At 29.8% G+C, this 59,433-nt stretch overlaps 2 protein-coding genes and 3 long non-coding RNA genes across 11 annotated transcripts; 2 read left to right on the forward strand and 3 right to left on the reverse strand.

Moving 5' to 3' along the window:
• Positions 1-217: 217 nt before the first annotated feature.
• On the reverse strand, positions 218-41,988 carry LOC122524047 (junctophilin-1-like). 2 transcript variants are annotated; one of them, XM_043646090.1, is made up of 10 exons: positions 41,579-41,988; positions 35,851-36,062; positions 9,451-9,746; positions 8,246-8,413; positions 6,886-7,986; positions 6,618-6,698; positions 5,627-5,892; positions 4,220-4,357; positions 3,153-3,465; positions 218-1,705 (listed from the first exon to the last, which is right to left on the reverse strand). In XM_043646090.1, the coding sequence occupies exons 1-10, from the start codon at positions 41,887-41,889 to the stop codon at positions 1,646-1,648; spliced, it is 2,946 nt and encodes a 981-aa protein (XP_043502025.1). In that variant the 5' UTR covers positions 41,890-41,988; the 3' UTR covers positions 218-1,645. The 2 variants fall into 2 exon arrangements, with proteins under 2 accessions (XP_043502025.1, XP_043502026.1); XM_043646091.1 differs by lacking the exon at positions 6,618-6,698.
• On the forward strand, positions 21,309-24,798 carry LOC122524052. Its single transcript, XR_006305446.1, has 2 exons — positions 21,309-21,460; positions 24,473-24,798. It is a non-coding gene; the product is annotated as an uncharacterized LOC122524052 (long non-coding RNA).
• A 126-nt stretch (positions 41,989-42,114) lies between the features above and the next one.
• Positions 42,115-49,520, reverse strand: LOC122524049. The gene is made up of 2 exons (XR_006305442.1): positions 49,155-49,520; positions 42,115-42,194 (listed from the first exon to the last, which is right to left on the reverse strand). It is a non-coding gene; the product is annotated as an uncharacterized LOC122524049 (long non-coding RNA).
• LOC122524051 lies at positions 42,290-49,040 on the reverse strand. Of its 3 annotated transcripts, none has more exons than XR_006305444.1 (3): positions 48,260-49,040; positions 42,672-43,485; positions 42,290-42,592 (listed from the first exon to the last, which is right to left on the reverse strand). It is a non-coding gene; the product is annotated as an uncharacterized LOC122524051 (long non-coding RNA). The 3 variants fall into 3 exon arrangements; XR_006305443.1 differs by having other exon boundaries at positions 48,247-49,040; XR_006305445.1 differs by lacking the exon at positions 48,260-49,040 and adding an exon at positions 43,641-44,049.
• Positions 49,521-54,852: 5,332 nt separating the features above from the next.
• On the forward strand, positions 54,853-58,653 carry LOC122524154 (cytochrome b5-like). Of its 4 annotated transcripts, none has more exons than XM_043646250.1 (2): positions 54,853-54,946; positions 57,061-58,653. In XM_043646250.1, the coding sequence occupies exons 1-2, from the start codon at positions 54,918-54,920 to the stop codon at positions 57,545-57,547; spliced, it is 516 nt and encodes a 171-aa protein (XP_043502185.1). In that variant the 5' UTR covers positions 54,853-54,917; the 3' UTR covers positions 57,548-58,653. The 4 variants fall into 4 exon arrangements, with proteins under 4 accessions (XP_043502185.1, XP_043502188.1, XP_043502187.1 ...); XM_043646253.1 differs by lacking the exon at positions 54,853-54,946 and adding an exon at positions 55,492-55,627; XM_043646252.1 differs by lacking the exon at positions 54,853-54,946 and adding an exon at positions 56,410-56,515.
• The last annotated feature ends 780 nt before the right edge of the window (positions 58,654-59,433 follow it).

Raw genomic sequence — 59,433 nt, forward strand, 5'->3', positions numbered from 1 at the left:
GCCGAGAAAATCGGAAAAGTTTGAGAACCACTGGCATATATGGTTACGATCTGTCGCATATTCTCATTATTCTTAATAGAAAAATACGTCTGGTTTTTGTTTATAGGACAAGAAGGCATTAAATAGCGCAAAGATTTCAGCTTCGTTGCATAAAATAAATAATTTCTTTTAATGATTCCGCAAAATACGCATTTTTGTGCCTTCTTTCCTTTATTTCTTTTCTTTCATATAAGATAAACGACTAATAACGAACTACAAACAGGTACGTGCGTTCTCTTATATTTTTTTTTCCATTTTTCTTTTTTCACCACAAATACCTCTCGCTAATTAAAATATGGCGAGATGAAGTTTTCTTTAGCTAAGGCCTCGGTCTAAAAACAGCCGTTTAGAAGCAACCTGTTAAAAACATCTAATCTAAAGCATTATCGGAAATATCTTTCGTTTGAAGTGTCTTTTTCTTGTTGTTGTTGTTGTTGTTGTTGATCATTCGTTTGTTTGGCTGATCCTTATTTCTTATTCTTTTTTTTAATGAATATTTATCAAACTAAATATTTTTATTTTTCATTTCTGGTTTTCTTTCTTGTTTTCTTTGACACGGAACTAAAGTGTCTTTCATCAAAACCGTGATTATAACGAGACAATAAATGAATCAAGCTTTTTTATTTTATCAGTAAATAGATATTTTTCTTTTGTACGTATAGTGTTCATTGTGAACGGCGCAATTTGCATAAGAAATAACATATAAGTATTTAAGGTATATATTATAATTACATCGGACAAGCTTTCAAAGTAAATATGTGTAAGAAATGGATGGATAGTTTATCACGATATTATATGCTTTCAATTTCGAACTGTTTTTCAAAATTCGTTCAATGTTTGGTTCAAAGAACGCATAATAGGTTTTGCAATATAAATTTTAACCCTTTTTGCATATCACATTCATCATTTTGCATTCCAAATTAACCTCTTTTGGCAGATTATATTGAGCATTTTATTTATAGTTTTTAAAAAATAAAATTTCAAATTATAAAAATAAAAATTTTGAGCATAATAATCAATGATTTATTGTTATGAATTTATATGTATTTCGTTGTTTCTTTAAATCACGAATTTTTAAACTGTAAGAATTTTAAGCAAGTCAAATATTGAACTTTACTGATTGAGTTATTTTATAGAGATTATAGTTTAAAAAAAAATATAATTCCTTTGATTTTAATTTATTGTACAGACAAAAAAAATGAAATAATAAATTAATAATTAACCATAATATAATTATTACCAGAACAGAAAATACTGCAATGAATCAAAACTATATCAGAAGTAATAAATTAGTAATAATAATTAAATAAGTATCTTAAAATTTTTTAATTCCCTAATAATAAATTTGCATGTAATTGTATTATAATAACAAACAAAAAATAAAAATAAAAAAGAAATTGATTTACAAGAGGACGAATTTGATTTGCACGAAGATTGAGTTTGGTTGGCAAACGTGCGAATTTGATTAGCAAAAAGTTTTAATTAAAAGTGTAAAACCTGTAGTAACAACGATAATCGGTTGGTAGTAGTATTGATTTTCTTTGATATAAATCATATTTTCTGTAGTATTGTATATAATACCTACAGATTATTATAATACTTATACTCATAGAGTTGCGCGGCTCTTTGACGTTTCAGCAAAGGCGGGGACCGTCCGGCTTGCGTCCTGGGATGGCATGCACAGAACACAGCACCAAACGCCACACGGTTACACAGAGAAAGACAAAATCCACAGATAGAAGAAAAGATTGACAAACTTTGTTAGGATCACAAGGGAAAATGGTTTTGGGAAGGGTTTTAAATGGATTATAAGAAAAGTTAAGATAGTGAGAAAGAGAAAGAGAGATATAAAGAAAGAGAAAGAGAGAGAGAGAGAGAGAGAAAGGGAGATAAATGACAAGTGTTTGACATAGACAAAAATTAGGATTAAAAATTAGAAATATGAACAATGATTCGATCAACAAAATAAAGTGTGTATCGTATCGTTAGAACGTTAATACTTAATTTCATTTCAAAACTGACAACATTATTCTTATTTGTGCCGTTAAATAAATGAAAATTTGTTATGTTTAATAATGAAAATATTTTTAATTTAAAAAAAAATTTTATTACATAAAAATAAATTAGTTATTCTAAATGTCGCGTAATTAAGTATGGTTCTTTTGATTATTGAATGATAATATCAATAATGACAATAATGTTAATAATTAATGCTAAGATTATATGAAAGATAACACAGTTTAGAATTGATTTTAGTTTTTTAAGAAAAAATTTTTTATCTCGTAATAGTTTATTGCCAATTCGTGATCTTTCTTTTCTTTTTTTGAGAAGCGAATGTTTCAGAGTGTCTTTGATATAATTTTAATGAGTGTATGTTTAATATAATATACGGACTGACAAAAGAATAAGATAATTGAACACATTAAAAGTGTTTCAATATGATTTACGTAAGCTTTAGAAAAACGACCGTAAGTGTACGAAACATTTTTTTTCGATATGTAAAATTCGTTTTTTCCTTATTGTTAAGATCGTTTAAATTTTATGAAAATTTTTATTTAATTTTTCTTTATTTAAGAATGTTTTTCCGAGAAAATTCTTATTACTTATCTGAGGATGATGAGATATTAAAGATATTTGCTATATCGATAATAAATTTGTATATGCTATTAGATCTAATAATCTTAAATAAATTATGCTATAAAATAAATGAAATCATTTAACGAAAGAAAATCGCAATAATATTGTCAATTGTTTCAAAAAAAATTTCAACGGAAATTTATAGAATTGAATCTTTTAAAAAAATCGATATAACAAAATAATTCAAACTAACTAAAATCTAAAAAGGCAATGATATTGTATTTCAATACAGATATAAAACACGCATTTGATTGTAACGTATTAGAAAAAAAAATAATTAATAATAAAATATAACAAAACGATTAATTTCAATAGACGGAACAATGTTTGACAATATTTTGTACGATAACCTTTGATCTGTATGAACGACGCAAGTAAATGCCATGATTTTTTTTTCAAAAACAGATGAATATTTCTTGGCAAGTATAATATGTGTGAGAGAAAAAAAAGATAGAATTAATTTGAAAGAAACTCACTTTAGATGCACCACCTCCTCCAACACCTCCGCCACCACCCCCACCACCACCACCACCGCCACCTCCACCACCACCGCCACCTCCACCACCGGAAATGTTAGGAGTACGTGCTGGTGTAACATAGAGGCTCTCGGTTCGTTTAGGTTGGCCAGGACTTGGTAGGATGTCTTGACCAAGGTTGCGGTTCTTTAGAAGTGCTCCTTCAAATTGGCCGGAAGTTGATGCCGCATAAGTCGGTGTCGCCGTTCCACTTCCTACCACCGAACCATTCAATGGTGTGCCAGATCGCATAACACTGGGAGCCCTCGTTGATCTTAAAGTGCAACATTTTATTCATTAAAATATGGTCGTTTAATTATTCTCAACAAGATGCTGTTTTCAATTATAATCATTTTTTGTTTAAAATCAAGAAAAAAAGTAATTGTTGCAAGCTTTAATTTTAAAAAATTTGTTAAATACTACTGGCATATTAAAAATTTTAATGACATAACAATATCTTATGGGTACTTAGTTAAAGACTTGAAAATGATATAAAACTGCGTTACCAATTGCTAAAATGTTATCTAAATAATAAAGCAAAAATAATAAAACAATAAAATTAATTTTATTTTGCTAAGACACATATAACGAAAAGATAAATGTTTGACGTTTTTTACCCAATGTTAAAACGTATATTAAATTCTATTAAATTTATTAATACATTATAATTTTATTTATTTAAGTTTTTAAATAATGTCTGAAAAATTAAAATATACGACACCGGTCACCCTTTTGGAATCTAATATATTAAAATTATATAATAGCATAAATTGTTTTATTTGATTATTTTGACTATTCAAATTAATTTCGTATAGTATTAGGGTGAACAAAAAGTTCGTGTGTTTATTGTGTTGTTTTTATTTTTTTGTTTCTGCAATTTTTTGTAAAATTTACTTTGGAAATATTAATTTAAAACGCACAAACTTCTGGTTCACCCTAATATTAAATATTAAGTTAATAATTAAATTAAAAATTAATACTTAAATTCTATTAAATTATTTTATTGATTAATAATATTGATGTTTTACCTGTCGATTAAATCAGTGGATGGATTTGTCACGGTTTTATCAACAGACGGCTGTCTTGATCCTGTTAATCGGGAATGAGCTCTGGCATATCGATCTACGGAACTGTCACGACTTGGTGGCCTTTTATAATGATCCAATCTATAATAAATAATAATATTTTATATTAAAATCATGAATACAAAAAAACACTAATATCATATGTACCAATAATTATGACAATAAACTAAATAAGAAATTGGAAAAGAAAAAGAATTCATTTCATTATTTATTTTACAATACAATGATTTTATAAAATAAAATAAAATCACACACACACACATAAGATTGTTAATTAAATGATTATTAATATATAAAAATAATTTATATTATAAAATAAATAAAGAAACAAGTTGTTTCAATTCTAATCGAATTAATCTATTGTTTATAATTAATGGCACATTTGACAATATGAATTTTATTTATCGTACATGACTTAATATGACAATGATCGTCTTACTTCCAAGAAAATCTTTCTCCCTTGATTGCACGGGATATTATTCGAACATTTATTTTTGTTCCTTGACTCATGTAAGTTGAACGTAACGAATAGTGACTTTCTCGAAACCATGAGAGGATACATTTAAGAAGGAACAATTTGACAATTATAACATCGTACGTGGGCATATGTATGTCGATCTTTTCTCTGAATTTCATATTCTCAAAATATTTCTTCGAATTCAAACTAAAGAAACTTAGCAACGTTCTGACTACTGTTTCCTTTATAAGCTCTTTGAATATTTTTTATAATTTCTTTTTTGTCTTTCTTAAACTTTGTTCTATACTGAATGCCATTAAAATAGCTTTGTTATATTTCATCTTTTGTAACAGTACACCATTATAGTGGCTCATTTGGTTCTCATATATTATACAATTGTATTATTAACAATTTCCGGTTGTCTTGTCGTTAGACATGGATGTCGTATTGATAAGAATTATTTTTCGATTGCATCAACTAAAAAGTTATTTATTGTCTAAAAATGCTAATTAACACGTTCAATGTCACTCTAATTTTACATGGCTTGCTTGCAGCTCCAATATAAATTTGTTAATATGCGTTTCACATCATGTTTAAATATTATATAAAATATTAAAATGAAATTAAAGTGTGTAATAATGTCAAGTACATTTATCTAACTGGGGGATCATCTGTGACCGCCGAAACGCTACGAACAAACTCAATGTCGGTTAGTAGTGACATTCGTGTTATATTTTTTACTGCATTGTTATTTGATGCTTAGAAATAACCGTCAAACACAAATCACAGTACTACATTTTGTGCGTAATCTGCATGAAACTTGGTTAGAAAGTTAAAAAAAAAAGGCGACCATAAATAATAATTATATAACAATTTTAATAAAAATGTAACACCTGTCGTTCAAAGTTTGACCAATATTGCCCGGTCTGTCCTGCGGACTTAAAATTCTGCTATTCCTTCGTATACTCGTTGAACTCGGTGGCCTTTGAATATCTGCAATCCCATCAGAATATTGTTGCATAGATTGTTGCGTTTGTTGCGATTGTTGTTGCTGTTGTTGTTGCTGCTGTTGTTGTTGCTGTTGTTGCTGTTGAGATAACATCGACTGCGCATTGTATTGATTCATCGGACTCGGTCCATACTGATTCGGCATCGTCGTCTGAAAAACAGAAATCAAATCATTTTATACTGCATCAATTCAAAGATAGTTTAAAACCAGTCAATTCGATGATAAAAGGGGAACGTTGGGATTCTACGAGATCTGCTTACATCGAGTGTAAAGGTTTTAGAAGTACACTTTTTTGACGAAGGTAGATATATTTTCAATGACTTCCATCATTGTTTTGTATTCGGTGGAAGAATATAAAAGATGTTGTATTTTCTATGGAAAGACATCTAACATGACCAGTTATAATTTTGTATAGTTAATACATATATGTTAATAACGTTAAATATTAATTTAAAAAAAGGAAGGTAGGGAATCTAAAGGGAAATTTCATTTGTCCATTATAGATCAATTAGAGTCGGACATTTTGTTGTGCAGTGAGGAGCTACGATTACCTAATTAAAAAAGATCAGTGCAAAAGTTTTAAATAACATTATTTCAAAATGCACGAGACGAAGAGATCGGCACCACAAAAATATACGAAATTGACGAGGATTTTACGAGGTCGGAAGACTGACGCGCAGTAATGTGTTAAAAAAATATTTTCAGATAAGTTCCAATAATTTTTTTCATCCTTTTCTCTTTTCTTTTTTTTTGTTGTTTTTTTCTTTTTACAAAATTACGAATGCATCTCGAAAGCGAGAAATAATAGAGATGCACAAGACGATGGATATGATAACCTAAAAAAGGTTCAATCGGGGACTCGTCAAGTCGCTTACACCATAAGGCTGCGCTTCGTATTGATTGATTTGGGCGTATGTCATTGGACCGTACATAACCGGGGGTTGCGGATACAAGATCTAGAAAGAAACAGAGAAACATAGAGCTTTGACGTGGATGTTTCAGAATCAAGAATAAACTTTCAAGGCTATATCGTCTTTAAATCGTAATACACATATTCCCGGAATGAATACGTAACCTAAGATGATTCCTAACCTTAAAGTTAGTTGTATATTGAGAAAAAGCAAATACATCGATTAAAATTACCTGTTGATTTAAATAAGGTTGCATGTTTTGGAATCCTTGTGATTTAGCCGGCGTCTGTTGCTGCTGATATCCAGTATACCCAGGATCCAGCTGGGCTGGGTTAGCAGGAGGAGGGTACTGCGCCGGGTTATATGTGTTAGGCTGATTGGGATATTGATTTGGTTGATAAGGATTTTGGGGATACTGATTTGGTATGCTATTAGGATATGGCTGATTCTGTTGAGGCGAGTTCGGTGGCATTGTTGGAACGTATTGCGTCTGATAAGGATTTTGCATTGGAAGAGTAGTTTGAGCGTTGACCATTTGTGGAATTTGATTGGAAAGTTGATTCGGTGATATCTGATTGGGTATTTGATTCTGCATCATGTTTTGCGGCTTCATGCTCGCCCTTCTTATCGACTGCATCACGTTGCTCGCTGTCATCGACGTGGATGGCATCGTCGTCGTTGTTGCTGTCGTCGTCGTTGTGGTCGTTGTCGTCGCCGACGTTGCGGTCAAATCGACGTTAGAAATAGCTGACTTCGTAGGCGTCGATCCAATCGTTTGGTCAAACGTCGTGCTCTTATGAAGGATACTTTTACCAGGTACAGTGTCCTGAGGCGGTGGTACATATTTAGGAATTTCCCGATTTTTCAATCTCTCCAAACCGGGTTGTCTGAAATCCGGAGCAAACTGTTTAGCTGTTTGTTGGGCTAACTCGGAATCGTCTCTAGCGTGATCGGCAGCGTTATCCGCGGACTCGGCTTTCCCTCGGGCCGTTGCTGTCCTTGAAATAGCGATATCCGCTTTTTGTAGTGCTATCTTACTCGCCCTCTGAGCTGCACTAACAGCAGCTTCTATCCTTTCACGAAATTTGGCCGATCTTATCAGAAATAAATGTTTCTTCTTTTGACTGGTAATCAACACGTTGTTCTTGTACTTTCCTTCCTCCTTGGTTCCATCCCTAAAGGTTGTCACACCGTAACCATACTTTCGATTGTTGAACCACTCCCCCTCATAACGCAAACCATCGCTTCTTTCCGATATACCGAAACCAGTTCTCTTGTCGTTTTTCCACTCGCCAAGATACGTCTCGGTTACAGATGCGTCCATCTGTTCATCCTGCCAATTGAATTTTCTTATTAGACCACGTCATCGTCTCAAATCGTTCGATGCTTCGAATCTAACGTAACGTTTTTCAAATAATTTCATCGGTTGATTTCTTGCGAAATCAGCTAGAAAGCATCTTGCAATCCGTGTTTTAATGTAAGCCAATTGTACGGTACAATACTATTGGTAATAAGTTATGTAGCTTATTTACTTATATACCTATATATATTTATGTTCGACAAAATACGATCAAAGTAAGAAAATGATTCACCTCGATGACAAAAGACGCATTACTGTCGGTATGGACGGACGCCGAAGCTTGGCTTTGTGAACTCTCCGTTGACATCCATGATGCTGAACTAGCATTACTTCGGATACTTCCTCCTGTTCCACGCTTTTCCAAATCACCCGTGCTCTTTTGTTTTCGAATCTTTAAACCCTAAACACAAAAGATTTTGTTAGAAATCTTTTAAATTTTAAGTGAGTTGCTGAAAAGGAAAGAAGTGCAAATAATAATTTTTTTCAACGGTATAATCAAGTAAAATAAGTACTCCTAACGAGTTGTTGAATAACACTTACAATCAGCCTATAATATTCTTACTAAAAGAACAATTTTTGCTGAAAATGTTAACTCTCTAATCCAATTATTTTCTGAGCAACAGAAAAAATAATGTGATTTCCAGTTTTTTATTTGTTTTCAACTTGAATATTTATGATGAATTCTTATTGATTTTTTTTTAGATAAAAACATAACGACAAAATACATAAATCAAATAGTTTTTTAAATAGATATTTCAAAACTAAATTTGAATTTTCGCAAAGAAAAGAAAATTGAAAATGGTTATTTTAACGTGTACCTTTCGAGGTACAATTATGAAATTTTTACAAAATAATTTAGTTGCAACATCATGAAAAAAGTTCTTTATTTGAACTATAAAAAACATGTAAAAAACAAATGATAATAGTAGAAAAAAACCGGTTTTTATTCTTTTTTTACAATATTGCACGAAGCCAATAAAATTGAAAAAAGAGTAAGGGTACCTAGAAAGCCAGTATTTGATTTATGTATTTTGTCGTTATGTTTTTATCTGAAAAAAAAAATCAACAAGAGTCCATCATAAATATCTCATTTAAAAACAAATTAAAAATTTGAAATCACATTTTTTTTCGATTGCTCAGATAACAATTGGATTAGGGAGTTGAAATTTTCAACAAAATGTGTTTTTTTAATTTGAATACTATAGACTAAATGTTATTCAATAACTCGCTGCTAATACTTTCAGTAATTTTACTTGATTATGTCATTGGACATCAGATTAAATTAAATATTGTAAAATTTTTGATTATGCACTTATCTGAAATTAAAACAAAAAATATTACTCGTACCCCTTTTATTTATCAGGTATAACTCGAAAATATATTTTTATATGAGAAAAAAGAATTTTAAATAATAATTGAATGTGCAATAGAATTTACCGAAAGAATTCCTTTTTTCAAGGACTTTTCAGTCAAACTCTTTCTTCGAGCTGGAGGATCATCGCTCCTGGCTTTCAATACAAATCCTCCTCTACTATCGTCTACTCGACGATCTCTCCTATCGGTTGGATCAGGTGTTGGTGCAATCGCTGGACCACCATCCGCACTTCTCAGAGACGTCAAGGATGCTCTTACTTGTTTTGGTGGTTTGTAGTGACTCGCCAAACCAAATGGTGCACTTGCTCTTACTCCATATCCGTGTCTCATACCTCGAAGCCATTGTCCTTGATAGGTACCTATTGGTCAAATAGAGATCATTACAAATTCGTCTCATATATATATATATATTTTATAAAATTAATTATAGAAATATTTTTACTAATCCTAGAATTAGAATTATTTGTTACATTAAGAATTATTTGTTCGTTGTTGTTTCTCTTTTACGTGGATGAAAATGGAGTCTATCAATGCGAATAAAATATGAAAGAAATTTTATGAATTAGTATTAAAATTATTTATACAAAAATATAAATTATAACTATCTTATTTCAATATATTTTATTCTTATATATCGACATATAGATTAGAAATATTTTATTTGTGTTAATCGAAGCAGAGCCAGAGGCGTTTCCCACCAGCAGTAGAAAAAGGTAAACATCTTATTTTAATTCTTAATTATCTATCTTCAATGTAATAGAATTCTAATAGATTTTATTCTTTAAGTATCCTCTTCCCCTCCAGTTTTCACATCCAAATCTCATCACTCGCCAAGTAATCCACAATTCTTCAGGTCATTTCTTGGTAAAGGGTTAATTGCTTGACCAAAAACAGACCACAATATATCTATAAGTTATAATATCGTAACCCAATTATAATCAATGTTGTTTTTGTTAATTTTAATATTAGTCATCTTAAATTGTTTGTGATTTTTTCTTTCGAACGTTTGAACAAAAGGCTATTGTAAATAATTTAATTTTCTTCTCGCTTAAATTAATGTTATCCGAATTGTGAATTAGAAGTAATTTAAAGATGTTTTAACAACGAATTTAATGGAACATGAAAAAGAATGTTAATCGATCGTATTAATTGAATCAATTTCTTTAGTAGTTTAAATCAATGTAAATCGACTGTACAATCTTATTTAACAATATGCACAAATATTTGTATATATTGTTGACCCAGTTCGCGTTCTTGGCGACACGACGAACCGACATTTTCTCTTGGAATACTTGATCAAAGTACGATCTCAAATATCCGGCATTAATTCGGAACTACATTTACATATTTGATACATTTATTCTACATTTTTTGTTTTGTTTTGTTTGAAAAGAAAGACGTCTTTCACGAATCTTAATTTTATTTCAAAGGTTCTTGTTAAAAGATGACAAATAGATTGACGGATTTCCCTTGTTTTTTTTTTTTAGTTTATTTAATAATACGAAAGAAAAAGAAATAAATCTCTATAAGATGGCCAATTGTATAAAAAAAAGAAAAATAGTGAGAAATACAGTAGAAAAAGAATTATCATTGAATAAGAAATTCTGAAGATTTTCTATTATTCAGTAATAAGGCGTATTGTTTTTGCCAACACGTGACTAGGTTTCAACATATCTTCTATGACTCACTACGTTGTATACGACATACATACGAGCGTAACGTTATGCATGCTCTTCAGGGATGGAATGCAGCCACAACGCGTGGGTTCTACACTGCTAATACAAATGATTCTCTTAGGTCAACGCAAAATTCTAATAGAAAATGAACAAACGATTAGACGTTTTTAACAAATTTTTCATTATGTTGTTTTTAATTGTAAATTAAATGGAATGAATTTAAATAGCGTTCATTATTTTAGACATAAAATAACGATTCCAATAAAATATAATCTTCAAAATTAAAGTTGATATAATTTTGTTTAAATTAAAAAAAAATGATTTTTCTCTCATTCTCAGAAAAATAACTTTTGATCTAGTTAGGAAGATTAAACGTTAGAAACTAGAAACCAATATGTATATCAGAAAATACAAATAATTCATGTTTGATCATTTTCAATAACTTTAAAGTTTATTGTTTTTCAAATCAAATAATTATTTATAACGAAAGGCTTCTCATAATTGTATTGTAGCATGAGTGATTAAAGTTAAAAATTGTTTATTTCTATTATATTATTGGAAATTGGTTGATGCTCGTGTCGCTAATTATTACAGTGGAATAAGTACAAAATTAAAAAAATTTCTAATGTAATTCATTTTATAATATAAATAATTTGTATATATTACAATTCATTTAATAATTTTATGATGAATTTTAAATAAAATATTGTAGTATAAATGATAATAATATAATCAATTGTAATATAATTATAATTTATGTCATAATTTAATAACATATTCTACAGTATTGTATTATTAATTTTCATATATTATGATCTAATGAATGTACTTATGATGCATTTAAAAAAAAATACAAATAATAATAATATATTAATTGTGATTTATTTCATAATATAATAATATATAATATAATAGAAATAATAGTAAAATAAAATAAATCACAAAATCAATATTTTCCATTTGTTCGATTTACATTAGTCCCATTGTTCTAATTATCAGCAAACATGTAAGATACATATATAGAAAAAATCGTTAAATATCACAACAATCCCTATTCCCTAGCATGCTGCTTATTGTCTCATTCGTGCCACAATAAAATCGCGTGTTCGTAGTTTTTCGTGCTTCTATGGATGAAGCTTTCGTTTCTAGTCGAATTCTTTTCTCTATTCGTGTAGCTTACAAACAAAAAATATTTTGCCACGCTTTTTAACGAAGTACTTCTCCTTCACAATGCTCCATTACGGTTTTTGATGTGCAACGACGACGATGCATCAAGAGTCAGCTTCTTTTTCATAATGCCCCCTCACACCCTCACACACCCTGTCACTCTTCTTCATGTTCCGCCACCTACTCCAACTATTCTTTTTTTTTCTTCTTCTTCTTTTTCTTCTCTTTCCGTCGTGTTTTCACCATACGTATGTATGTACATATTTATGCGTGTGTGTGTCTGTTTTCGAATTCCCTCCACCCTTTTACGCGCACGGGAGACGACAGAATATTATTTCACCAGTGTTTAAGCAAGTGGGTCACCAACGTGGTTCACGAACCGTCAAATGTATACAATATGTGTATGTATGCGTATTCTCGAAATTGCTACCAACAGTTTCGTGGTTTTCAATTTTGATACGTAGAATTGTTAATTTATTTCTTCTTATTATTTTATTTTTTACATTGGTACTACAGATCTTGCCATGTGTTCGAAGAATTATTTTTATTTTTTAATTAAAGTTATAAATAACAAAATACAATATTAGATAATATTTTAGAAACATTAAAGATTAATACATTTTTTCAGATTTTTAAAGGAAAAATAACATTGAAAAAGACCACCCCGGTAATGTTGGTGAAATTCATCATGCTTACGGAGGGTTAAAATTAATAATTAAGAGGTATGTTGTACGAAATTAGTTTTATGCATGTAGAAAATTTGTACACGTATTTGTCAAAATAAAAATAAATATATTTATGCGTATTCTTAAAATAGCTACCAACAGTTTCGTGGCTTTCAATTTTAATATACGTAAGTTAGTTTCTTTATTTCTTTCCATTAGTTTATATTTTCTTATTAAAATTAATAACTAAGTGCTAAATCCGAACGTACAACATTAGTGCACGTGTTTGTTTAAAAATAGGAATATTTAAGTACGTATGATTATTTTATTTTTAGCTGAATAACTTTGAGTTATATGAGGAAGAAACGAATTTTTAAGTATATTCTCTTTCCATTTTTCATGTATTACGAAAAAACACTTTGAAGTACATGATGATGATTAAAAAGAAAGGAAAACTAAAAAATTAAACTAAGAACGTAAAGAATTAGTATTAAGTTCATTTCGAGATCAAAACAAAAATTAATAATACAAACAATTTTTTTTTTTTTTTACCTAGAGATCAATAATTTTGAGTAATGTGAAGTAAATACAAAATTTTTAAATATCATAATTACCAACTTTTTAGTTCAATGTAAAAATGTTTTAAGGCAATGGTTCCCAAACTTTTTCGGTTCTCAACGACCTTACTAAATCCAGATTTTTCCAAAATACTCTATGTCAAATTTTGACAATAATACTTCGCGAAAAATCCAATAGTTATTTGCAAAGGTTAGATAAAAATAAATATTTTAAATCAGAAAAAAATATAACTGAACAAATTCAATAGTAATTATAATAATTAATAGGATGAGTGAGCTTTTTGGTAAGCCGCACATTTTCTCAAATCGTGGAATTATATTGAACAGAGCCACTTTTATTTAAATAATAAAAATATAAACAGTTACTTTAAGATAAAAACGATTACCGAGAGAAAACTGAAAAAATCAACAAAGAACCTATAAAATTATTATCAAATTTGTTTCAAAATAAACAAAATAATCATCTCAATAAAAAGAGAATTATTTTTCGCGTTAAGTTCAATAAATTTGATTTATCTATATTAAGAATAAACGAATGTTGAATGAACAACTTTCGTACTTTCACATAATATAAAAAAATGCCTCGAGGTAATAAAGCTTAATGAGAGGAGACTGAAAAATCAAATGAAAAAAGGTACAGAATAAATGTCTAGTTTGTTTCGAAATGTTAAAAGTCATTTTAATATAGAGACGATTCACATTAAGATAAATAATTTTGATTCATGGGAAAAATAAACGAAATTCTTAAGTAATTAGAAGCTTTCGTGTAGCAAGTAAAAAAATGCTTTTGAAGTAATAACGATTTAAAAGAAAATGAAGTCGAAAATCAAACGAATTTTCATCTTTTTTTTTTCTCGAGGATCGTTTCCTTTGATTAAATTGGACGTTACAAGGGTATCTGTATAAGTGAAATAATACGAGGTTGCAAAGCGAGCTTAAAAGCTGCGCGTAGCAACGATGCATTATACACGTTCGCACATGCTATCCGCGAATACGTATGTTAGCTATTCAGGTCAACTCTTGCTCGTCTCTTGGAAACGCCTCTGTACAAAAAGTTACTCGTCGTCGATATTTCGATGTATGTTTCTAAGTACACATACACATACACACACACACACACACATATATAATATTTATATAATAATATTATAAATTATATAAATATGCAATATATATATATTTAAATACTTGTACTAGATAACAACTTCGAACCAGACAACGTGTTTAACCGTTTCGTCTCGAATCTGAAAAAATATACAAAGCAAGTTTTCCTTCATAGGAAACATTTCTCGGAAATTAAAGAAAATAGAAAAAAATTTAGAAAAGAATTAGATCCGATTGTGATTCATAAAATCGAATATTATAGAATTTCTTATAGTTCGAATATAAATGATTTTAAAAACAATTTAAGTGTCGTTTATAGAATATTCATTTTAATAGTGTATAAAAATGATAAGATCTTTGTTGAGTGATATTGTTGTGTTTATATGAAATAATATGAACTTATTATGTTAAATTAATGAAAATACTTAGTATGTTTAATTATTTATAGTGCTATATATTTTGCCGTTTATTGAATTAACGTGATTTTATGAAAATATCGTCAAAATGGAAATGAAATAGGGAGCTAGGATATTTACTTAGTCAGTCAAACACCGTTATTTCTCTTTCGTTAAATTGAACGTAAATTTTACGTACATGTATATACAAATATACAGATCATCGTAGCGAATTATAAATGTTTTATCTTTTCAAGAGATTTCAAGTCACAGAGATGCGCGATGGTTATTAAACTCGAGTTACAGTAATTTGTGAGATTGTACATCGAAATAACGAATAGATTCGTTTAAAAATAATCTTTTACAAGCTTTTGAATTGTTGAATTTATCGACTGTATTTATTCGTTATTTTTCGTTAATAATATCAAATATTTTTACTAGAATCATCTTTAATATTCTTTATTATATATTGAATCATTTAAAAATTAAAATGCCTACAAAATATTTGTAGCAATTTTTGCGTTTCCTTGTAATTTGTTCATCCCTTTTAGCTAGTAACATCAAATATTTTTGCTAGTATCACTTTTACTATTTTTTTATTTGATCGTTTTCAAAATGTTAACTAAAAGTTTGTCACGAAACATTTGGCATTTTCGAAATTTATCAACAACATTTGTCCATTTCTACTCGTTATAAAATATCAAATATAATTATTAGAATCGTTTCGACTATACATTATTCCACCTAGAATATATCGTTTGAAAATTATTCCAAAAAATTTGTATGAAAAATTCGTAACATTTACCATCTCATTATTATTAAAAAAATATTCACAGAACTTTAGATAAAGTTAACAAGCGTTGACTCGTATTTATTTATAAGATATGAAGTTGAAAAGAAATAAGAAAGTTTGTAGAATCAGTTTAGGTTTCGGTCGAGGTTAGAAAATATTGAGCAAAAAGTATCGTGAATAATAGATTCGAAAAAGAATAAAGCATTAGAAACAAGGTGGATCGAACTTGAGATACGGTCCTGATTCGCTACATGGCACTGGCTGGCCCTCCTGAAATAGCGCGGCCACTTTCTGGGGTGATGGTTGGCTGCACATGCATTGGAAATTAAATTCGTGTTAGTGAGAATTGGCCGTGCGAGTGTATTTCGGTCCTCAGCTTCCACCAGATCGTCACTAACCACCCCACAGACCTGTCGTTCCTCGCATTCGTCTTTTCAATGCACCTTACTATATATTATCTGAATTTCACATTTTCTTTTCCTTTATCTTACCCCCTTCCCCTCCCAACTCTTTCTATTCCATCTCTCTTTGTTATTCCATAAACTTTATCTATTTATTATTTATGGATTTAAACAATTATACAAATTGCGATGTGTTCGTTTAATCGATTATTTATTGTTATCATTAAACAATCTATGTGACGTAATGACGAACGGTATTGCAATTAACCTCTTTAGAACCTCTGGCACATACGATAGCCGGCCAAATGTTTGGTATCACTTAAGTAAATTTTAGAGACGTGATATTTATTTAAAAAAAAACATTTTTAATGCCTTTAAAGTCTATACCGTCGTGTAAATTTATTTGTCAACAAAATCTTATATAGGAGTACTTCGTATTACATTTTGTATTATTTTTTTTTTGTCAAGGAATGAGTACTTTTCTTCTAATAACAATTGTTCTTTCTTAAAAAAAGTAACTGCTTTTATTTTTAACGACATTCTGTGTGACAATCCCTAGTTATTATATTATTTAATGTTTCTAATTTATTATTTTTTCGTGTTTCTTATCAAAGTTGCTAAATATGTTGTGAGTAGAAATGTTCATTCCGAGCATTGGCTTAAAGTGGGTGTAGGAACTATACAAGAACATTACGGTTATAAGATAATGTTGAAGAAATCTCTTGAAATATAATTCTATTTGTTAATGTTTGATTCATAACGATAGATCATTTCAAAATTAATTAGTAGATTCGATTTTTATAGAAATGAACTAGTTATTACAAACTTTTGATCGATAGTATATGCGCGGACATTTGATTTTATTTCATTTATTTTTATTTTATTTACTATAAAATTTACGTATATTCTATGTAGAATTATTTATAATAGTTATAAAACGTTAATTTTTATTTTTTATATTTATTTCGTTATTATTGAAATTATGAATTTATTCGTGAAGTTCAAAATTCGAATGAAAGAAAAAAATTAAGGGGCCAATACGAGTAATATCGTGAATTTTGTTTTCAATGAAAACGAGTTACGATTAGAAATTTTTCGATTATTTATAATTAATAGGAAAATAATTTAGAAAAAGAAATATGTTTTTCTTTTTCAACAATATTAATTGCCTCTAATAGGACGCCTCTGAAATACACCCTGTAAACTGCCTAAGTGATTTATTCTTATTGTATTGAAAAGAAAAATAAGACTGCATTCTTCTTTTGTATGATTGCTGTTATGGTTTAAATTTTTGTAGGAAAAATTAGACAAAACAAAAAATTGAAAAAAATGATACGAGTTCAAAGTTAAAGTATCGAAATTTATTATTTCTTTTTAATGTTTTTCATTTATTTAAATTGCTGATTATGTAGCTATTACTATTATTATTATTTAGTCTTAACTATCGCTAATCTTATACAGAACAACATGTCAAAATTTAAGTTTAATCGGTTTTGTAAATCTTTTCCTTTTTTTCTTATGCAAATTCGAAAAATTGAGTTTTGAGAATAACTTATTTAAAGTTTAGAATATTTAAAAGTGGAATTAATAGAAGCGTTCAGTCAGAATTTGTGTATTACATCCTTCAAAGTATGTACAATCTAAATATGCATAATAACATAGATTTCACCAACATTTTTCATAAAAATAACTCATTTAAAGTATTTATAAGCATAAAAAAATTCATACTCTTGTTAATCGAACCACAACGATTAAAATTTAGTATCAAAGAAAAGGAAAGTTGAAAAACGACGAATATAAAGGTTGAGTATAAGAAGTAGGTAACGCTGTCGTCTTATCAAGTTTCCACTTTGGAAAAAGGGTGGAAAGAAGGTAAGCTGTTAACGGTGCAATATTAACTGCAGTAAAGGCTGTTCCGTATGCTGTTATTTGCATAAAAGCTTGCGACACATACGCACCACGAGAATGAAAGCAAGTGAGAAAAAGAGAGAAAAGAAGAGAGAGAGAGAGAGAGAGAGAGAATGAATGAGGGAGAAGAAGAGAAAAGGGGTTGGTGCGTGGAGAGGAAAAAAAAAGTAGATCGCTCGGGCTTTCATTAACAGCGCGTAAATTATTTACTTCTTTATTACTCCCGTTTAATATGTACGAGATCTCCATATACTATTTTAGCTTACCTCAAGTAAAATGGAATAAGATTAATATTAAAAAGTTCATGGTTTGAATCTAATATATGGGCTAATTATAATTCAAATTATGAAGAAGAATACTCTAATTTTAGAGAAGAATTGAGTGAGTTTTCATACTATTTTAACTTCCGCGGGTAAGATTAATAATAACAATTCATTTATTTGAAAATGAAAAAAAAAATACTCTCGCTGTAAAGAAGTATTGAGCGAGTTTTTATAATATTTTAACTTACCCACATAATATTTATTAATAAAATTTTATGTTTCGCAATACAATATGGGCAAATTATAAGGCAAACTATAATATAAACAAGAACACATTATAGATTCACTAAAAAGTTCAATTAATTTTCCGTAGAAGAAATAAACTCGATAAAAATGGAAAAATAGGTGAAAAATTAATATTTTATTAAAATTAAGTTAGTTTTATACTTTTGATTAAAATTTTGCATTCAATGTTATTGTATCATTTAATTCGAGATATTACAATAATTAAAATTAAATTAATTATTACTCTATTCTCTCGTTTATACATTGTTTTATTTATTATTTTAGCAAATACCAAACTGATTAATATCTGTATTCAATTATATGAAAAATAACTATTATTCAAGATTGATTATGGTAATAGTTGCCAAAGTCTGTGGGAAATCGTGAATTCCCCACAGGGATACCACAATCTTTATCATTTTAATTCTATTTGCGACATTTTATTAATACAAAATTAAATTTTCGCCAGTTGTGATAATATTTCAGTATCGCGCGAAAATTTATGTGGGAAAAGAAACAAGGGTGGTTTTGTTTAGTTTAAATCAACGATTTAAGAAAATGTGCGACTGATCGACAAGCTCATTTACTCCGTTAATTATTATAATAAGTAGAATAGGTTCAATTACATTTTTTTTACATTAAGCATATTTTTTTTATTTTTATCTAACCCTTGCAAAAAAGTATTGACCTTTACTATGTCCATTTAATTCCACGATTTAAGAAAATCTACGCTTTATCAACAAGTTCGTTCATTCCATTGATTATTGTAATTAGTAGAATTTGTTCAATTACATTTTTTTGTGAGAGAATTAAAATATTTTTTATTTATTTTTACTTAACCTGTGCAGAAAATTTTTGGCTATTTCGAAAAGTATATTTGTTGGAATTTGACATAAAGCGACTTGAAATTTGAATTTAGAAAAAGCGTTAAGAATCGAAAAAGTTTTGGAGCCCCTGGATTATGGTATAAATGAGTATATATTAATTATTAGAAGATTTAGTGTTGAAACATATTGCACTTTCGTATTTAGAATATATTCATGATTAGTTTTAAATTCACTGTATTCTAATGGGTTTTAAGACTTAATTTACAAAATCAAAAAACTAGATTATGTTATTTATTTCAATTAATATTTCCAACATAATAAATTTGGTTTTTTATTAGGATTGAATGATAAATACTGATAAACTCTAAAATGGTTTGAACAGTGATAAAAGTTTTATTATATGTTGAAACGTGTAGTGAAGTATGCATTGACACTTTCAGTTACAGTTTGCATTGACATTAAGGATTCTTCACAGTTTGTCATGTATAATAATACCATCATTGAAAAACATGATGATTTTTATATTGCATTGATACAAGATATTTCTGATGCTAAATTACATAAAGACGTTATATATACACATATTATGAAGTTTAAAAATAAGTACATTCATCGAAACTTTTTTATCATGAATCCTGCAAAAGTTTCGATTTTTTTTCCACATTACCGATTCTTCTTACAATTAGTTTGTTGTACGATACTAAAATAAAAACACGTGATTTTCGTTTCTTATGGATGCAAGTTGCTTCTGATACTAATTTACCGATACCCAATTACATACATTGTATCACGTATTTTGCAACTTAAGCATCAATGCATGCATCGATTCATAAATATTACGTAACTCGTATCATTTTTAATTTGTTTTCACATTAATGATTCTTTTCATTATCATTATGTTGCGTAATAACAAAATTCAAAGACGTGCTCCTTTTTTTACATCGATGCTAATTGCTTCTGATATCGCTTTACTGATACCCAATTACATACATTGCAATAATTATTATATCATAAAATTTTAAAATCAGTGCATGCATTGAAAGTTAGATTTCGCAAAACCTGCATTAGTTTTGGTTTACTTTCGCACTACTGATTTTTGTTACTTGAACGAGTAATACCAACGTTACATCAATTTAAGTCGTTTCTAATGCCAATTTTCAAATACCTAATTACATACATTGCAACATGTAGCACGAAACTTAAAATTGATCTATGAATCAACATCTAAGTTTTACAAAATCCCTATCATTTTGTATTTGCTTCTACATTATCGATTTTTCATAGTCAGTCTCATAATATCAAAGTTGAAAGACGTGATCTTTATCTTGCATCGATCCAAGTTGCTTCTAATACCGATTTACTGATACCTAATTACATACATTGTATCACGTATTTTGCAACTTAAGCATCAATGCATGCATCGATTCATAAGTATTACATAACCCGTATCATTTTCAGTTTGCTTTCACATTAATGATTCTTTTCATTATCATTATGTTGCGTAATATTAAAATTCAAAGAGGTGCTTCCTTTTTACATCGATGCTAATTGCTTCTGATATCGCTTTACCGATACCCAATTACATACATTGCAGCATGTATCATGAAACTTAAGAATTGATGAATGCACAGCAACACGTTTGAAAGTGTATAGTAGCCTAGAAGACGAGGTCATTCTTGTTGTTTTCAACTGAACGAGAACAAGTAGCACAAACGTTCACGATCCCCATTGTAGAGGTATATCTATTGTAGAAATCACGCGTGCGCGAGCAACTATGATGTAGCCTCCAAAGTTGTGCGCGCGCGTGTGTGTGTGTGTGTGTGTGTTTGTATTCGTTTATTCGTCCGTCGCTCGTCGCTCGTTCCTCGTCACTCTCTCCCTTACTCTCTTTTGTGTGTGCGCGCGCGCGCGCAACAGTCGGTATTTATAAATAAATGCCTCGGCCACGTGCTATGGGAGAAATGGAATGGCGTTTGGAGAGTGCTTTAACTCGAGCAAAAAGTATCAAACGGTGAGTAAAGGATAGAATAGAATAAACGAAGATACAAAATGCTTACTTAAGTTAGATACGCAAATCAAAATCATTTATTAATTTAACAATGATTTATCTTATCCATCTAACGTGTATTACAATTTTTAATAGATTTAGAAGAACGTTTTGTTCTCGTGTGGGTTATTGTTGATCTAATCTCATTCGTTCTTCATTCTTTTCATTTATTTAACACTCGAATTATTGAAAATTAATTTACGTTTAGTTTTACTTCATTCATTTTTTTATTGAATTGCGTTTAATAATTTGTGCCGATTTTGAGAGGAAACATTTACTTATGTTAAATATATAAATCGATAATAAAAAATTATAATATATATATATATAAAAGGTGTCCCACAAAGACCGTTCTACCGAGGAAAAATATTTTTAAAAATTTATTATTATATACATATATATTATATAAATTCTTGTGTAAGATGTTGTATGTGGGGTTGCATTAGGATTTTTCTTTTTTTGGTAAAGCAACTTTTTGGATATACTTTATGTAACTTTAGCAAAGGAAATGCAAAAAGGAAAGACAAATCGATGAATTTATTTCCATAGAAATTGAAGTAGAAGGCTTGAAAAAATTCTTAATTTGCAAAATCATAAATGAGAATAATTTTGAAAATAAAATTGTCCCAACGAATTCTTTTGAGTTTTCTATTCGGTAATATTAATAACCGATAAATTGTAAATAACACCTACTTCAATCTCGACCAGTATAGCACATTTTTTTTTATGTCCGAAAAGAATTCGAATCTGTTCAATCTTTCTAACAATGTTAATTTGAAGAATGTTGAAAAGAGAGAGAGAAAAAAACAGACAGAGACATACTCAGTAGTAATTTCGGATGCATTTTTCAATGTAAGAATCGTCACTAGATAGACGTTTTTCGTGTAACGAGAACAGCGAGTAGAAATTTTTTTCCGGCGATTTAATAAATCTTAGGGATAATTTGTTCTCGGTAGAATGTACATTTGTCAAGGAATCGTGTTCGAGGGGAAGATCTATTTGGTATCTCAAAATCCATATACCCTCTCCTACCCAGAGACGTGTTACGTTATTTAAGCGAACGACGTGCTTCCGTTTCAAAGACGCAGTACCCTCCTTTAAATATTTATGAGACTTCAAAAGAAGGGTTGAATACTTAAACTTCGAGTTGAAATTATTTGGTAACAAACGTAGTCCATTCCGTTGGATTTTCTTTACTTCTTTAATAAAGACAATATTTTACAATAATATTTTATATTTAAAGTTTCTTTTTTAATAGTTAAATATACCACCAATAATAATAATAGAAATATAGAAAAATGTTTTTCAGAAGTTTCAAGAAAAGTTTAAAAATTAACTATTTTGAAATATTATAATTATTCGTGATTGCTTGATTAATAATTAATTTATATTTCATTAACGTGAAATCTTCTTGATCAGAATGATCAGACTAGACCGGGTAGTCCAATAATTTTTGTCATCTTAAATATTTTAGTTATTTTTTTAATTTATAAAAAAATACTTTAAACAAAGTTACATTATTTTAATAAGTTAGCTCAGACGACATTTTCGGAAAGTGTTTACCTAACAATAAGTTGTCTCACTAAAATGAAGCGATAACGAGTATACTTGTTAAATACGTAGTATGTGTAGCTGTTTTAATATTGAATTAAGTTGTAATTATATTTTATATTTTGTATAAAATTAATAATATATACAACAATTAATTTATTTTTTCTTAGTCAAAATTATTTTCTAATAATTATTTATATTTTTATTTGTTTTGTTTGGTTTTGATCTGCAAATACTTAAATTATCTTGAAATTTACAAATAAATATATACTTTTCATTAAAATTGCAATTTAAATATCAAATGGTAATTACTTTTTTTCGTAACGAATATCGATACTCGACGTAATACAAAATATTGCCACTTCTGCATAACAAGTATATTTGTCAAAAAAAAGTTATACTATTTCAAAGGATGTACTTGATAGCGCAGCAATCTATTTTGTTTCCAAGATTATTTTTTTCCAGAAGATTTCAATATTATTGATATTTAAAAAAATAAAACTCTATGATTTTTTGTATGAATTAATTCGTTGCGACATTCTGAATAAAATAATATTAGGATACAAAGTAGAGAAAAATAATCGGTCCGCGTGGTATTTTATAAAATGTCTGGTAACTAACACTACTGTAACAAACTATATCATTATTTTAATTAAAAATAAAAAAAAATGTCAAAGGAAAAATATTAATGGTTCAAAGTGGATTACGTAATCGTAATTATCATTTTATTGTGATTGCGCATGCAATTCTTTCCTTTCCTTCATAAAATCAAAAATAACGAGATATTTTAAGTGATCGTAATTATTGGACAATTAGTTATAAAATACAGTAATTAAACGAGGACTAGAGAACGCTAATTAAATCACTCGTTCGGTCCTTGAGAATGACACCCTCAACTATTCGATCCATAAACTTCAATAAACAATCATCCATTGCATCCATTATGGATGCGCATTATGGATTATATTCATTAACACTCTTACATCTCAGTATTACACTACCGATAAAATCATTCACAGTAAAATGACAATATCCGTTTATCGTTAGAAACTTACCAACAATAACTTTAATCGAATAAATAATTAAAACTCTCTGTCGGCAAGATAGATTTCATTAAGCCGCCGTGCGTGGGTTTTATCAATGTTATTGTTATTTAAAAAATCAAACAAAAATTACTAATATTAGAATATTGTTTAATAGTATTTTTTTTTGTATGATTATTTACAAATTTAAATTAAAAAAAATAAACATATTTATTCAAATATATCACAGACTCCAATAAACCCCACCTTACCGATGGAGGATTAAAAATAAATCCAAACGTTTTATTTCCCTAATCTTTTCTATCTCACTTGAATGACAATCGTAAGAAATAAAAAAAGAAAAGAAAAAGACAAAAGAAATTGCTCGCGTATGTTTGAACAGGAAGAAGATAGTCGTGATGACATAAAGGGGTTGGAGAGCGTGCCGATGACCTTGACCCGGAGACAGGAGGTCGTGAACCAAGGCGAACTGACAGCTCGATTGCGAAAGGTGGATGCGCCCAAAGGAAGATTTCTGCTTGGTTAAGAGAAAAGGACGAGTCCAATTCAAGAGAGGAAGATGATAAGATCCTGTCTAGATGCGATTCATTTTGCTTTCTATTTTTTTTAAGCTCCCTCATAAATTATTTAGTCTTTCGTTATAAGAGATGGTGAAAAAAAGAAAGAAAAAAAGAGAGAGAGAAAAAAATGACAGAGACAATAAGGAAATGAGAAAAAAAGAAGAGAGAAATGAGAGGAAAGAGTGAGAGAGGTAATAAAAAACAGGGAAAGGAAAATAAAAGAATAAGAGAAAAAGAGGGTAAAAGAAGTAGAGGGTGGGGGTAAATATAGTAGGGAAAAAGAGAGAGAAATGAAGAGAGAGAAAGAAAGAGAGAGAGAGAGAGAGTGAGTGAACAAAAGAATGCGAGAGAGAAGGATATAGAAATAGATTTAGAGAGATTAGGAGACAGAAAGTAAATGTGTGTGCACGAAAGAGAAGAGGGATGAGAGAGAGGGAGAAAATAAGAGCTTTTATCGTACACGTGCAAATATATCATTCGTGTAGGTATTCCCAATGTCGAGAGTTACTACGAAACTATGGAAATATTGTTCCACGTTTTGACGCTGAGGGATATACTTTGTTTTGAGAAAGAAAGCGAGAGAGAGAGAGAGAGAGAGGGAGAGGGAGAGAAAGGAATAAATAACGAAGAAGATGCATGTACATTTTAATTGTGGATGAATTTAGTACATTACTTATATCACCGATGTATTTCTGAGTCATAAGCGCGATCTATTTTATCATGTAAAATAACATCAGTGTGTAGGATTAATGCAATATTATTATTATGATGATTATTATTATTATTAAAAGCGTTATCGAGTTAAGAGGGATGAAACCCTTGCGAGATGTGAACAAGGATGATCAACGAGGTAGAAAAATTGTCGATTAAGCACGAGCAAGCGAGCTCTCGCGCACGTATGTATAAATACGTACACATACGTTCTTATACGTCACTAATACAAACGCAGACTCCGTTCGCTTTCCTGTCGCAAAAGAGTAATCCGGCACTGACCGTGGCTTCTATCTCTGTATACACCGACTAGAGACACGCATGTATAATACTACGCTTCAGTGTACAGGGGTGCTTTGATTATTCATTGCTAGCTGCTCTAAAAAACCTTCTCAAACCTCTCTCTCTCTCTCTCTCTCTCTCACTATCTCTCTCTTTCTCTTTATTTCTTTCCACTTCGAGGTCAATAATTTATCAACATATTTACCTGAAAATCATGAGAATGTTCTGATCAATGTAAACATTTTCTCAATTAGATGATTATTTGTTGAATATAAGTGTCTTGGTTCTAACGGCATCGTTTCAAATATAGTATGTTAGAAGTATGGTAAATAGCATGGGTATGAGTGTATAAGTATGAGTGAACGAACGAATGAGATCGAGAATAAGTAAAGTAGAGAAAAAGAAAACATAACGTTCTGATTTCTTTTTTACCTTGTCCAAAACTTCCCTGTGATACATTTATTAATAATTTTATTTTTGGACGTAATAAACAACTAGTAGAGAAAAAGTTTCTTCGTGTAGTCTCAGTAAATTATTTTAGGATCGCATAACTCTGGTAATATTAATCGAATTTGACAATACTTGCGTGCGTTTGAAAAGTAATTTGTCACAGAATAATTAATACAAAAAGTCGTAATATATATTTGTTTATTTAATTAATAGATATTACGTCTTAAAAATGAGCTGAAAAAAAAGAAATATTCGATACATTTAAAAATTTGATTTAAAAAAAAAAGAAGAATGCGATTCCGGCGGATAAACAAATTAGCAATGTTGATAAACATGATATGATATTAGCACGTGTAATACAAAATTGGTTCAAGAGTTTTCTATTTGGATATTTTGATGCCAAAAATGCATTTCGTACTGGTTGACTAATCACTGAAAAAGTTAATGAAATCATAGAAAAAATTAATTAAAACCAATTCATTAGAAATCACGATATCGAAAGGAAGTAAACATTGATCACGAAACAGTTTTAAAACATTTAGAGAAGGTTGGGTAAAAAATATTGAAAAAAATTATTTCACATTTGCAATAATATATTTAGAAACTTCTTCCTGACCTAATATTTATATGAAAATAATATACAGTGCTTCTGTAAAAAATATAAACCAAGAAAACACTTCAAATCGATTGAAACATTCTCTCGATTGATTTATTATTTCGAGACTTCGAACCATAATAAAACTGAAAATTAATTTCCAAACGATTCTTATAAATTTTTACGACATAGTCTAAATATTTATTAGAAAAAAGCGCAAAGTTTTTACGTTAAAAGATAAAACCAGGAACACTCTTAATTAATCTAAAGAATCTCTGAATTACTTTAAAGGATAGATATAAAAATAGTGCAATACGTTTTCGTAAAAGTTAAAACCGAAAACACTTGTATTCTATTTAAAAATTTTCTCGATTACACGATTATTACAAAACTTTAAGTCATAAATCTGAAAAATAATTTCTAGAAGATTCGAAAACACTCTCAATCGATCTAAATAATCTTTTAATAATCCAAATGATTAATACGTAACTTGAAAGTATAATAAATAAGAACAAGAATTTTTAAACGATTGGAAGACTTTTATTCGAGATGATTTAAAATATGTATCTAAAAATAACATAAACAATTTACGTAAAGGGTAAAACCGAAAACAATCTTTATCAGTCTAAACTTTATACAAATGATTATTACGTAACTTTGAACTATAATAAATTAGAAAAAGAATTTTCAGACGGTTGTAAGACTTTTACTTGAGATGGTTTAAACCGAAGGCACGTGTTACCAGCAATAAACCGTCCTCGTTGCTAACACTTGCCATAAACAGGCCGACATCCGGCTGATTTGCGGTAGGAAGCTGCTCGTTCTCTCCTTCTTTTTCTTTCTTCATTCAGAATGGAAATAGCGCTTAGCTTTAGTTATCTCGGGTGTTCGGCAAAAAAAAAGAAGACTGATAGACAGAGAGAAAGAGAGAGAGAGAGAAGAAGTCAAGAAAGACAAGCATACCGCAGTAAGTGAGATAGAAGTCGAAGAGAAACCGTAGTAGATAAGTTTTATTGCATTTCATCTTGCTCGGTGCTCTTGAGCAACTATATTTATATCCCGAACAACTTCGTTCGTCCGTGTTTTCGGGGTCTTAGGCCACCTCCTTCCGAAGGTAGGAAAAGCACAAGACGACGGATGACGTACGATGCTCCGTAAAACGGTTACTCGGTTATTCGAAAATCGTTGGTTTCATCGAAAAAACAAAAAAAACAAAAAAAATATGTAAAAGCATGAAGTAAAAATATGTACAAGAAAACGTAAAAGAAGAAGAAGAAGAAGAACAAGAAGAAGAACAAGAAGAAGAAAACGACTTATTCGAAAAATGCATGCAATTTCCGTCTGTGTGAATGAATTTCGCGAAGAAGAATCGTGCCAGATGTAACCGTTGTAATCATTAGTTTACTCTTAATTAAGACCATATTGAATTACTTAGTGATTTATAGTTGTATATGCAAACGGTTATGTTGCAGCCATTTACGAGATTCATACAAGTCATTTTGATAAAAGTTATGGAACACGTGGGTTTTATAGTGACTCATAAACGGATCCTTAGATTGCTCTAGTAATTTACTAATCTTTCAAACAAATCGACGTTTGATTATCGTTTGTTTCTCGTTTATTATAATTGTTAGTGGGGCGGAAGGGCAGGGAGATAACGATTTTGCATTTGTTGGTAATCTATGTTAAAATTCTATGTTGTGTTCTTTTTTCCTATCTACATTGTACGTTCGAGTATTTATTATTTTTAATTATATTATATTAAAACTGAAAGTGGATTTATGGGTGTATATAGGTAGTTCTGGTTTTTTGAAATTAATCTTATTGTTTGTAAAAAAAAAAAATGAAAAATTGATATACTTGAGGAGAGAAAATCGCCAAATGCGGTCTAGATTTTTTTAAAAATAACTTCACCTAGTCTCGGCCATGTTCGTTGGCACGTGCGTACCGGTTGGTAAAATCTCGTGAGCTTTCTAAAGATCAGCCGGAATACGGTGAAATATCGGCGTAGGTGCTCGAATCCCGTGGCGAATAATCAGCCGTGCTATTTTCGTAACACGTAGAAGAAACGTGCGTGCGTGCGCGTGCTATACGCACGACGGAAAGATGACGTGGCCCTTTCAGGATCTCCTGACATCTACAGAAACACAGATAGAGAGAGAGAGAGGGGGGGGGAAAGAGACTTTGTCGAAAAGTTGACTTTCTTTTTCTTCGGCAACGTCTATAACACTAAACGTACTACACAACCGGTTCAAAAAAATAATTGATTTTTCTGTATTTCGAAGTTTATATAATTTTGCATTCAATGTTATTAATCGTTTTACCTTGAATTTTATGAAAATTATTATCTGAAATATCGTTTCATTTATTAGGTAACTCGACATTAAATTAGTTATCATCTGAATTCATTTATATAAAATATCATTTTTATTAACGTCCAATAAAATGACCGATTTTTAATTCAGAATTAAATTTCTGCATTCGATGTAGTATCAATTCTTTTTAAATTAAAATTTATACCTGAAATGAATCCCACATATATTTTGAGAAACCAATTGCATATACTGATATAAAAATAATCATTTATAAAAACTCGACTTTTATTTTCTCTATCCAACTCGCATTATCATTAATGTTTGAATCTGTCATTACCAATATTTATTTCATAAACGAGGTTATTTAATTTATTAACTGAAATATCGCGTGACGATTAGATGCTAATACAGATTTATGATATCAGATAAATATAATTATTTTATATACTATCAATGAAATTTTGGATCACGTAATTTTTCGCATACATGTACGGATATTAAAATAATCTTTTATACTATCAAAAAAAGATTATTTTCATTTGTTTAATACAGTCAAATGAAATATGATAAGGATGATTACTGTTTGAATCAGAGAATTGATCGACGAAAATCTGAAACATTATTTTTTTATATATGTTTAATGAGTCATTAATCCTTTGTACTCCTAAGTCGAGTTCCACTCGACGTTTTTACTCTTATCAAACTGATTAAATTACTTTATTGTTTAGTTAAAGTAAATTTCAAATAAAACATGTTAACGCGTTTTAGAAGCTGTTGGTAACAAAATTAAAATATAATTAGGAGTGCGAAGAGCTAAATTGAAATACGTAAGTACTTTTTTGTACGTAATTTATCGACGTATCTACAAAAAGTTTTTACGTTCATTCATAAAAATATAATACATATAAAAATACGTATAAACGTTTTTTCTTTTTTATAAGAAATCAAATACTATTTATAATTTTACAATAATAAAATATAATTCAATAATTTCTTAAAAATAAATTATCTTAGTTTTTTTTTAAGGTTCAAGAGTTTAAAAATGTGAATCAGATATGCTTAAAAAAGAAAAAGTATGCTAGTGATATGGAGTATAATATATAGTATATTCGAATAAATGTTCCAGTCAAGTGCATGAATTTTAAGATACGCTCAAGGACCAACCGAATTGTAACTTCAAATGAAATATGATCGGATTCGACTTCGCGATACTTTCTACTAAAGGAATCGATTTTTCGTCGATCATTTCTCGTCATACGTGATTCTATACCGAATAGGGGTCGTTATGAAACTGTTGTGAATCGCTGACTTACCGATAACGTATCACTATTTCCGTATTATCAAATGATATCATTCACAAAGTCTCATCGATCGCCCAATTTTGAGTACAAATTTTTATTATGGCATTGAGATTAGTGAGCAACAATTTTCAAATAGAAACATTCGATACATCAACGTGAAACAGTGGTACGATACGAGTATACAAATTGTTTTGAGAAATTTATATTTAAATATCACGTCAATTACTAATAATTCTCGCTGAGAATTGATTGTACTTTCTTCTATCAATAAAGAAAAAAAGAAAATATTTAATGAATCGAATGTAAGTAATTGATGGTTATAGAAATAAAATATATGTAATCGTATGTACCAAGTTGTTTAGATGTGGGTTTTTGTAATACTTTTAAAGATATTTACAATAACATTATTTTTAGAAAAAATATTAATTGTAATTATTCTTAATTGTTTATACATATTTGAATAACGTCTTTTTATCGCAGAATTTTTTAATAAAAATGTGTAGTTTTTATCCCAGTGTCGCGTGAACTATCTGTGTGTGTGTGTGCGTGAGTGTGTTTGAGTGTTTTCTTTAATTAATATACAGTTATTTGCAGAAAGAATATTTAAATTAATTATTCTTAATTGTTTGCTCATGTGTATAAAATACTTTTTTTCTACAAAAATTTGAAATAAAATTATGTATGTTTTACTACAGTGTGTTAATTGGGCTTAAAATGTTAAACTTTTCTATATTTTTACTTTATATCTATGTTTACTATATTACAGTTATTTTCAGAAAAAAATCTTTCTTTTAATTATTCCTTTTTGTATATTTTTAATTAAATAATACTTCATTATTGCTAAAATTTAAAACAAGAATTAATATATTTTATCTAAGCGTCACATTGGCCGAACAAATGCTACCTCTGTATATGTTTTCTCAAACTAATATACAGTTATTTGTACGAAGAATATTTAATTTAATTATTTCTAATTAATTTGCTCATATGCAAATAATACCACATTACCACTAAAATTTGAAATAAAAAAGAAATATATTTTACTCTGACGTCTCGTTTAATAAACATAGTGTAGTTCATTACAGTGGAACTTTTAATATATGCCGATTTAGTATTCGAATGTTATATTATTATATCAGTATATGCTCCATATGAAATAAATTTACGACAAGGAAAGTAAATAAGTTGATAAAAATTATAAGATAAACACCGTCATCATTCGGTGACATTAATCTTTCAAACTGAATCTTATGCTGATCAAACTTTCGTAAATATTTCATTAATAATTAGCTGTAGGACAATGTTTAATACTTCTTTACTTTGAAATTAATGCTCTTTCAAATTGTTATTATAAAATAGAACATTTTATTTAAAAAACCAAAATTTATTTTCAAATCTTCTAAATATCTCCACGTTTAAACAAATCATATATACCAGATTAGGCGCCTTTTGATACCAAGTAATCTCTGTTGAAATTATTTTTTATCCGATGTACAATTTAAAAGTTTTTCGAGGTATTCAAGTAAGATGCATCACACAGTATAGCAATAATAATGTTATATAAATTTCAATATTAATTATGATTAACTTTCCGCCGATAACCCCGTGGATATTTTAGGGCCAGTGCCATATTTGAATAATTATTTTTATTTTAAATTGAAATTATAAATAACAAAATAAACTATTAAACAATATTTTTTACAAGCGCTAAAGAGTATTCATAAATTTTGTTAGATTTTTTAGATAACAATAACATTGAAAAAAACCCATCCACAGTGGCATTAATATATTCTACCTTGCCAACGGAGAGTTGATTTTTTTTGTTTATTATTTCATATTTAGTTAGCATCTCATTACTGCGAAATGTTAAAAATAAAAATGAATATAGTTTATTTCATTGTTAGAGAGTTATACAAACAACAGCAAAGATTCTATCCCAAACATATGTTTTCTTTTAACGTTTATAACTGCGGCTTGAAAACAATATTTCTTGGAATGATTAATTTAGGAACAAATATCTCCTTTGAAGTACCAGATGGCAGTTAAAACAAAAAATCGTATAATCCGAACCGTACCGAACACGTTTAAACTTCTAAAACTCTTCAATTGATTTCGATCGATGGTCTTTTCTTTTTTTGGCATTCGACTAAAAAAAAATCTACAAAGGAGAACGCTTTTATCTTGTTGAAGTAAAACGAGACTCGAACTTGGCATCACTTGTGTACTCGTGAACGAATCTCAGAGGAGTAGTTGTTAAGTTGGATTAATAAAATTATATGACGCTGTTGCCAAATTGAGATACAAATCGTTCCAATCAAAGGGAAGTCGGTTGTACGTTTAAACTTTTAAGCTTTTCAAACGTGCATCGATTGATTTTAAAATTAATTGTGAAACTAAAAATTAAATATATTCAATTCGTTAAGATAAATACGGGTTTAAAAAATGTTAAGTTATTATCTACTACTACGTACAAGGTATTTCTTTAATACGTTAGAATAAATCTTTTTTAAAATGTGTAAATTAATTATATATAAGATATTACAAAAAAAAGTACGTTTAAATTAATAATTTTGTAAAAATATAAGATTATTACGAAGTATTGTAAACAGGATGTTTCAGAAATATTTTAGGAATGAGTTTTTCACACAAAAAAAAGACAAAAATTTTAATATAAATATTTGCCAGGAAATGACTGGCTTATGAGTTATAATTGAAAGATTGCATTCTTAGAAAAAAGTGACTAATGCATAAGAAATGTTCAAAATATCCTGCACATGATTCAACGCACGCATGGAAACGTCGGATTATGAATTGTCGTATTCCTTGCAAAGATTTTATTACTGTTGTTTATAATTTTGAAAATATTCAAACATTGATTAAGCTTTTTTCATTTGAATATAAAATTGCATAAATGAATGCTTTTTAATTTTCGTTTCCTCAAAAAGATTGCAACGATGTTTAAAATTTTGATAAATTGTCTAATTGTAAATGTATTTGTTTATAATATTGTATCGATCGCCGTATCGTAAGTAAAAATATATTTTTTTCCCTCTATTTCGTTTCATTTTTAGTTGTGTATTAATTTTATAAAATTCACTGACTAAAAACGAGAGAGTTTTCAATTACATTTATAATACTTAATATATAGACACAATTATTTTTCATTTCGCTTAATGTAAATATTCACTGAATGTGCTACTCTACAAAGAAAAATGATGCAAGAATAATTTTCCAATATTACATAAATACCAAAGATAAATGAAATGAAATAGTGAAGAAATGTTTTATCGAGATATCGTAGATGCCTGTAAAATTATATGCAACAGTCATAAAATTCATTGAAAGAATATAATATTGTATTATTTGACACTTCCATGCACGCATTTAATTAAATGTCAGATATTTTGGACATTTGCTATGAATTTGTCGATTCATGTTGGAATACAATTTTTCGGTTATGATTCATAAATCAAGCCTTTACATATATATTGTTTATATACAATTTTTGAATAATTTATATGTAAATACTTCATCCTCAAAATTATTTGAAATATTTCCGAAACACTCTAAGAAATTGTAATACTTATTTTATTTATAAATTAATAATTTATTATTAATTATTATAAATTATAGAAGGACCTTTTTAATTAACTAGCAAACGACGAGGATAAATTGATGGCTACTCGAGACTAGGATGGAATTTTTTAAAACACATTTCTTCTATGTAAAATAAGATATTATTTTGTGTGTATTTTTTAATAGTGACAAAAATATGTATACTCGTGCATACATTGTTTAAAACATGTATTAAACAATAGTATTTATATGTTCTCATATTTTAACATATGTTCATTTGTATTGCTTTATTAATCGTGCATTTAAAAGTGCATTTTTAGGAAACTTTTCATTTATATTAAATCTACTTCTATTACAATGTCATGTTAGTTTAGATATTGTAAACCTCGATTTAAAATTGTATCACTATTCTTATGATTAACTTTTTCATTTTCATTTAATTTTTTCAAAGTTTTCTTTCTTTCTCATACGGTAATTTTTCCTACATTAAATTCGACAGCAACCGACTTTACGAAATTGACTGATTGTGAGTCTATTCTCCGTAAAACTTTTTGTTTTATCAAAGTTCCAACTTTTTTCTTCTTAGAACTTATTTCTATGTTCTACATAATTTCTTAGTAGCAGTAGATACTGCTACTATTACCTGACGGTAATAAAAAGTAAAGTAATACTAACAAGAAAAATATTTGAAAGAGAAACACGAATACATTTCGATTTAATTAGAATGTTTGTCGACAATGTTTTCTCTTGATAAAAAAAATTTTATTTATTCTTTATATAGTTTTATTTCAATTGCATGTAAATTTTATAAAACTTGATACGTTGACTAAAGTATTCTATTACTAGAATATAATATAGAAATCCTAAAGGTCACTTATTTTATTTTCCCCCTTTAACTTGAGTATTAATTAAATGTATTATATTATACCAAAAGAAATAATGCATTCATATTTATTTATTACAACAAAAAACAAAGATTAATGAAATTTTAATTATTAACCATAAAATTATAAAAAACTGAAATAATCAGACCATTTTTAAGAATATAATTTGTATTTTTAATCCTATATATAAAATACTAACTTTTCATATTTAAAAAACAGAAAACTAATTATATCAACATTCATAATACAAAACATCTATCAATAAATTTTATGCGTCTTATAACATTCATTTCAGGATCAGTTCATTGAAATCCTACTGTATTTTCTAAATAACATTTTTTTGTATTCTCAATTGATATCGAATAGCATTAAAAAAAGTTTAAAAATTATATTTATTTCTAAAGATTTATATTTATAAGTAAAACTCGATTCCATTATCTTATATTCTTTACTTTTTAAAATATAAATGCTACGTATATGTTTTTTACTTATATTTCTTCTATTCTGTATTGACATTGAATAGAAACTTAAAAAAGAACGTAGAAGAAATATATTTGCTTCCATAGATTTTTATACCTAAATAAAGCAAGTACCTATTAATCTTCATTAAGTTTTGTCAGTATAAATATGTATAATATTATATAAAATTTGTTATGAATTATATTTAATTTTTATTATGAATTTCCTTTATAAATTATCATTGAATAAAAATACAAAAATATAAACCAACATTTATTTTTATCTCATAATGCATTTTATCGATAACCAGTAATTGTGATTAATTAGGTAAAAATAATTGTATAAAATTATTTAACTTATATTTATTAATATTTTATATTTTTGGATTTAACATATTAATATAATATACGAATTAATATTATATTATAATATAATATTGTATTCAATATATTATAAATATAAATGAATATTATATTAAATTATAAAAATAATATTATTTAAATAAATGGAAACACAAACACACACAATTGTGTCCGAAGTTTAAGAATAATTATTTTTGATAATTATATTACAGTTAGAATAAATGTGTGTGAGAATAAGAAAAGAATGAATTTAAGTTGGACTTACCGCTGTCAGCGTAGGTCTCGGAACCGTAACCATCTTGAAGACCACTGGCCCATGTACCTTCGTATCTCGCCGTAGATGTAGTAGATTGTCTGACACCATAACGTCCCTTGAATCCCTGAGTCCATTCTCCACGATAAATCCAACGTCCACGGGTTTCCATTCCGAGACCGTGTCTTTTGCCGTTCTGCCATTGCCCTTCGTAAGCCGAACCACTGAAATAGGATAACCGAGGAGATCACTATTATATAATATTTCTTGAATGGAGATTTTTTTTCGTAAAATCAAATAATTAGAGCCCTCATCAATGATGTTTACTTTTTCTTTTAACTCTTTTTCTTCAACATGAAAACTTACGAATCTTATTATCCATTCTCTCTCGAAACAAAAAATAAAATAAAAAATAATATAATATATAATTAATAAATGTAATATAAATAAACTATTGTTAATTATTAGCAGAATATAAATCAATCAATTGAGCAAATAATAATTCTTGATTTTATTTATTTTGTTATTAATAATTGTTATTATATTAATATAAATTTGTATATTAAGTTTAGAAAATAAGAGGGAATATGGTTCGATTATCATTACGTAATTTATACATTCTCAGTAAACAACGGTTAAATTTTAATTACTATCAGCAATTATTCAAAAGTATTTAACAGTGGCGTCGTAGCTTACCACGTGGTCTCGTATTACTTAAATTAAAGATGCAAAAGAGAATTCGGTTATCGGTCTTATCATTCAGTATTTTTGTTTGAATTTATAGAACTAATTTATTGTTAATTGGTAATATGTCAAGTTCATTCACGCTTATCCTATAAACGGATTTCTTTCATTTAGAAACGAAATCTTTTTATATGAATTTGTTGACGAAAAGAAACGTAAAAAGACGTTATGCTTTACGGCGTATTTTACCGTTGACATTTGAAACAAATAGATTTTTATGTTTATATTTTCTTCGAGAATATTTTTTTAAAAATTCAAATTACCAAAATTTTTGACAAAGTTGTAAGGAGGATTTGATAAGGTAAAATTCATGCAGTTTCTCAATACCGTGTTTTTAAAAATGATCATTACGATATTATAAAATTTGCTTACTGATTTTGTATTTTTAAAATTTTCATTTAACATTTTTAGTGAAATTAAACCACGAGCTAAAATAAATTCAAACTTTGTTTTGCTTTCTTATGATTTTCATTTACTTAGGATACATAAAATATGAAAATTAATAATCAATTTTAAAGGTGTCCATTATTTCTTTTATTAACGATTATTCTCTCTTATTTCGTTACCAGATAGAGTCAAACTCGTTTTAATAATTATTTTTATATTTCTAATTAGCAGAATAGCTAAAATCATAGAAGCAATAGGAAAATATTTGTTTAGCGAAGAAGAAAAACGTTTGGACTGTCACAAATTTGTATATTTAATTAAATGTTTAAAAATCTTTCTGATATATAGATAAATATATGAATTAAATTTTGACATAAAAAAAGTTGTTTAATTATTTACCAGCAATAAATAAGTTATGAAAAATTTTTAAAGAAATGAATGTAAAACTATAATACTATTAAAATAAAATGTTTATAGTAAAATACCTTTTAAATATTCAGAAGGACTTTAAAAAAGATGATATTTAGATTCGCATAAAGAAGGAAAATTATTGAAAAATGTTTCACCAGAACAAATGGGGGGTAAGATGTTATTTTTTTTTACTAATCTATTGATTTTTTCACTTCTTTTATTGTCGAGATCATTAGTCGAATCTTTTTCTAGAACACATTTCGTTCAACAAAAAGCGTAGAAGGCTACGACCCGTGTGCTTTCCTAGCATTAAAGAGAAAATAAACTGATGTGATATGCCAAACTCAATATTACATTAGGGTCACCATTCGAACGTCAAATGTTTCCAAACGATTAACAATCAGCCTTTGACGCGTCGTTGGAAACAAAACTCGAAAAAATAGAATTAAACTAGAAGTAAAATATTGCTTACGGCGAAACAATAAAATTCAGATTATTCAATACAGTTATTTTATCTTTATTTTGAGTTATGCAAAATATTTAATGCTTGGAAAAAAAGGAACATTATGAAGAACATCAAGATAAAATAAATTTTTAACGGCAAATTCAATGATTCTTTTTCTTGATATTCCTATTTATAAAAAAAAAATTTACAAAAAATTAGAATGTTTTAGGCTTGTGAAATACTGCTGATAATGAAACAATAAAATTCAAATTATTCAATAATATTATCTTATCTGTATTTTGAGCTATGAAAAATATTTGATTGTTTGATAGAAAGTAATAAATGTTTTTATTGGTTAAACAAATGATACCACTTCTTGATACTCGTTAAAATTAAAAATTAAAAATCCTTAATTGCGAGATTATTAATAAATAATTTAATTATTTACTAATAATGAATGTATTTTTATCAAATCAGAGTTAATAATACAAGAAAAATAATTCTTTGATTAACAATAATATTAAATTTTTATTTGATCCTAGTGCAGAAAAAATAAAATATTATTTACAAAAATATAAATACTTACACTACGAAAAAATTGTTTTTCATTTAAAAAAAATAATTGACCTGACCATCGGATATTTTTTCATATCCAAAATAAGTTAATGCCAATGAAAATTCTGGATTTTATTATTTATATTATATATAAAAAAAATGTTTGTAATAAACTTTAACTAATCATTTGATAATTTTAATATAAAAAATAATTGTAAATCGTAAATATTTCGTTTGCTAGGATTAGAACACAAAAAGTGTTTCTTGATTTCGATTCTGAACGATGAAGAAGAAGAGAAACGAGAAGATTTATCGGACGCTCCCTAGGAAAACGTGGAACGACGACCTTGCTCCAGTTAAAACGGAAACGAAACGACGGATTCCCCTCGGCCTAGATACGACGCGACGTTCTTCTTTCCCCTTTTCTCTTCACTCCCCTTCTTTTACTCCCCTTTTTTTATTTCATTTCTCCGTTCATCTTCATCCTTCTCCCACCCTCCCTCTGTGCTCCTATTTTTTTCTTTTTTCACCTTTTGCTCGATCTCTTCCTCCTCTTCCTCCTCTTCTTCTTCTTCTTCTTCTTCTACTCCGAACAAGGAGGAAGCCGGAAACGCTAAGACTTTGGACGATGTGAGATGATTTTCGGTTTAACTCAACCACGTCGATTTAAAACCATTTACATCATGATTTTAAATTATAATCTTAAGCTTTATAAATCAAAACTTGACACTTATAAATTGAACTGACACTCGGCGGGGGCTCCTATTATCTACCATTTTATTTGAAAATTATAATGTATACATTATGTTTTAATTTTTTTTTCATTTAATTTTCATTAATATCTGAATCAAATTTTGACGCTAAAAGTTATATAGTTACTTTATAAAAAATTGTTACCTCAAACAACATTTTTTTTTCGTTATACCAACAATTATATCGTTCACAAACAAAAACGATATTAAAAATTATTTTTTAATTTTATTGTCAGTGCATTTAATTAATCCTCAAAATTTGATGGATTTCATTATATTTTGCTTAACTATTGAACAAATATATGTATTCTTATCAATTTTCTTTACTTTTAGTTTTATGGAGAAAATCAATTTAGCAAATGGCTTAACTGGTAATCTAATTTTAAGATGATGCACTAAAAGTTTCAAATTTTGTTAACGTATTGTTCACAACACTTATGCGGATTATTCCAGTCCTTGGTGTTAAATGAAATTCTTCACTTGCTGGATTATTCCACGCTCGATGATAAATAACAGTCATCGTGCTTGGATTATACCGCTTGCGGATGCAAATGGGTTAACAGCGACGTCTCGTTTCGTTTTCAATATGATTTTTTTTCTACCACTGAGGTTTGAGAGGTGGAATCGGGGATTAGGGGAGGAGGCGGCAAGAAAGGGCAAGGATAGAAGGAAAGGAAAAAAAAATCGATTTTATCTTTCATATCACGATCGTAATCTTGCCCTTCTTCTAACTCGTTCTAAATTACCTTTTCTCCATTTATCCATTTCGTTGGATTTTTAACGTTCGTGTGCGTGACCTGAGTGCCTATAAACAGCATCTCGTATTAGTGTTTGTGTCGCATACAAACGAAGATATCATCTAACGTTATCCTGTTAATTGCTAACGGTTTATATGACGTCGTTTTAATGGTACTGCTTGCAGAAAAGGATGATTTATAATTGTTAAGATATACTGTAACTTGCATACATTGATGTAAATATCACGATAAGAATTTGTTAAACTGTTAAACGTTAACAACCATGATTCGTATCGTGACGTAGTGGTATTGTTCTCAATATACCTTCCTTATTTATTCTTATTTACTCGACGAACAATTATCTGAAGTATTCTTACGACAAAAATAAAAAGGTCTGTATTGTTGTTCCAATTCATTTAACCGAGAACGTAGTAAATCTTTCCCCAAGTTTCATCCATTAGTAATAAGGTCGATAAAGATGGATATTTTTTTTCTTTATCGATCTTCAATTTGTATTCGTTATCATTCGAGTGGTGGTAAGATTAACGAAGATCTATCGTTTGAAATACGAAGTGAGTATTTTTTTTCTTTTTCACGGTGACAGCTAATCATCGATCTAAATATAATTAGCACCGAGTGTGCATTCTTCCGTTGCTCGAGCTGGCCAATTTCGGTGGAAGAAAAGTGAGTGGTATATTTTTTAGTTGATGACTAGTTCTCTCTTTCTCTCTCTCATATACACGTTACTCGGAAAGCTTAATCATTTAGGTCGAACTTATTAAAAACGTTTCAGTCGTGCTCGTGGAAAAAATTCGTCGATATCGTTGCATGCCAATAGCAAACTTCCATTTTCTTTTTAACCCTTCTTCCTTTACTTCCACGTATTCTTCTTCTTTTTTCCGCTTTTTTCGTCCATTAAAAAAAATCTTTAGCGAAAGCTTAAATATTTACAAGAAAATTATTCGACATTCGAATCAAACTATTTAAAAGCTCGAAATTTAACGACGCTTAAAGTGACAAAGAGAAACAGATAGATAGAAACAGATAAAGACATTTTGTTGCGGATGAAATCCTGCTGATCCGGATGCGGTGTCCTTGTACTTTATGACCCACTTTCAGGATCAGGAGATTGCCCGTGCTTCAGGTATATACAGAGATATGTGTCAAGGTCGCTCATCACGAACGAACGAACGAACGAACGAAGAAGTGCCTTCGTTCTGCTCCGAAACACACCGCTGTTGTGCGATACAACGAGCGCGTCATTTCGTCACGGTTTTTACAGTATTCCGTCGAAATAAAGTTAGGTAATGGAAAATGAGGAACACTCTGTTAACTTTTAACGACTTCAACGATAGTCGAAAAGACATAACAATTTTCAATGTTGTTAGAACTAGTCTAATGAGCATAAAATCGATAATAGGGATTCTTAAAAAGAAGAAGGATCCATAAAAGCTTTCAACAAGATTCACGGACGAGTGTTATCGCGTACCACATACACAAAGTGGAATTTTGAAAGCTAATGTTTCGAAAGAAAACCTATTCAAGTTAATTCTATTATTCTTCCACGATTAACGTAAGATAAACCAACAAAAGGAAAAGAATCCATGATGGAAAATGAGTCAGATTTATAAAGACTAAATGGTTTTCAACAAAAAGACACGTGCGAATGTTTTGACGAAAGTTAAAGGAGGATAAGAAAAATATCATACCTTGGCCAAGTGTAAACACCAGAGACTTCGAATCCATAGTGCCAGCTACCGGAATAAGCACCCTGTCCCTTGGGTCCGGTACAAACACCGTGTCCGTGAGCCTTGCCATCGTCCCATCCACCGCAATAAGTACCACCATCGTCGAAGTCGAATCTACCACCATTCACCTGTGGCCTAGCAGTAGTCGTGCCAGTCGCACCGGGTTGGGCAGGACTGACACCACCTGTTTGAGGCAATTGGGCACCACCCGCCACCCCGTTCGGTGCTCCGGATTGCTGTTGCTGCTGTCCGGACTGTTGCTGTTGCTGCATGTCTCGTGGCTGTCGCACGCACCGTCGTTCGTCTCTTTAATTTCGTCGCTTTCGTTCTCTTCTTCTTCTTCGTCTTCGTCGTCGTCTTCGTCGTCGGTGTCGTCGTCCTCGTCGTCGTCGTCGTCGTTATAGTTGTAGTTGTCTTTTTCTTTTTTCTTCCTTTTCTTCTCTTTCCTCTCCCCCTCCTGCTCCTCCTCCTCTTCCTCCTCCTCCTCTTCTCGCTCCTTCCTCGTCAGCAACGTCCGTAAGTTCCCCGTCTTCTTGGACGTTGCTCCATCCTTCTCCACCTCCACCACCACCAACACCTATTAGCACTAATACTACTATCGCTATCCCCTCTTTTCTCTCTCTCTCCCTCTCTCTCTCTCACTCCTCTTCCTTATTTTCTTCCTCTTCTTCCTTTTTGCTAAATTTCCCTCCTAAATCTCTGTAGGATACCCGAACAACAACCACCCCCGTTTACGATACCTAAACATGAGAATTACCCTCTTTTGCTTCTATTATTTAAGCTCCCGGTCTTTTGTGCAAATTGGATCAGTTTTCTAGACCACAATCTCGAAATATTTTATTCTATTCGAAAAAGTGCAAAAATTATGTAATAATAAATAGTTGGATTAAACGACGTTATATTACCACGGGCCATTAGGTGGAGGCTATTAATCACGCGGTAAGATAGCTCGAACGATATCATCCTGAGATTATCCTGCGAAAATGATCAACTTATATCGATGCGAAATAAGAACAATCGATCGTAATAAAATTAACAAAATTGACAATTCTACCTATACGTATGCGTGTGTGCGTGTGCGCGCGCGTTAATTCTCTATCGCGTTTCGAGTGTGTGCGGACGTGCGTGTGTCAATAAATGTGTAGATTGAGGGACCGAGATTGGCCTTGAAACGTTTCGAGACACCAGCAGAATCGATACTACCAAAGGGATATATCCATCTCTTTCTCTCTCTCACTTTTCTCTCACTCTTTATCTTTCTATCTCATTTTATACGAAACAGCTTGTTCCTCTGCTCGTATCTAACAACCCCAATCTTCTCTACCTGTCCACTTAGAGAATCCCCTCGGAGCAAGCTAATCCAACATACCCTAGCAACTTGAAGGCTTTTTCGTGTTCTTCTTAGACGACGACAGGTCGTTGCTCACTCACTCGCGCACTCTCACACGCGGCCAGGGTTCTCTCTCCTTTCCTCTCCTCGATCCCTGATCGAGATCACGAGAACACCTTGTATCCGATCCTGTTTTAGGTGACACCAATGATGATGATGATCCACTTTTAACTCGCACAAAATCCTTTTTCCACCTTCTCCTCCTTCTACTTCCTCGAATTTTATTTTTCTTTCGTATGGACACTACCACCTTATAGGCACCGTAAGATGATGATCTACAATTTCTTTCGATCTTGCCGAAGCTCGACGCGCTTCGGAAGCCGCTGCTGCTGCTGCCGCAGCCGCCGCAATTTCGCTGTTCGCCTGACGCCGTTACGCAACGCTTCTATAAGCATCCGTGATCCGCTCGGAATGTGCCTCTTTCTCTCTCTCTCTCTCTCTCTCACGCGCGCGCTCTCTATGTTTCTCGATTATCTATCTATAACATATATATATATATATACACACACATACACATATGTGTATATATATATATATCTTTCTTTATCAAAATGGTTCACATCATCTTCATTAGAAACACCAGCACTAATTATAAATAAAAGAGAAAAGAAAAAATATCTCCGAAACCCGTACCAAAAGAAAACTCCAATCGATATAAATCATTAATTTAACTCTCCCCTATTTAATCATTCATTTCTATTTTTTCTTTTCAATTGGGAATGTATATTTGAAGCGGCAGCAGGTACGTAAACTGTTTAACGCCGGCGTTAATGACGAACTAATATAAGACCGATCTTAGCGAGGCTTATTACTAATCTCGCGTGTGCTTCGCCAAAGAAACGGACGCACTTTCTTCGCGTCGAAGACGACGGATGACGAAGAACTGAAAGCTCTCGGCTGAAAGAGAAAGAAATAGAGAGAGAGAGAGAGGGATGGAAAGACGGCATCGAAACGTGCCAGTAGCAGCAGCAGCATCGGCTACCACCGGTGCGCCGCGCCGGTGCGTCGTCTTCGTTTCTTCGTCAACGTCGTTTATGTTGGATCTTACCAAACGTTCTTTCCGATCTATCGATCTCTAGCTATACTCAAATTCTACACTCTTTTTCTAACTCTGAGAATCATTCTCCATTTGATTTCTTTCCTGATTTTATCATTATTTTTATACTTATTTTATCATATATTCATTGTTCTATCTATATCTTTAGATTTTGTATTATTTCTTTATCATCTATCTTTCTCCTTTGAATATCATTGTTTTTCTTTCCTTCTTCTACTAATACACTTATAACTTGTATTCAGTAGCTTTCTCTTTCTCTCTCTCTTTTACTCGCACACTCACTCGTACTCGCATTCACTAGATTTCCCTCTCTCTTTCTCTCTCTTTCCTTTCCTCTCTTTCCTAGGTCGGAGCTTGGACTAGCTGGCTAGGAGCTTCTATTTTTATCATGGGGTGGCGAATTGTTCCCCACGCGAGGTTCCACGAGGCAGCACGAGTAGCTCGGGACCGAAGGCTTAGCCCGTTTGCTTGAGCCGCACCAGAACGCGCCGCGCACGACGACGAGGATCGCCAATGCGACCGGGTTCAAACCAATTTATAAATAGTAGGAGTTCTCTTACTCTCGAGACGCGCTCGGAAAATCGGCGAGAATGTTTCTGAATACGCGATATTACTATCTTAGTTATTCCACGTTAAAAAGTTGATCACTTTTAATGTTTATCTAATCATTAATATCAATTATTATTATATGGCATTATCGATAAACTAATATTATATCATTGTTTTGAAAATTATATTACATGATCACAATTATTACGGTTTTTTGTAATTTCTTTGTTTAAGTAATGATAACATTTATTTGCATTATTTTGAGTTTATTTTTAATATTAAAATTAAATTAAATTCTCCACGTTAAAAAGCTGCTCACTTTTAACGTCTGTGTTTTAATCATTACTATCAATTATTATATATGGCATTATCGATAAACTAATAAATATATCGTTGTTTTGAAAACTATATTACAATGATCACAATTATTACGTTTCTTTTTCTATTTCTTAATTGGTGGTACCATTATTATTTAATTAATTAATGGTACCATTTATTTTCATTATTTCGATTTTATTTTTTAATATTAAATTTAAACTCGACTTTTTTCTTTTTTTCCCTCTTTTTTTTTCTCGCTTCGCTCTCTCAGATACATACACACACAATCAATCGGAACGTACGAACATACGGCACGCGCACTTTTCTTCTTAACACTTCTTAACACTATTTTTTTATTATTCATAACTTTTTTATCGCTCATAATTTTCTTTCTATTCAGGATCAAATGAAACTTGATAGTTGATCCCTTTAGATGACGTTGTTTAAGAAAATAAATTAGTTGATAACAGATTAAAAAAAAAGCACGATATTGTCGATAAAGAGTTTTATAGAATTAGAAAAAATTAAAACGAACGATACTTATGAATGGAATTATTTCGAAATTATTTCGAACAGTTCATTCTCTATAGTACTTCTTAATAACATGGAACAGTACAAGAAGATAGTAGACCATCCCGATTTCGTTCAATAATTCTCCCCGTTTTCGTGTATTATATTTTACTTAAATTTTACGTTAATTAGTTGTCCGTCGTTTAATTAAAAATTTTAATCATTTTCCTTAAGTTACTCATTGTATTATATTTTTTTATTATTACACGCACAAGTCTTCTATATTTTCTTTGGTTTTTATTTATTTACATCAGAAATCAATTAATCGATCCTCAACTATTAATATACGAAAAAAATAATGTCGGAGCGAAGCAAGCATCCCTTCCCCGCTACCCCTCCTTTCTTTCACTCTCTTTGTTTCTCCTTCATACGGAGATTCAGGTGGATAGGGAGTAAAGACGAGATTAAAAAAGACCAACGATGATGCTACCAGCGACGTTAATATATTATATACGTTCGCTTTATTAAAATAAACTCGAAATAATCGAGAAAAAGGGTATTTTGCTTACAATTAGCTAAGAAATCGACACTACCTATTCATTTTCATTGTTACAATGAATTAATAATACAACAAGATCGTTGTTATTATTAAATATTTTTTTAAGAAATATTTTGCAGTAATTGTCTCGAAAATTCATGCGTTCCGTTACATTGTTTTTCTTGTTTATATGTGTACGTTCATTTAATTATAAAAAAAAAATTTAGAAATAATTTAGAAAAGATTATTTTACGAAAAATTAACTAAGAAATCGAAATATCGTATAATCTTCAATGTAACAATAAAATATCAAAACAAAAGATCTGTTAACTAATGTTATTTAAAATTTTGTAATACAAATTTGGCACATGCTTTCGCGAAAATGTATGCGTGTCGTTAAATTATCTTTTCGATAATATCCACACGTTGATTGTATTAAAATAAACTTGGAACGATCAAAAGAAATACTTTACGAAAAATTATTCTAAAAATCGGGGACCACTAAATTAAACCTTCATCGTTACAATAAATCATTAAGACAACAGATCATCATAGATATCATTAAAAATGATTTCAAACACACGTTGTAGAACGAAAATGTATATTTCACAAAAATATTTATACAAAACGATAAAATATATTTTCTACGATATTATATCAACCGTGGATCAAATCTGAACGCAAAGAAATTATATAGGTATCCATTGTTGTTTTTTCTTGATTTTTTTGTTTTCGTTTCGACAAAGATTCGAGCGAAAAGGAAGAAATGCCGAAATAGAAAAGGCCGTGTCGGAGAAGCAAGCGCGACGCGCTCGTTCTACGTACGCATTATTAAAATAAACTTTACGCGGTTCTTCGGTCCCGAAAAGGTGACGAGGTCTGTGCCAACCGAGATAGTTACGACGATTTTGCACGTCTCTTTTTACGATGCACGATAGTGTATAAGATATATATGTATATATATATAGATACATATATATCTTATAAGATTGAAAAAGAATAATCGTATTGGACACAATTTCCGATCGAGACAAATGTTATTCCCCACCCCTCAGCCACAGTTCCCTTTTCTTGGTCCCCTTCTCTTCCCGCATTCTTCATTCTCCCAGTTATCCCCCCACCCCCACCCCTCGTTCAAATGAATATTAGAACGATCCGGAGCAACGTGCGCGGGAGCGTGCGCCACTGACGACACAGCTGACTACTACTGATATCAACCCACGCTACTTGTATATCATACCACGAAGCCGAATATTAGATCACGGAAAATAAACATATCCATCTTCCTTTATGCCGACCTTCGTACGCACGCTTAGGACATGATTTTTACACCAATAGCTAAATATCCCAAATCATTGTTTAGTCTGTTATTCCCCCTACCCCAACCCCCACTCCTCTCACCCCACCACGCGCCGCTACCGATTCGAAGAAAAATTTCATTCTTTTTTTTTCTTTTCCCCTTCCCTCTCTCTCTCCGCCAAATTTCTACAAAGCGAGAAAAATTGTAAGAATATCGTGCTAATTATGATTTTTTCTTTCGTCGGTTATTTTTATTTTCTTTTTTTTTTATCATGCAGGGATGTACAACAAAAATAAATTTTGATTTTACATATCGAGAAGAACGGGTGAAATAATTGTAAATTATTTTTCTTAAGAATGAATTGCAAAATTAAATTTGCAGAAGAGACTTATCGTTATGATAACGATCGAATAGCAGAAAAGTAATTATAATAATGTTCTACTTGGTATACTTGAACAAATGTTACGCTAACATTTACTTTTTTTTATTGATTTGTATTTTTCTTGTATTATAGTTTATTGTTTCATAGCAAATTATAATGAATATTTTAGAATAAAACTAGATTACGCGATGAAGAAATGAAAAGACAAAATCAAGTGAACGAATTCGTGGACGATTCTACTTTCCGCGAAGCAGACTTTTGCTTAGCTTCGAAAATGAAAATACATAGTAGATACGGAACGCATAAACATTCTTACTTTGGAGATTAGAACACGCACTGTAACACGTTTCGCATCCTACGAGAAAATATATATATATTTTGAGATCAAATGAGAAGAGAATTTTTCTCATAAAATACGAACAAATAATAATATCAAATTTTACGTAGCTATTAATAACAGATTATTACACTAAAAAACAAGAATATTCTTTGGATTTAATATCTTTAAAATACGTCAAGTATCGATCGTAAATTTATTTTACATGATTACCACATTCGTAACACCGTTTAGAAAATAATTCATACCATGTGCGCATACCTATAGCATTCTCAAGTTAACCCCATGAATATAAAATTTCACTCGATTGTGTAAGCATCGGACGATCTTGCGATGAACGATCATTTTTGTCCTGTCTAGAAAAATCCTTTAAATTGAATCGTAGAAAACTAAAACACGTTTCTAAACGATCACTTCACATCACTGGATATCAAAAAACGATTGGTTACTACGAAGATTCGTTTCAACGATAATTAACCTTTCTAACAATCATTTTTCAAACGTATCAAAATATCCCAATTGGTGGACAGGTAGGATTCGATGGTTGTTTTTACGGACGGACACCGATCGAAAGCAGAAGATTGTTGTTGATGATAAAATAATATTATTTATAAATATGAATAAATGGAAGATAATATTTAGTCACGCGTGTTAACACGGGCCATATCGTTGTAGGTAACACGCGCGTGTACTAGAGAACGACGAGAACAATTCTCGCGTATACTTCCGGACGATCGATACGACTCAGTTGGAGTAACACGTGCAGCGTGCACTGCTTTCACCACTTGGCAACCTCTCTCTCTCTCTCTCTCATACTCTCTCCCTTCTCTCTCTTTCAACCTCCTTTCGTTGAACGTGTACGAGGAAGAAGAAGAAGAAGAAGAAGAAGAAGAAGAAGGAGAAACGGAAGAAGAAGAAAAAATACTATTTGACACGTGTCCCTATTTTTTCGAACACTTGCGTGTCCACATGAAATAGAAAGTTAAAAAGAAAAAAAGGAAAGAAAGAGAATGAGAGAATGAGAGAGAGAGAGAGAGAGAGAGAACGAGAAATAGAGAAAGAGTGGGAAGAAAGTGTAGGTTGTTTCTCACGCATGCGAGAGAGCTTGCGCGTAACCTCGCAAGCTTTCAATCGAAGAAGAAGAAGAAGACATTACTTCTTGTACCGTCCGATATCAAACAAGAACCACTAACGTGTTTTTGTGTTTTGACATTTTTTTTTTTGAAAAAACTTCCCTCTCTCTTTCTTTCTCTCGTTCTCTCTCTCTTTTTCTTTCTATTTTTATTATTTCATTATTAATTCTCTTTCTCTCTTTCTTTTCCTTTTTTTTTAATAGATTTACTTATCGACGCACTCGCGAGCTTCTCGTCGATTTTATCCTCACTTCTTCTCGGTCAATCGTTCGTTTCACGTTTCACGTTTCTCGTTTCGTTTATTCGATGCACGTTAGTTATTATTATTTCTCTCTCTCTCTCTCTCCCTCTCTTTCTTTCCTTCTTCCGCTTCTTTTCTCATTAACGAGCAAGAGAGAGAGAGAAAGATAAAAACGAAAAAAAAAAAAAGAAATGATTTATTTATCCTACGTTTATCTATTCTGTATGATTTCTTTTTCTGAGTGGTTAAAACCGCGAATTTAGTTTCCCTTTTCCTTGTCTCTCGAGACGCACCGTAGTAGATACGGGAACGTGGTGCGTCAGGGTGGTGGCATGATTGCGACTATCCACCTCGTCTTTGGACTAAATCGGCGCTGCCCTCGCCGCCATTCGACGCCGTTCGACGTCGTTCGACGCCGTCGCGGCGCCCCGATACTTCTTTCTCTATCTCACTTTCTCCTACTTTACCTAGAACACATGCGCTGTTCGATAACAACCAACCATATTTCTCTATTACCGTTCAAACCTGAAATCCGTTAATTGATGAAATATCTGGCTGTTATAGCTATACCGACTTGTTAAAGTATGAAATAAGCCAGAATTGCATACTTCAATTAATTGTAAATAATATATAAATTCACGAAATGTGAAATAGTTAATGTGAAATTTACTATACCGTCATCTATATCGTATTTTTGTAAGTTATCTATGGAATTGGCCATTATTCATGGAAAGTGGTCACATTTCTAACGTACGTTACTTTGAAACGATCGAATAAGTATTATGAGAATTATGCGACTTTATAACCATTTAACGTTAATTAGATATTTAAGTATTACCTAGTAATATTATCTAGTTATTTTGTTAAACAATTAATTTAAGTATAGTTAAATAATCAAATTCTTTTTATATACTTTCTTTTAAACGTCTAGTTATTTCATGATTGAACTGAATTATATACACTTTAAAGGTAACATATCTAGACTATGCTTATTCTTATTCTTCTTATTGTTATATCTATTTCTTTATTTTTCTTCTACTATATCTTCCTGTGATCTTTTCATCTATTTTTCAAAAATAAGATCGAGAAATCAATTAACTAGAGTTTTCTTTTCAGTTCTTTTGATGTTTTTTTTTGAGTGTTTATAATCGCGTGTCTTCTAGTTTAAGACCATTTTCTTTGAATATATGTATATTTTTTTTTCTTTTATTATAAATATGCATTTTTGAAGAAATATTTTTCTTATTATTTCGCTGTTTTTTTTTCTTTTTCTTTATTTTACATTTCGTCATTTATGTGAAGTTTTCTGTCATCATTCCTTCTATTTTTTTAGAATACGATTCATAAATTGATTCATACAAGCTTCTTTGGATTTTCTTTAGAATGTTTACAATTGTGTATTATTTTTATAATTATACGATAATTTTCTACGAATAAATATGTTTTCTTTTCTCGTTAAAATTATCTGTTTTGTAACCAAAAATTTTTTCTTCTTTTTCTTATCCGTTTTTCAAAAATCATCAAGTTATATATTTATATTTTTCTATAAAACTAGTAAATTACTGACAATGAATTTTGTCGCACGGAAATGGGATTTTTCTTTAACGCTTATTATTATACTTTTTCTTCATTTTACGTTTTCTTCCTTTTTCTTTCGCTTTTCCTATCATCTCTTAATTTATTTTCTTAGAAGAAAATGGAAAAAATTGATTAGATTGAATTCTTTTCAGGAAAAAGTTTTTTCGATATCATATCTTTCGGCAGATAATTTTCCTTTAAACGAATGTCTTTTGAATTCACGCGTATATAATAATGAGATATGAAAGAAAAATCGTTCATTTATATTTTCCTTTTTGTTCAAATTTGAATATATAGATTTTTCTGTGTATAAAAGTCTGTTTTTTTTATTAGATTTTAAAATTGCTGACAATGAATTCCGTTGTCCGGAACAAAGAAAAGTTCCATGCAATGCTATTTACCAGAAAATCGAAGGCAACGACTTCTGTAAAGCGCTTCGTGAAATTCAATAGATTCTACTGGCGACAAGGGAAACAGGTCACTCGTTTCTCCGACGTTACAAAAGTAACTCCCTTGCAAAGCTTGATGATTTGTCTCCAGGCTGATTTATAAATTATTCAAAAAAACGAAGCCTGATTTATTCATTGTTTTGATCGTAGACAATTTTTTAATTTTTTATAAAAATTAAAGAAAACATTTAGCGGTAATTCTTTAAGGGGGAAAGACTAGAGGAGGTTCTCTAGATTAGAGAGTAATAATTTCGGATTTTTGTAGAGCTTAATAAAAAAAACTACTAATATAAAACCATACAAAAAATTACATCTATTAAAAATGAAAATTTAAGGATTTATAGCGACTTAAATATAGTTACGGAAAAAAAGTGATGGGCTGGTTAAGATGATTTTGGGATTTGTATTCATCTGAAATTCATTTTGGGGGATCAAGTTTTTATCGAAAAGAATGTCACATCGAAATTATTTAATATTCAAAGTATGTTAATAAGTATGTAATGTTTAAACTAATATGAATTTAAACAATCTGAAATATAAAAAGAGTGCATTAAAGTATTAAAATAATTGTTAATTAATCGATAGTAGTATCTACTGCTCAAAATAATGATCTATGTACCATTCCCTTCGAAATCCACTGTTGAACTGGATCATTGTCCTCTAGGAAATTTTTGTTATTAAATGTTGTTTACATGAATTTTTGAAATTTGCGCATGTGTATAAAGGGAATAATACATCTAATAAAGAAAATTAAAGATCAAAACGTTCTGATATTAGCATTTTTTCAATTTTTATGTAAGTATTTTAATGCTCTTGCGTGACCAATTACTGTGTTCTTTGATAATAGCTAAGCTTATTCGTGCTTTCGACACGAGATGCCAGCACTAATTGATTATTAGTTGCGAATGATATCGACGATCAGTTTAAAAGCCATCCTTGTGTAATTGTAGATAATTTTTAGTGAATAAATCTCTTCTTGTCGATAACGAAGAAATCTTTTGTAGGAACTTTTTTCTATTTGTGTAACGAATTGATATTTTATTGTAAAGTTTAATACTTTCCACTTGATATATAGATAATCTTTCACGATGATATTTATTTTTGTCGATAACGTAGAAATCATCTTTTGTAGGAATTTTTTTTATTAGTGTAATAAATAAATATTCTTGTGATTATAAAATTTAAAGTTTTACACTTAACATGTATCATTACGTACAATTATTATGAATCTCGTTTATTATGAATGCAAATAATTATTGCATCTTATAATCAATTTTTTAATGATGCAAGTTAGCTATATATAACAAAAGCGTAAACCAAGTTATGCGATTCAAATATCTAGGAGTAAACATCATATAGCAACAGAAACCTAGAGGAGGAGATAAGAGACCAAGCAACCAAAGCCTCCATAATCTCCAGATACCTTAGAGATATCATATGAAGAAATAATCATATGGGCATTAAAAATAAGACACGCATATATAAAACTTGTGACAGACCGATAATGAACTACGCGGCAGAGACAAGGGCAGAGTCCACGATAACAAAACGTATCCTGAGAACTACAGAAATGAAGACGCTACGAGCAATAACAGGGAACTCACTAAGAGACAGAAAAAGAAACAAAAAAATAAGAAAAGCATGTGAGACCCAAGACATGATAAGGTGGATAAGAAGGAGGAGAAGAAAGTGGCGAAACCATGTAAGACAGGATGGACGACAATAGGCTGCCGAACGTGACAAAAACAGGAAAAATAGTGACGAGACTACTTGGAAGACCTCTGAAACGGTAGCATGAAAGCTGGACATCATCGTCACATGAACAACAAACGCCCTGAAAAGAACTATATATAGCTAATATAACAGGACGAAGTCCAAATAATAATAATAATAATAATAATAATAATAATAATAATAATAATAAGATAATTAATTTTTGAAGTTATACTTCTTTTGGCGCGTTTGGGAAAATGTGATGGGAGTGATTTTTTTCTGAACGACACCACGAAGTTTGTCGGTACTTACGATGCGCGGCAAAGCGATTTCAAATTTACGGCATGAAGTTGTCTTCTCTTCTTCCTCCTCTTCCTCTTTTTTTTTTCTCAAGCGGGTCACCCCCATCCAAGTACTAATTGTACTCAGCACTGCTTTACTTAAATGATCGAGCGAGAACTAATACTATCACCGCGCCATGGCTGTGACGCGTGAAGTAATTCGATATATCTCTCTTATATTTAGTGTGGACTGATATCTATATTTTGATATTTTCTTTTTCTTTTTTTTATTCTTTCTTATATATATATATATATATATATATATATATATATATATATATATATAATAATTATTTTTTTTTGTTTTAAGTTATTTTTTTGAAGTTATTTTTGAGGTTATTGAGGTTATATTCGTTTTGGTACGGCAAAGAAGTATAACTTCTTACGTGCGTACATAAGTACACATACCAGTTTTTATTATTTTACGATTATTCTTAAACGATTTATCGCAAGAAAATATAAATAACAATAGAAAATTAATAAAGTAAAGAAGATAATCATTTTAAAAACTAATAAATTAGTCACCTAATTAAATATAAGATATATTTTAATTAGTGTTTTAACAAAACCAATTATCTCTTGGATTTCTTTTGACATGAAACTTTAGTACATTTTACTTCCTCTACAAGCTTACTGTATTTTGTTAATAACATTCAAAATCTATTAACAATTACCGATAAAGTTTGAGATTTTTCCGCGAATTATTTTTTAAATTCATTTTTGCCAATTATTACCGTGACACGTTGTAGCATGGTATGTTCAAAGTCGATAGAATAGCATGACTAATAGAAAATTTGTTTTCAAAAAGAGAAGAAGATAAAGACGAATAACAACGAACACTTATTGTGTGCGTTTAATTTATTTTTATTTTCATAGTTTTCGAAGAGAACCTAGTTTAATCTTTTAAATTAATAGAGAAACTTTATCTCGATATTAGATAACCTTCGATTGGAAAGCCGTAAAACGAAGAAAAACATATTTTCTGTTTATGGTAACTATGTTACAACAGTGCAGTATTAGCAGATATTAAAAAAAATCGAAGAATTTTTTTTTACTTGAAATCAAATTTCAATCTCATATTTTAAGTATTTACCTCTTGAAAATTCACATATTAATTATTGTTAATTGAAGTATGTAATTCTGTCCTATTTCATATTTTAACAGGTCAGTATATTTATTTATGGTTTAGTTAAAAAAAAAAATAAGATATTAATATAGTATTTCCTTTAATATTTCCAATGCTTAAAATATAATTAATCTGTCTTGAAAAAAATAGTTTTCATAAGAAAGTATATGAAGTAAGTAAGCCATATATACGTACTCGAAGTAGCAGCATTGGATTACCATGCGTGACCAAGGGAACACCTCGTTTGCACGCATCAGGTTTCAACCGGTAATGAAATTATTTTCCCTTCGCCAAAGGAATTGACATTTTGACTTAACCAATAGTCAGTACGCCGTGCAATGTCGGAGGAGAAAGAATCATCCTTGACGTAAGTGTAATCACTTATCGTATTTTTATTTTGTTTCACACTCGTAATGTTTTTTATGTAATGACAATAAACATTCGCTTAACTCGATATATCAGTATACATGCAAATTGATATTGATTGTCATTGGTCGATTTAAAATGTATTCAAGTTTATCAAAATAGAAGGTCGGGGTCGAAAGTTATTATAAACTTTATAAATTTATCGTTAATATACTATATATTTAGATTATTTGTAATCGTGGTATCGGTATAGTTTGAATGAAGCAAGTATCGAGTCCGTTTACATTAAATTTCGTTCAATAATATTGTTTTATTATAGTAAGACTTTCATTACATTCAAACCTTTGTACCGGAGTTTGACCTATTTTTTTGTGTAACAATCTCAGATAAGTAAGAATAATTTTTTTTATTTTCTTGTTTACTCAGTTATTTATTTTAATAATAAATCAATCTCGGAATATTAAGAAATAAGTTCAATAGTTTAGAGTTTGCGATAACCAGAGTTGTGTGTGAAGAAGTATATAAATTTTATTCGTTCATGACTCTATAAATGAAAATGAATAGTCATTAATATAAATTTGTGTACTTGTAAAAAAACTATCAATGAAATTACACGAGTTATCGTCATCGTAACTGTGTTTTTTTGTTCAACATTATTTTTCTCTTCATTTTATTATACAGGGTGAGTAAGAATAAACCAAACATTTGAATATTTCTGTTGGATGTAAAATTACCAAGTATCTCTGTAACAGAATCAAAATGATTTTGAAGAATCAAAATGATTTTATACATCCTATTTTTTAATGACATTATTTTAGGTGCTTTTTAGATCATCAACGTCTTTTTGCATTGCATTTTGAATTGAATTTTTTTTTCTTATGTAAGGTTTATTTGCTTTATTAATATAATGCTAAATGTTCAAAATGATTCCTTTGGGCTACGATACATGTATTTAATCTCAAAGAATGTGAATCTAATGCTCTATGATTCATTTAAGAGGGAATTGATTCATAACCTCCCGATGTTTTTAATATCTTTTATATTTTCTTTAAGTATATATCTTCCGCAGTGATTGGTTTTTCCCGATAAACATTGTTTTTCTGGTATCCTAACAGATAAAAATCAAGGGATGTAAGATTTAATTAACAAGTTTGTTATTATATGGTTCTGTTACGTTTACCCCTTGACCTAAAAAACATCTAAAAAAAATATGATGTTATGATGACCACGTGTTTTCTTTGAAAATATTTTGATTCTGATTTAGACATATTTTGTAACTTTAAATCTAACATAAGAGAGATATTCGGATATCTGGTTAATACTGATTCACCCTTATAATAATAACAATAGTAACTTTCACAACTTTGAAGCGCTTGTATCTGAGTTTAATATATTTTTTAGTGTAATGATTTTAGATCAAATGTAATTTTTGTATATTGTTGTTTGCTTAGTCCTTAATTTTAATAATAAATCAATTATGGAATATCAAGATGTTAGGTCAATAGTTCAGAGTTTGTGATAACAACACTTGTAAAATTAAGTAAATATATTATTTTTATTACAAATCCAGGTATGTCCAACCTTTTGGTTTCCTTGAGCCATAATTAATGAAATCATTTGTCTAAGGCGGTGTAATTTGTTTAAATAAGAAGTATTAAAACGACGTACATTAACTCCAAATCCGGAAAATACGCTCAAAAAAATACATTCTTCATAGAAATACTTATATATAAGTATAAATATTTATAAGTATATATATATATATATATATACATATATAAGTATAAATATTTATATAAGATAAATGCTTATGCAAACCTTTAAATTATCAGTTAACATTATCAGTGAGCGTCGAACGCATCGTATTTACTACTCGCTGTGTCACGAAAACGTGCATAGTGCAATTAATATTTTTCCAATTTAAATATATAACTATGGAATCTTTGCCTGACAATAAGTACAATTGAATAATATTTTTAAACCAGTGAAATTATTTGAATTTTCATTAAAATAATATTGCATTTTAAAATAGAAGTGAGGATAAATCAGCACGTGTTGTCAATTTTATTAATCCTTAATGTTCTACATTGAAAAGAGATTCAATATTTCTTTCAGGATAGAACAGGAGATCTCGACAGGGATGGATCTTCTGAGTTTGACCTTTCGAACTATGGATCTGAAAGATTCGGAAACGAAACGTGATGGTTTTGTATTCGTCAATAAAGAACAAACTTCTGAAACATCTTTCAATGTTACATCAAAGGAAAAATCTTTGAGAAAATCTAAACGAAACGAAGATGGTACCAAACTTAGTGAACTTCGGTGTATTAGTTTGGATGAAGTTGCTTGGCACGATACACCTGATAGTATTTGGATTATAATTTACGATTACGTTTACGATTGTACTGAATTATTAAAGAATCATCCTGGTGGACAAGATGTTCTTCTAGAATATGCTGGTAGAGACGCTACTCTAAGCTTTTTTGGCGCTGGACATTCGAAAACCGCGCAAAAAATACTTAAGAATTATCTCATTGGTGAGCTTCCATTAAAAGAGAGAATCTTTCGTATACCAAATGGCATCAAAGTTGCTGGATTTTGAACAGCTATTCATTTTTCTACGTTATGATAATTAATCTGGCGAGTTTATGAAAATAATTCATTCGGGGGAATGCACATGCTTTTATTCGATTAATAAACTACTTGGTTTGCGAGTTTTGTTTAGACGTTTAAAAAATTAAAATTTACAGAACGGTAATCCTTTATGGCAACGAAGCATGGTCATTTACGTTTAAAGACTAGACAACAAATTTAAAGTATTTGTGAGATCTAGCGTCTACATGTCAAATACGTAAATTGGTATTCGTGAAAGGTTGACCTTGAGTTCTGGATAAAATAGTCATTCAATTTTTTCACGAATCCTACATATTTGAAAATAATGTACTTCGGAAAATCATCGATGCAAAATGCGATAAGGAAACGGGGGAATAGAGAAAACTATAAAATAGAATTACATCAATTATACAATAGTCCGAATATTACGTTATAAAATCATGTTGATTGAGTAGTATAGAGGAGGATCAAATCGCATATAAAATATACTAATTAGTAAACCCAATGGGAAAAGACCATTGGGTAGTAGAATCCAAGACGTATATTAAAAGATAAATAATTAAAATAGATTTTAACAAAATAGGATACGAGGGTTGCGAATGGAAGGAAATTGTTTATGAACCGGATAAATTGACGGGATCTCTAGTATTTGCAGAAATAAGCTTTCAAGTTCCTAACACCATCTAATGATAATAATAATAATAATAACAACAATTAATTCTTTTTAAGCCGAACTCAGGTGTTTTATTTATTTCTCAATTTCATCATATCTTTTTTTAAACATTGTTAAAGCTCTTGTAGTGAAAGAACATTTGATTGCGACATCTTATATTCTATTCAATCATTTTATATGTAATAAGTTAAATAACTTTTTCTTTGATTGAACTTTCTTTTATTTGCATTTCCAAAAGATTACGAATTTTGGATTTATGAAATAATTTAATTTTCTTCTGTAAACATTTGTTCAAGTTATATTAATAAGAAAACAAAAAGAATATTATAGCGTTCTGTACAGATATAGATTCTTCGATCGAATAATATGCGCTATATGGAAAATTTATAATTATTATAAAATGTAAAATTTATTGTAACTAACAATTATCTTATTTAATACTCTCACTCGATTTTTTTGATAATCATTTAAGTTCAATATATTATATATCATATCATTCATGTATTTTTGTTCAATACATTATATATCATATCATTCATGTATTTTTGCTTTTACATTATGTAACATTACTTAATTTTTCTCGCGATTTCGTCAATTATTCTGATATTGAATTTTATTTTATATACTTTATCATGTATGAGTCAGCAGTCTACCAACATTGAATAACAAGTTTCCGTCAGATCATTAGAGTCAAGCAATGTGTGCACAGTTAATAAAATGCATTCGTTCGGAAAAATACAAATCGTGTGCTATTAAGTCCAGAAAAACAAAACAAAAAACACGATCTTCTTGATCATATTGGATAGGTATAAGATAATGTCTACAAAGAAGTGACTCAAACCCGTAAAAGGGAAAGTAAAAAAGACACATTATTATTTTTTATTCTTACGCTTTTTATTTATACAACGTAAGTAAAATGTTAATTTTTATATTTTAATAAATTATAATTAAATATGATTGTCACATAAATACAAGTTAATCAGTGCTATTTAAAAAAGATATGAAGGAAATAAAAATACATATTGTACTTTTACTGATTCTTTATATACTACGTAAATAATGCCAATTTTGTATTGTATTATGAATTGTAACTAAATATGATTATTATGTAAATGTAAGATAATCACCACCATTTAAAAATGAAGAAAATAAAAATGTACAAATGAACCGATCCTATATCTATGCAAATCTATTTCTCAAGG

Source organism: Polistes fuscatus, unplaced genomic scaffold, assembly GCF_010416935.1.
Source record: "Polistes fuscatus isolate 324 unplaced genomic scaffold, CU_Pfus_HIC Scaffold7, whole genome shotgun sequence".
Taxonomy (NCBI): Eukaryota; Metazoa; Arthropoda; class Insecta; order Hymenoptera; family Vespidae; genus Polistes; species Polistes fuscatus.

Bases quoted from the DNA above. Each gene is read 5' to 3' on its own strand.
- LOC122524047 (XM_043646090.1), bottom strand. From the start codon at position 41,889: ATGCAGCAACAGCAACAGTCCGGACAGCAGCAACAGCAATCCGGAGCA. The intron at 5,893-6,617 runs GTAAGCGACTTG...TCTGTTTTTCAG, and splicing joins ACGAAGCGCAGCCTTATGGT to ACGACGATGCCGAATCAGTA. The intron at 4,358-5,626 runs GTGTTACATTTT...TATTTATTATAG, and splicing joins GGTCAAACTTTGAACGACAG to ATTGGATCATTATAAAAGGC.
- LOC122524154 (XM_043646250.1), top strand. From the start codon at position 54,918: ATGTCGGAGGAGAAAGAATCATCCTTGAC. The intron at 54,947-57,060 runs GTAAGTGTAATC...TATTTCTTTCAG, and splicing joins GAGAAAGAATCATCCTTGAC to GATAGAACAGGAGATCTCGA.